The sequence below is a fragment of the Erinaceus europaeus genome, chromosome 2, assembly GCF_950295315.1.
Source record: "Erinaceus europaeus chromosome 2, mEriEur2.1, whole genome shotgun sequence".
Classification (NCBI taxonomy): domain Eukaryota; kingdom Metazoa; phylum Chordata; class Mammalia; order Eulipotyphla; family Erinaceidae; genus Erinaceus; species Erinaceus europaeus.
The window spans coordinates 116,977,008-117,031,596 of record NC_080163.1 but is presented as its reverse complement, the minus strand read 5'-3'; the positions used below and the strand labels follow the sequence as shown (position 1 = coordinate 117,031,596).

Below are 54,589 nucleotides of genomic sequence, written 5' to 3'. Positions count from 1 at the left end.
GAGTAACCATTTGTGTATCTTGATTGGGAAAAGAAGCCTATTCAAATTATTTCTTCTCCTCTTCCTTGTTCTTCTTCTTTCCCTTCTTCCCTTTCTTCTTTTTCTCCTTTCCTCCTCCTCCTTCTTCTTTTGCCACCAGGGTTATCACTGGGGCTTAGTGTCTGTACTACAAATCTCCTGCTCCTGGCAGCCATATTTTTATTTATTTGTTTGTTTGTTTATTTTCTTTCCTTTTTTTTTCCCAGTGGATAGGACAGAAAGAAATTAAGAGAGGAGGAGTTGGGCGGTAGCACAGTGGGTTAAGAGCATGTGGCGGAGCAAAGCATAAGGACCAGTGTAAAGATACCGGTTTGAGCCCCTGGTTCCCCACCTGCAGGGGAGTCGCTTCACAAGCAATGAAGCAGGTCTTCAGGTGTCTGTCTTTCTCTGCTCCTCTCTGTCTTCCCCTCCTCTCTCCATTTCTCTCTGTCTTATCCAACAACAAGGAAATCAATAACCACAACAATAATAACTACAACAATAAAACAAGGGCAACAAAAGGGAATAAATAAGTAAATAAATAAGAAATTGACAGAGGAAGGGAGAAAGGTAGACACCTGCAGACCTGCTTCACTGCTTGTGAAGCGACTCCCCTACAGGTGGGGAGCTGGGGAGTTTGAACTGAGATCCCTGCTTGGGTCCTTGTACTTTGTACTATGTGCACTTAACCCCGTGTGCCACCTCTTGATCCTTCTTCTCCTTCTTCTTCTTCTTCTTTTCCTTCTCCTTCTCCTTCTCCTTCTCCTTCTCCTTCTCCTTCTCCTTCTCCTTCTCCTTCTCCTTCTCCTTCTCCTTCTCCTTCTCCTTCTCCTTCTCCTTCCCCTTCCCCTTCCCCTTCCCCTTCCCCTTCCCCTTCCCCTTCCCCTTCCCCTCCTTCTCCTTCCCCTTCCCCTCCCCCTTCCCCTCCTTCTCCTTCCCCTTCCCCTTCCCCTTCCCCTCCTTCTCCTCCTCCTCCTCCTCCTCCTCCTCCTCCTCCTCCTCCTCCTTCTTCTATTTTTAATGGATTGTCTTTTTGTTGCTGGCTATAACTGTGTATGTATTTCAGATACCCACTTTCACACTCTCCTCCTCCCCATTGTGGCTGGTTCTTTCACTTATTTGGTTTTGTACTTTGATGCACAAAGGTTTTCATTTTGATTAAGTCAAACTTACTCATTTTCTTTATTTGTGGCTTGTGCACTTCATATCATAACGAGAAGCCATTACCAGATCTGAGGTCATTAAGATTTATTTCCATGTTTATTTGTTTATTTGTCTTGTAGGATTTTGCAAGTTTTAACATTTATATTTATTTTTTGGTATACTGAGCTGATTTTTAAAAATATTTATTTATTTTCTTATTGATAGAGAAAGAGAAATTGAGAGGGAAGGGGAAGATAAAGAGGGAGAGAGACAGAGAGACACCTGTAGCACTGCTTTGCCATTTGCGAAGCTTTCCCCTGCAGGTGGGGACAGTGGGCTTGAATCCTTCTTCTTATACACTGTAACATGTGTGCTCAACCAGGTGTGCCACCACCCAGCCCCCTGAGCTGATTTTTTTGTGTGGCATGAGGGAAGGTCTAGTTTCATCTGTTTGTCTGTGAACAACCCCCTCTTCACTCTTAGCCCTCCCCCCAACCCCCGTTTCTGACACCATTTGTAGAAAAGTCTTCTCTTTCGACTAGATGATCTTGTAGCTGTCGTACACCCGTGTACACAGAAGTAAAGACTGTAAGTAATTGTATCTCCTCCTTTCTGATTGTTGCCCTATTCTCCTCTCTCTCATCATCAAATTTTATGCAGTGGTATCTCCAATATGATATTATATAAGCATACTTGTGTTGGATTGTTAGAGTACCTTTTTTATTTTAGTGCATGCTGTTAAGCATGGGAATGTGTTTAATATTAGACATTTTAATGATAAGGATACATTCATATATTTCTTTGAATTTAGTGTTATTTTATTTTATCTATTTTTATTTTGTATTGTGTAGAGACAGAGAGAAATTGAGAGGGTAGGGAGAAATAGGGAGAGAGAGAGAGAGATACCTCCACTTCTGCTTCACTGATTATGAAGCTTCCCCACTCCTTCCCCCTGCAGGTGGAGACCAGGGACTTGAACCTGAGTCCTTGCACACTGTAATGTGTATACTCTATTAGGTGTACCACCACCCAACCTTTTTTAAATATAATTTTAAATAATGTTTTGAAAAGACTTTTTCAGTTACTGTGAAGATATCTGGATAATTTGTTTTCCTTTTAAATCATTTACTTATTTATTATTGGATAGAAACAGAGAGAAATTGAGAGAGGAAGAGAGGGAGAGAGGAAAGGAGACAGAAAGCTTCTGTCATCTGGATAATTTATTGTTGTACACCTGGTTAAGTGCACATAGTACTAAGCACAAGGACCCAGTTTCAAGGCCTCACTCCCCACCTGTAGTGGGGATGCTTCAGGAACAGTGAAGCAGGGCTGCACGTGTCTCTCTCTCTCTCTCTCTCCATATCTCTCTCTTCCTCCCTTCTCAGTTTCTCTCTGTTTCTAGCCAATAATAAATAAATAAATGATTTAAAAGGAAATAAATTTTCTAGACATTTTCATAGTAACTGAAAAAGTATTTTCAAAAACATTCTTCAAAATTATATTTTAAAAGTCTGAGTGGTGCTGCACCTAGTAGAGTGCACATGTTTTTACCATGTGGAGGGATTCAGATTCAAGTCCCTGGTCCCCACCCATGTGGGGGGGGGGTTGTTAATGGGAAGCTTCAAAATGGAACAATGTAAATAGAAAAAATGGCCGCCAGGAGCAGTGGATCATAGTGCCAGCACTGAGTCCCAGCGATAACCATGGAGGGGAAAAAAAATAAAGATAAATTCTTGTTAGCCTCAGGAATGTGATGCCTGATATTAATATTGTATTCCAGCACCACCTTAGCACAGCTAATCACCTATCATCATCATCACCAGGGCTATCACTGGGGCTCACTGCCTACACTAAGAATCCACCACTCCCAATGGCCATGTTTTTCTCCCCCGCCCTTCTTTATTTGATAGAACAGGAAGAAATTGAGAGGTTGGGGGAGGTAGAGGGATGGAGGGAAAGGGAGGGAGAGAGACACCTGCAGTACTTGCTTCACGGTTCATGAAGCTTCCCCCCTGTAGAAGAGGAGCAGGGCACTAGAACCTGAGTCCTTGTGCATGGCAATGTGTGTGCTTAACCAGGTAAATCATCACCCAGCATTATTTTAATGTGCTGGTGACTCTGTTACTATAGTTTACTTTTATTGTTTTATTTTGAAGTACATATATGAGATAGGTGGTAAGCTGTAGTATGCTTCTGTTGCAATCTTCACAGGTTTTGATTTATAATGTTAATGCCTTCATAAGAAAAAAAAAAAAAGTAATGTGTCTTCTTTTCTGAATGCCCTGGCATTGTTTTTATGTGGCACGATGAAATGAACCAAGAATCTCATGCAACCACTGAGCAGTCTCCACGGCCTGATTCTTAGTATTCATTGTACTTGGGGATGGAAAGAAGTAGAAAGAGACAAAGGGAGAGACACCATAACACTGCTCCGCCATCCACAGAATTCCCTTGGTGATGTCTACAGTGTTTCTTCATGGTGCCTGGAATTGAAGACTGAGCCTCCTCACACATAATAAAATGTGAAGCTTACGTCCTTGGACAGAGTTGTTTTTAAATTATTGGAACCATCTGTTCTTTAAAGTAATTTATGGCTCTTGTGGCCTGGGAGATTGTGCAGTGGATTAAATGTTGGCTCTTAAGGCATGAAATTCCAAGTTCAAGTCCCATGTACCAGAGTGATGCTCTGATTCTCTTTCTTCCTCTCCCTTTATCTCTCTTTCTTCTTCTCTCATAAGTAGACACATATTTAAAAGTAAATAAAATAACTTACAGCTCCCAGTGGCAAAACCAAGCCTAATGCTTTCTGTTTTTGGGTGTTGAATGAGATAGCTCTCAATAACATTTCCCTTTTTCCATGTAAAACAGTCATTTTAGACTGTATGTTTCTTTTTCTTTTTTTTTTATTGGGGAATTAATGTTTTACATTCAACAGTAAGTACAATAGTTTCTACATGCATAACATTCTCCAGTTTCCCACATAACAATACAACCCCCACTAGGTCCTCTGATTCCTTCTTGGACCTGTATTCTCCCCATCCACACACCCCAGAGTCTTTTACTTTGGTGCCATACGCCAATTCCAGTTCAGGTTCTACTTGTGTTTTCTTTTCTGATCTTGTTTTTCAACTTCGGCCTGAGAGTGAGATCATCCCATATTCGTCCTTCTGTTTCTGACTTATTTCACTCAACATGAGTTTTTCAAGGTCCATCCAAGATCGGCTGAAAACGGTGAAGTCACCATTTTTTACAGTTGAGTAGTATTCCATGTTAGAAGCAGTAACTCTAGAATTGCTTTAAGTAAAATTTTAAGCATAAGGTATAAGTATAGTTGCTTTTCTGCCTGCAGTTGAAAATTCCTGTAAAAAAGGGGGGCTAGACAAAACCCACACACCAACATGTAAGCCATCTGTTGTTTGTCTTAAAGAGAATAGCTAGCCTAACCAAGTCCTTGAAACCCAACCACTTGTTCAAGGTCGAGGGAGCTGATAGCCAGGTGGTCTTGGCTGACAACAAGAATGTGTGATGACCCTATTTTGCATAAAGGCTTGAAATTAGGCAATTCTTATAGGCTGCTTAGGGTATTGCAATGTCTGAAATGATTGGATCCTGCGTTTTCTGTAGAATGCTATTGAGTGTGTGATAGAATTCTAGTTTTGCATATTCCCCACCCAGAATGTACTCTAGAATCCTATAAATTTTGTGGTTTGAGCCTTGTTCAGGGTCGAGCTGGTGGACTGCTGTCAGTCACCACTCGGCCCGGATTCGAATTCATGAATAAACATCTTTTGCTTCCTTGCAGTGGATGGTGGTTTGATTTTGCTCGCTAACATTCCATTGTGTATATATACCACAACTTGCTCAGCCACTCATCTGTTGTTGGACACCTGGGTTGCTTCCAGGTTTTGGCTATTACAAATTGTGCTGCCAAGAACATATGTGTACACATTCTTTTTGGATGGATATGTTGGGTTCCTTAGGATATATCCCCAGGAGAGGAATTGCAGGATCATAGGGTAGGTCCATTTCTAGCCTTCTGAGAGTTCTCCAGACTGTTCTCCACAGAGGTTGGACCAATTGACATTTCCACCAGCAGTGTAGGAGGGTTCCTTTGACCCTTCCCAGCGTTTGCTGCTGTTGCCTTTTCTCGTGTATGACATTCTCACAGGAGTGAAGTGGTATCTCATTGTTGTCTTTATTTGCATTTCTCTGACAATCAGAGACTTGGAGCATTTTTTCATGTGTTTCTCAGCCTTTTGGATCTCTTCTGTGGTGAATATTCTGTCCATGTCCTCCCCCCATTTTTGGATGGGGTTATTTGTTGTCTTGTTGTTGAGTTTGGAAAGCTCTTTATATATGTTGGTTATTAACTCTTGTCTGATGTATGGCATGTAAAGATCTTCTCCCATTATGTGAGGGGTATCTTGGTTTGGGTAGTGGTTTCTTTTACTGGGAAGAAGCTTTTTAATTTGATGTAGTCCCATAGGTTTATACTTGCCTTAGTGTCTTCTTTGTAATTGGATTTGTTTCATTGAAGATGTCTTTAAAATTTATGCGGAAAAGAGTTCTGCCAATATTTTCTTCTAAGTATCTGATAGTTTGTGGTCTAACATCCAAGTCCTTGATCCACTTGGAATTTACTTTTGTCTTTGGTGAAATACAGTGGTTCAGTTTCATTCTTCTGCATGTTTTAACCCATTGTTTCCAACACCATTTGTTGAAGAGACTCTGCTTTCCCCATTTAATAGTCTGAGCCCCTTTGTCAAAGATTAGATGTCCATAGGTGTGGGGGAGACTATATGTTTCTTTTCAGATACATTTGGTCAATATTTTCTTAGGAAAGAATGATCCAGACTGTCCAGGATTTTTATCGACCAAATGTTGTGTTGATGTCTAATCCCTATGTAATGGAAATGGAGCATCAGGAGGATGGGTGCCCCAGGAGAAGAACGGTGCCCCAGATTCTCCCCACTGTTGGTATGCTTCTAAATTCTGCTTATAAGACCTTCTGTTTTGATCATCACATTAGGTTCACTTGTATTACTTATGATGTGGTCCATTTACATAATCACTGTTTTACCTGGGTCCCACCCTGCCTGCAGGGTATTGGTTTAATCCCCACTGGTTAGATGGAAGCTTTCTATGTTCTGTTCTAGCTCTTTTTTTGCTCCGCCCCCTCTCCTAGTCATTTCCTTTCCCTTGTCACTTCCGGTGAAGAGATGCATAAAAGGTGGTGTATCTGATTAATAAAAGAGATACTGCTTCCCAGCTCAGCTATGAGTCCCTGGTCATCTCTCTCCTACTCGAGAAGCTAGAGCGGTACCCCACCACCACCATATAAGGACATTTGGAGGTCTGCAGCCTGGGACAGACTGACACCCTGGTCTTGGTTGTCAAGCTTCCAGAACTGTGAAGAGCAAGAGTCTGTGTGCACACAACTCCACTCTGTGTTCTGTTACAGTGAGGTCAGAATGAGACACTTGGTTTGGCTAAGATATCTGTCTGGTTATCACACATACAAGTGACTCAGTAAAATATGTGCAGAAAGAGGGAGATGAGGGAGAGGGAGATAATATGTGGAATAATTGTATTCTGGGGCCTGCATGGTACCTGTACTGCTCTGCTGTTCTGCCTGCTTTCTGATGTTGTGCTTGAAAGGAACCATTGTCAAAGCAGGAATGAAGTGAACAGCACAGTGTCTTCCATGGAACCATATACAACTGAAATACCACATAACATCATGGGACCCTACATGGGACCCAGTCTGAGAAGGTCCCCGAAATTTTAGATATTGAATTCCAAAGAGTGGTTTCTCAGATTGTGCCAATAGACTTCAAACTATGCAGGAAGTATCTTTTTGTGGTAGGATCCTTAGTCCAAGAAGGGAACAACCATCATGTGGTTAATTTATTAGCTAACTAGTTCACTAATTGATTGGACCCTGTGTTGAATGTATCACAAGGACATGAGCTAGGTGTTGAGAATAATTAGTGTTTTTTTTTAACAACTCCTACTGCAAAGAGTTCTCAATTTCCTATTAAGAGAGGAAGTAATTTCAGCCGATCTTGGATGGACCTTGAAAAACTCATGTTGAGTGAAATAAGTCAGAAACAGAAGGATGAATATGGGGTGATCTCACTCTCAGGCCGAAGTTGAAAAACAAGATTAGAAACGAAAACACAAGTAGAACCTGAACTGGAATTGGCGTATTGCACCAAAGTAAAAGACTCTGGGGTGGGTGGGTGGGTGGGGAGAATACAGGTCCATGAAAGATGATGAATGACATAGTGGGGGTTGTATTGTTAAATGGGAATCTGGGGAATGTTATGCATGTACAAACTATTGTATTTACTGTTGAATGTAAAACATTAATTCCCCAATAAAGAAATAAATTATTAAAAATAATAATAATAATCAGACTTGGTGCAAAATGATACTTGATAGATAAAAATATTTATAATAACAGGCAGTAGCAGTGTCAAAGAAAACCATAACAAAGTCTGATGCAAAAGGCAAAATTAATAACAATGTTCCTAATTTTATCAAAATGAATATTTATTTTTTCTGCATATTTTGTACTCATTTTGATTTTTTTAAATGTTTCATTCTAATATTTTTAAAAAAGAGAGAGAGGAAGTAAAAATACAATGTGAATTTTCCCCTTCCAATCTTTATTCCTTCGATTTCTTTCTCTTTCCTGATTGCTATGGCAAGAACTTCCAATACAATGTTGAAGAGTAATGGTGATAATGGACAACCCTGTCTAGTCCCTGATCTGAGGGGAAATGCTTTCAGCTTCTGTCCATTGAGTATGATGTTGGCTGTAGGTTTGCTATATATGGACTTCACTACCTTGAGGAATTTCTTGTCTATTCCCATTTTTTGTAGTGTTTTGAGCATGAATGGGTGTTGGATTTTTTCAAAGGCTTTCTCTGCATCTATTGAGATAATCATGTGGTTTTTTTGCTTTGCTTTTATTGATGTGGTGAATGATATTTATGACATTTATGTTGAACCAGTCTTGCATTCCTGGGATAAATCCCACTTGGTCGTGATGAACAATCTTTTTGAAATACTGCTGTATCCGGTTGGCCAGGATCTTGTTTAATATTTTGGCATCTATATTCATCAGAGACATTGGCCTGTAGTTTTCCTTTTTTGTTGTGTCCCTATCTGCTTTTGGTATCAGGGTGATGTTGGCTTTAGAAGTAGGGAAAGAGAGAGGCAGACTGGGAGTATGGATCGACCAATCAACGCCCATGTTCAGCGGGGAAGCCAGACCTTCCACCCTCTGCATCCCAAAACAACCCTGGATCCATACTCCCAGAGAGATAGAGAATGGGAAGGCTATCAGGGGAGGGAATGGGATATGAAGATTGGGTTGTGGGAATTGTGCGGAACTGTACCCCTCTTATTCTATGGTTTTGTTAATGTCTCCTTTCTTAAATAATAATAATAAAACTATAGGTACTGTTTCTGAAGGTTTTGTAGAATTCGTTTGTGAAGTCATCTGGTCCAGGACTAGTTGGGAAGATTCTTAGTAACTATTTCAGAGGGATGAACCATTTTCAGGTTTATCAGATGGGCAACAAACATTAAGCTTTAATATATTAAAATTGCTCTCTTCTTGTTCCATCAAAGTTATCTTTTCCTTTCTGAGAACCAGTTGCTGAGCCTCTTCTCCTTTACCCCTAAATCTTTACTCTTAAACAAGGTTTTAAAATGCAGTGTTCCCCTTTCTACTCCACCTTTCTTTTGTCATTACTGGGAATTCATTAATATAGGCTTTCTAACAGAAAGACAGAGACAGAGGGAGAGACACTATAGCACCAAAATGAATTTATCTTCCGTGTGTGTGTGTGTGTGTGTGTGTGTGTGTGTGTGTGTGTGTGTGTGTGTGTGTGTGTACACACTTACCTGACTCTCTGCCTTTCTATTCTAGAGTTATTTGCCTAGGAAAATAGGCCAAGATCTTAGTGGCAACTGCATTTCCTTCAATTGGAAATTTACTGTTCTCCCTCCCAGATGAACACATTCCAGTTGAGAGGAAGGAAAAGAATCAGGCGTGACCTGGCACAGTGGAGTGGCTCTGGCCGGATGTCCATTGAATTCAGAAGCTCTTCAGAGGTCCTCAAGAAGGAAAGGGCTGACGGGCCTGTCCCCACTGGACAGGGGCTCTCCCAGTGATATTCTATCTGAATTTGGCTTCTACTTACTTCTTCTTTGATTGCTGAAGAGAACTCAAAAGCAAATACTCATGAATGAGTTATTTTTCTAATTGGTTTCCATTTTTGCCGGTTTGGAGCAATAGTATGCTTCTAGTTATGGGCTTTAGTCTCCTCATAGACAGAACAATTTCAGCATTTTGGGATGACTCCTAATATGGTTCCTTGTTGGGATGTGTGAATGGAGGATTTTCTACTTTTTTTTTTTTTTAAATTTCTACCTTCCAGCACCTTTGATACAAATGAACATGTATCAGCTAAGCACACTTGGGCTTTAATAACTTTAGTCAGTGGAAGTGCCTTGTCCCCAGTGCCCAGCCCCCACAGACACTAAATCTTTTTTTTTTTTTTTAACCAGAGCACTGCTCAACTCTGGTTTATGGTAGTGTAGGGGATTAAACCTGGGACTTTGGAGCCTCGGGCAAGAGAGTCTCTTTGCATAAGCATTATGCTGTCTTCCCCACCCTAAACAAAGTCTTCCTATCAGACATCTGTAAAGTGTACAAGCTAGAATGTTAGATAGGATGACTCTGTGGGATAGTTACCATACAGCCCCTCTGCCCTTTATTCTGTTTGTTCTGTGTACTGCTTCTTATTGGGAGCAAACTTCACCCTCTTAGAAACAACTAATCTGCAGGGCTGGTAAAATAGCTTACCTAGGAAGGCACCTATTCTATCATGTGATCGACCTGTGTCTGAGACCTTCAAGTCTCAGACCACCAACAGTGTTAAAGGAAGCTTTGATGTAGTAGAAACTACTGTTTCTTTTCTTTTCTTCTTTTCTTTTCCTTTTCTTTCCTTTCCTTTCCTTTTCTCCTTTCTTTCTTTCTTTCTTTCTTTCTTTCTTTCTTTCTTTCTTTCTTTCTTTTGCCTCCAGGGTTATTGCTGTGGCTCGGTGATTGCTGGGGCTTGGTGCCTGTACTGTGAATCCACTGCTCCTGGTGGTCATTTTTCCTCTTTTGTTGCCCTTGTTGTGGTTATTGTTGCCTTTGCTGTTGTTGTTGGATAAGACAGAGAGAAATTGAGAGAGGAGGGGAAGACAAAGAGGGGGAGAGAAAGACACCTGCAGACCTGCTTCACCGCCTGTGAAGTGACGCCCCTGCAGGTGGGGAGCCGGGGGCTTAAACCGGGATCCTTACATTGGTCCTTAAGCTTTGCACCAGGAGCACCTAACCCACTGCGCTATCACCTGGCCCCCTGTAGTCTCTATTTCTATCTCTGTACCTGGAAAAGTTGGTCCAGAGCAGTGAAGCACCTGTGACAACAATCCTGACCCCCCCCCCAAAGAAAAGAAAGGCAGAGAGAGAAGGAAGGGGGGAGAAATAATTAGATTATAAATCCTAAACCACAGATTTGAACAGGAGCTACAGCCAAGAAGCTCTGCACAGGTAGAAGAGCAGATTTGTAAGCATGAGGTCCCTAGTTGAATAATCATCATCACATCACATATGCCAGAATGATGCTCTGGTTCTCTCTCTTCAAGAAATGCATAAATAAATCTTTTTTAAAAACACAGAAACTGGCAGAAGTAATTGAATGTCTTTTATTTAAAAAATAAATGAGTATGTGAGGGACCTGATAGCGCTGTATCCAGTAGAGTGCATGTTATCATGTCTGAGGACCCTAGTTCAAGCATCTGTTCCCCACTTGCAGGGGAGAAATTGCATGAGTGGTGGTCTCTCTCTTTCTGTCCCTCCCTCCTCTCAATTTCTCTGTTTTTATCAAAAAGAAGAAGAAAAAGGAAAATAAAAAAAGGACTGCCTGGAGCAGTGGATTCATCATTTAGACACCAAGTTCCAGCAATAACCATGGTGGCAAAAAAAAAAAAAAAAAAAAAGAACTGTGACAATAAATATATACAGGTTTGTGTACGCCATGGGAAATGGTTTCCTTTATGGATGGCTACTAAAAATCGCCTTGCAAATTGCTACTGCTGTTTCTTTGAAAGCTGTAGTTTTCAAGCATTTTTCAGAGACCTGTGGTCTAGACATTAGAAGATCCTGGAGGCAGAGTGTCTGTGACTTCTAGACAGCAAGGCTGCCTTCATTTGTACATGGAAAAGGTGTGCACTGGAGCTGGCAATGTTTCCTCACAGTGGTGTGCCTGCTGTGGGTCACCTGGGCTGACTGCTTTGATATATGGAGGGGGTATAGATGCAGAATAGACTTGTCCCAGCTCCTCACTGCTGTGGTTCCAGCCCCAGGACCATATATTAAAAGGTGATAAAAGAGGACTGTTAATGACTTTGAAAAGACCATTAATTTTAAAAAGCTAATTTAAAAATTGCATAAAAAACTATTGATTGGACCTTCCTACATAATGACTAGTTTCTGAACCAATATCTAGACCCAAATGGGGCATGTGTGATGTGTTAGGTAGGACTAGAGCTCTGTCTACTGAAGGGTCCAAGCCTCTGATCCCCAGAGACAGCATGAGCTTCATCCTGAGCTTTCCCACCCCCCCACCCCTACCCACCCCATACAGTTTATGTTCATGGTCCAACCACTGGGCTGGGAGAGATGCAGAGGCTGAGGTTGGGGTGGGTGAGGGCAGCTCAGGAAGGGGAGGGAGGGTGAGCTTTGAATGGGGCATTGCAGGAAGGAAAGGGTCTCTCCACTCTAGGTTTAAGCACACTGTCCAGGAGCTGAGATCAAAGGATTTGTCCTGTATTGTCTCTGTTGCTTTGAAGACCCTCTTACTGGTTCCTGGAGCAACCAATGAAATCATGGTCTCTATCCTGGGAAGGTGCTCATGGCAAAAAGAGCCTCGCCTCCCCCATCCTTTTAAATGTGTCTGGGTCCTCCACAGACATCAGATGCCTGGTCTCTGTATGACGTCTCTTAAAAAGTTCCTTATGTGAACTGGTGTGGTTAAGGACTGCCTAGCACCACCCAGATGAGGCCTGCTCCTCAGCACTTGACTTCTGCCTGGATGGCCCACTCTGGAAGGCCCTAAGTGTCCTATTTCTCAGTCTCCACACTCCTGCATACTTCTTCAGGGTCACTTCCAGGGCAGGTTTGGTCTCCCTTTCTTAGGCACATTTGGCACATTTCTACTTCCAGTGTATCTTTAATCCTCCTCTAATCCTTTATTAATCAACAGTACCACCTGCCTTCCTGCCCCTCTCCCCCCAGCAAGATGAGCTAGAGCTTCCATAAAACTGAGTTGTCACCCCAGAATGGTCATACAAATTTGTGAATAGGACTGTCAAAATTGTTCACTTGGATAGTGTGTTTCTTTGCCATGTGCACAACCCAGGTTTGAGCCCAGCCCCACTGCACTGAAGGAAGCTATGTCTCTTTCTTTGTCTTTAGCTTAAAGAGAAAAAAAAAAAAATCTCAAAAACAATCTGTGAAAATATGTATATGTGTATAATGCTAAAAAGTCACAAAATATATATGATTTTTAATTTGAATTGTTGACTTTTGTGAGAACATTGAGAAAATGAAAATTTCCTTCAGAAACAATTTGGTTTACAACAAAGTAAGGCAATTTTCCTGGGTGACGATGCAGAACATTGACTCCTGAACCTTTGCCTGCAAAAAGAAGTCTCTGGAATTTGAGGAAGTTAGCCTGACCCTCCTTCCACCTGCCCCCTCCCCACCTTCAACTTCAACTCCTCCAGGAAAATTCCCGGAATGTTTCTCCTTTAGATTACAGGAAGGAGGGGTGTTTGATCTGGGGCCAGATTCAGTTGTTTTATAAATGTATGGGTGTAGGTTTTTATATGCACAAAGGGAATATTTATAATAATGGCAGTAAAGTACAGATAGACTTGAATGTACACTTTTCTTTAAGCTCTGTAATTATCTTGGAATGCAGCCCCTCTCCTTGTACTCTGAAACATCAAAGGCTATTGCCCAGGCTTCCCCTGCAGCCTGCTCCCCACTCATCACAGGGCCATGTCCCCACCCTCACTGGGGGACACCCTCCCCCCCCAAAAAAAAGCACTTTTATTTTGGGTGATGATAGTCTGCTTTGGACCTTTCCCAAGATTAACACTCAGCACAAAGTCCCCATGGAAAAGTCCTTGGTTGGACTTCACACTTTTTGAAAAGACTCAGAGATCCAGGCAGCCAGGGCTCTGACAGCCACACTCGCAGCTAACAGGGCTTTACTACCATTCAGAGAAGAGGTCTGGAATGGACCTACAAGGGGGGCTCTTGATCAGTCCCTTTCTCCGCATGCCACTTTACACCTAGCCTCTTCTAGCCCTGTCCTCATGCCTTGAAGAAGCTGCTGCCAGAGAGGGCACAATGAAAGTCTGCCCTCAGTACCTCCTGGTTTGCTCCAGGTGCTAGCTGGGGTGATGCTGACCAAAGCAGTCACTCAGGGGAGTTGAGGGGTCAGAACCAGTCAGCAATCACTCCTTGGCCAGAAGCAGCCTCTGCTCAGCAACCAGGAAGGAGGCTGGACGTGACTGCTCTGGGAGCAGGATGGAAGGTGGCAAAGGGGAAAGCCAGTACCTTCCAGGAATCCCCCAACCCTGTCTGACACTTGTCACTTGTAGTGATATATTTTCCTCTTCACTCTGTAGCTCCAGCCTAGGTCTTGCCTAGGTGTCCTCTCTGGTGCAGTTTGTTTTGTGTGGGACACATCTTACCTGTGCCTGGACCTACTCATTATGTATTTAATTTTTGTCATCACAGGGCCTTCACTTCTGCAAGCCAACTTTTTTTTTCCATCTCAAAAGAGACAGAGAGGGCAAGATGCTAGAGCACCAAAGCTTCCCCCAGTGGAGTGTAGGCTGGGCTCCAACATGGCTGGCCCACTCAACTTGCTCATCTTTTCTTTCTTTCTTTCTTTCTTTCTTTCTTTCTTTCTTTCTTCCTTCCTTCCTTCCTTCCTTCCTTCCTTTCTTTCTTTCTTTCTTTCTTTTTCTTTCTTACTTTTTCTTTTTCTTTCTTTCTTTCTTTCTTTCTTTCTTTTTTATAAAAAGGAGATGTTGACAAAACCATAAGAGGGGTACAACTTCACACAATTCCCACCACCAGCTCTCCGTATCCCAATCCCTCCCCTGATAGCTTTCCTGTTCTTTAACCCTCTGGGAGTAGGGACCCAGGGTCATTATGGGGTGCAGAAGGTGGAAGGTCTGGCTTCTGTAATTGCTTCCCCGCTGAACATGGGTGTTGACAGGTCAATCCATACTCCCAGCCTGCCTCTCTCTTTCCCTAGTAGGGTGGGGCTCTGGGGAAGCAGAGCTCTGGGACACATTGGTGGGTCGACTTGTTCATCTTAATAGAAAGAGTTCACCTGTCTTTCATAACCTATCACACCTAATTCTCACTCTGATCTTTATACCAGTCATGCTTGGGGATCCTGGGTCAGTGCTGGTTCCTCCAAGGGTGCTTGGGGTCCAGGTTTTTCCAGATTCTGGAGGAGGCACATGTAGGGAACCTCTTCACCTTCATAACAGCTGCACTGGGATCTCCCCCTTTTTGTCTCCTTAAGGCTGAAGTGACAGTGATCTGTACAGGTAATACAGGGTGACTGCCCTGTCCTCAGGGCTCTATGATTTACATTCCTCCTGAAAACAGTCTGTGTGCCCTTGAAATAAGGGGATCTCTTACTTTTTAAAAAAATATATATTGTTGTAGTTATTGTTGTTATTGATGTCATTTTTGCATAGAACAGAGAGAAATGGAAAGAGGAGGGGAAGACAGAGAGGAGGAGAGAAAGATAGACACCTGCAGACCTGACAACCGCCTGTGAAGCGACCCCCCCCTGCAGGTGGGAAGCCGGGGGCTCAAACCGAGATCCTAATGCCAGTCCTTGTGCTTCACCCACTGTACTACCGCCCAACCCCCGGGATCTCTGTACTTTTTTCATGCTCATCAGCCCCATATTTTCTTTTTTTTGCTTATAGGGGATTGAACCAGGGACTTGAAAGCCTCAAGCAAGAGCCTGTTTGCATAACCATTATGCTATATCTCCTGTCCTCAGCACCATCAGTATTAAGTCTCAGTTCCTGCAAGAGGTGAGGAGGGGGGTGGAGTTTCCTCCTTTGTACCTTCACATCCTGCTTCTGCAGGGGGAGGTGGTGACCTGCCTGGCAAGGGTTCTATTCTCAAGCCAGCCCCCAGCAAGCTCCCAGGGTCCCAGGTACCCTGCACAGACATGTAGGCAGATGAGTTTTCTTCTAGGACCCTCGCTAGAGAGGCAATAACAAGGGGTCAGGTGGCTTTGTGGAGTAGGGTTCTCATCCCAGGTTCTGGGGAGTATGAATGAAAGCTGGTCTGTGACTTCCAGCTCAATGAAGTTGGAAGCAAAGATGGGGACCTGCTCAGTGTGCCCTCTCTGTTTTCTATGGGAGGACTCAGTCTGCCTGAGTCTCCCGGGGCATTTACCCTGTGCATGTGCAAGGGTGCCATGTGGGGGGCTGAGAATCATGTGAAATTTATAATCCACAGAACCTTCTGGAACGATGCATGCTGTGTGTCCCCCCCCCCCCCACACACACACACACTCACACTTGGGTAAGTGCCAAGTTGCTGTGCTTGATTATTAACTTATTGCAAATTAGATAATCTCTAGTTAATTTGTGCTTTGCATTATTTACCATGATGCTATTATAGGAAGTGTGTGTTGCACAATATTCTTGAGAGCAGAACAAAACTGTAAAGATACAGAATACAGCAGATATCACTATTCAGGTGGATGAAACAGGACAAGCAGCTGTAGCTTAAAAAATGCAATTATTCTTAAAAAACAAAGGTGGGGGTTGCATGATGGCACACTTGGCAGAGTGCATAAACTACAATGTGCAAGGATCTGTCTGGATTCCAGTTCACAGCCCCCACCTACAGGAGGGAAACTTCACAAGTGGTGAAGCAGTGTTGCAGATGAGTGGGGTCAGAAGGGATAGAGGCCCTGGAAAATTAGAGGGTCAGAGAGGATGTGGACTGGGGTGTGGGAGGTGGCGGGGCAACAGAGAGAGACAGGGAGAGAGAGAGAGGGCCTTGGTTGGGGGGCAGGGATGGTGATCCTAGGAAGTCAGAGAGGTGGGTCAGAGGGGAGAACCCTGGCTTTTGTGGAGGGGGAATAGAGGAGCCTGTCACACCCTCCCCCCAACCCCCACCCTCACCCCCATCCCTACACCAGCCCAGCTATTCCAAGCCCTATCTCCTGTGTTAAGTTCTCCCAGGCAGGAGCCAAGAACTTTATCATGAGCCTGACAGATGGGAAGTCATGCTAAGGGGCTGGGTCAGATATAGGGGAATCTTGCTGAGGTTCGGGGAGGCCTCTGGGGTGTTAGGTGCTCTAGTACTGCAGCAAAAGAGAAGGTCTGAGTGTGTGTTGGAGTCTACAGACTGGTGGAGTCTTGGGCCAGACAGGTGAGATGTGTGGGACTACGTAGAAGTTTGGTAGAGCTTAGGAGAGCTCCCCCCATCTTCGGATGGAGGTCTGAAAAGACACCTCTCTTGTTAGCCTCTCTCCATAGAGATGAGCCAAGAGAGAAAAGTCTATCAGACTCAGGTTGCCCTTATTAGACTCCCAAATTCACAATAGGCCTACACCCTCTCTTAGTTCTCCCTGCTGTCAGCCAAATGGTTGCCTGCTTTAGAATTCACTCACTCAAAGTTCACACATTCCAGTTCACCTTTTGATCACAAAGGAAGAGCGTATCCTGTCACACACTCCTAACACGGACAAGTGAAAAGCCCCCAAAATCTTGCTTCCTGATGTTCTTTGATGTCCTTAATTTACATGAAGTCTTGTTCCTCCTTCTCTATCTCACCTTACTGGTTCAACCCCTATTCTTCTCTCAAATGCCTTTAGATAATTAAATGCCTGCATCAGGAGACTGACTGTTTTGATCTTTAAGTATCAACTCTTGTCATACCAGCCCCCTGCCATAGGGGTATGCTGACCTTTAAGAAACCTGTGAATTCTGATGTAGGTGAAAACTGTTCTTTATTTAACCTCCTATATTAACCCAATAAATGAGTTGTTCCATCAGAATGCTCCCGGTGTCTCTTGTCTTTATCGCTGGGTCCTTGCACTAGCAATAGGAGAACCAGTAGTTTACCTTTCCTGGCTGGGAGTTACCCCATGTGAGTGCCTGCAAGATGGAGTCACCCAGTGCTGGGAAATTGGTGCAGATACAGTCACACCCGCCATATTGTCCCCTCAGGCTATTGCTAGTTCCTGCAAGAGTTGGGACTTTCTCGGAGTGTGTGTGTGTGTGTGTGTGTGTGTCCCTCCCGCCATGTTGTGCCCTCAGGACATTGCCAATTCCCCACTATAGTTGGAGTGCTTTGGTTACTCCTCTCCCTTCCCATTCCGCCGAAAGTTATCCTACCCTGGAGTGCTATGGTTACTCCTCCCCCTTCTCATTCTCACAAGAGCTATTCCCATAAAAGCCCTTCTTCTTCCGCCCCTGGCTCTCTTGCCTGCTTTTCACCTCGGTGAGGGAAGGGTGCCGTGCGGCTTGTAGCAGGAGGTGGCCATTCTAGGCTGGCTCCACGTGGCCCGAACTGCCGAGTTCCCACCCCAACCCTGAGGTCCCAGTGCCAATAAAAGATTCTGTTCCCTTTCTGCTCCAAACCTCCTTTTTTCTGTGTTCTGTCGCCCGCCACCGCAGCAAGTGACAACCCAGGCCCCCAGAGAGTGCAAGCCAACCAGACAGCCAAGATGAAACTATGACAGAGAGGGGGAAGAGAAAGAAAGACACCTGCAGACCTGCTTCACCACCTGTGAAGCGACTCCCCTACAGGTGGGGAGCTGGGGGCTCAAACCAGGATCCTTATGCTGGTCCTTGCACTTTGCGCCATGTGCGCTTAACCCGCTGTGTTACTGGCCGACTCCCAAATCTGCTTAATTTTACAGAGTAGTGAATTTCTCAGAAATTTAAATCAGGATCAGAGAGATATCTCTGCAGGTGGGGTGCCTATATTGCTATGAGTACAACCCCACTTTAAGCCCCGGCATCACATAGGAGGTACTAATGGCAACAGAGGAAGCTTCAGTGCAAGTGCTCTCTGTTTCTCTGAGTGAAATTGCAGCCTATGGTGGTGAATTCATGCATGCACAAAACCCTGGATTCACTGAAAAAATAAAAACAACACCTTTTGATAAATAAATAAAACCAGCAAATGTTTAGTATAAACAATACAAAGTAGTTATATAATATATAAGGACTATACATGATATATTCATTAAAATTCATAATGTCTACCACACAAACCAAAGGAACATTTTCTTACTCTTGTTTCCCTCCCTGACTCTCAAACTTGTTGCCTACAAGTTAGCAGTGTTCAGTTAGCATAAACCTTTTCAGGGTTTGATTTGTGTAAGTGGAGCTAAAATTGTGATCCAGGCCAGTGCACTCTAAATGGTATATAAAATACTAACGAAGTGCACAAATCATCATACATGAGGACTTGGGTTCAACTCCCATCCCCACCTGTAGAAGGAAAGATTCACAAGCAGTGAAGCAATGCAGAGAATCTTTCTCTTTCCTTCTCCCTCCAGTTTTTCTGTTTCTATTGTAATAATAAACCTGAAAATAAACAAACTGAAATCTCTATTTAAAATACTAGTAAATGCCCAATGAAGCTATGTAGCTGCTGTGTGTGGCTTAATTGGAAGGATTCCTTGATCAATCAGTGAGTGGCAGAAGGAACTCTATTACCCAGCTTGCTTTCTGTGTTTGGTGGTGTCTTAGAATTGACTGTGTTTGGATCCTGACTTGGCTTTGCAACCTCTATCTTGTGGTTTCTGACTTTCATCTGTGTTTGTGCTTGTGTTTATTCTGACGGTCCACTCAGGGGCCTCAATGTGTACCCACAGGGGTACACAGTGCCCATTGAGGCTAGTGGTGCTGTCTCACTGGCCACATCTACATTTGTGATGACTTAAAGTCTGTCCAGTCCAGCGGGCCTGGCTGGTTTGAAATGATTTGCAGAAGTCAGTATGTATACATTGCTAGCATTCTTGCAGATTCCCACCAGGGAGTCCTCAAATTCCATGTCTGGTGACTTGGTGATTCTTTAGTACGTACCCTGTGGTTTTCCATCATTTTGTAGTATTTGTGCCTGGTGGGTCAAGAAAAGTTTGCAGGTGTGTGTGTGTGTGTGTGTGTGTGTGTGTGTGTTTTCAATTTCCTGACTTTGGAAATGCTCAATGGGGGTTCTGACATTGTTGCCACCTGTCTTACTTTCTAGAAGTTTCTTGATATTTATCATTTGGCTTTTGCAGTTCAGCTTTTTGGGCCCATAAAGACATTTGTACTAACCTTGACCACTCATCTTTAAAGCCCCATGCCAACCACCCTTTGGTCTGGCCTCTTCTGGGGTCTCTAGTAGGTCTTATCTAGAGACAAACAGAACCTCTTTTCATCTTCTGAGTTTAGTGCCAATCTCATCTGGAAAAGCCAAAGAAGTATTTAATATTTTTAGTTTAAATATTGATTATTATATATTACTTTCAGTGCTGGGACCTTGAACTCACTCCAGGCCACTTTTTCAAATGGAGAGAGATAATGAGAGGGAGAGATACCACAGCACTGGAGCTTCCTCTGGTGTCAGAGTACCTACCATGTAGCTTTGGGCTTGAGCCAGAGTCAGTTGCATAGGCAAATAAAATGGTGTGTCTAGTGAGCTGTCTCTGATTTTTTTTTTTTTTTTTTTTTTTGCCAGAGGGTTGTCTCTGGGGTTCAGTGCTTGCATGATTCCACCACCATTCCCTTGACATTTTATTTTATTTTATTCCTCCTGATAGAGGGTGAAAGACACAGAGAGGAAGAGAAACAGTGGAGAGCCATCTGCAACACTACTCCACTATTCATGAAATTTGTATGTTGGGGGGTGGGGGGAGTTGAATCCCAGCCCTCACACATGGGCTTATATTCCACCAAGTGCCCCCTGATTTTTTTTTTCAGAGTAGTAATGACGATTAAAAGATTTACAGAAAACTTCCATTCTGAGTTATTTTTTAAATTTAATTTAATTTAATTTATTTTTTCCCTCCAGGGTTATTGCTGGAGCGGCTCGGTGCCTGCACCATGAATTCACCGCTCCTGGAGGCCACTTTTTCCCCCTTTTGTTGCCCTTGTTGTTGTAGCCTCGTTGTGGTTATTATTATTATTGCCCTTGTTGAGGCTATTCGTTGTTGGATAGGACAGAGAGAAATGGAGAGAGGAGGGGAAGACAGAGAGGGGAGAGAAAGACACCTGCAGACCTGCTTCACCGCCTGGGAAGCGAACCCCCTGCGGTTGGGGAGCCGGGGGCTCGAACCGGGATCCCTATGCCCGTCCATGTGCCTTGCGCCACATGCGCTTAACCCACTGCGCCACCGCCCGACCCCCTTCTGAGTTATTTTTATGTGTGTTATTAAATCACACCCAAATATTTACTTGGTGTGAAGCCATGAGCACAGGAGTTAAATATTTCTTTTTGGAAGTTGATCTGCTTCTAAGATAAAAGACTTGGTACCAACAGAGGATGGACCTGCATTCCAAAGGCTTGCCATTAAAGCAGTGTGTGTGTGGGTTGGGGGGCAGGGGTCCCTGTATCTTCCTGACACAATTCTGTAAAGCCGTCTTGCGAGTGGGCAAACGAAAAGGTTATCTAGTGTAAACCAGCAATTTCTGTTTACAAGGTCGTTGATTGTCTTCCTATATTTTATCGTGTTATATTTTAAGATTGGAAATAAATCCTTTTGCTCTTGGTTGTTAGGGATTCATTCACCTGCCCTAGACTGGGGTGAAGTCAAGAGGCCCCTGGGCCTTCAGGCTGGGGTGCACTACCGTCCCCCGACTCCTGTGTGGTTGACCCTGTATCCTTGGCAGAAAAAGGATGGAGGGCAGATTGTGGTTTCCATACAAGCTCTGCCATCTGTCAGTCTCCACTTGCTCGCGCCTCTTGCTCCAAGCAAGGAAGGAAGGAAGCCCTCACAGTGCACCGACTTCCCTGAGGTGTCAGGGCTCCAATTTGGGAGAAGGGGCTTGTTTCCTGGCTGCCCCAGGTCCACCTCACCTCTGCCTTAGCCTCATGGATTCATCTCTTCTTCCTGACCTCTTCCACCCGCCCCCGCCAGCCTCGGCCCAGCAAGGCCTAGTTCAGGCACCAAGGGGAAACATCTGCTCTTGCACCTCCAAACACCACGGCGCCCCCTTTTCAGGGTACCCCCATCTCTCAGTACGTCTCCCCTCCCAGCGCGCACTTTCAGCTGTCCGAGGCTAGGGTCTACCCGAAAGGGTTCCCGGGCCTTCCAGACCTGCGGAGACCGAGTGCGGGGGCCACACACCGCACCCCCACCCGCACCCCGAAGCCCCGGCCAGGCCCTAGACATGCGCACTGCGCCCGCGCCGCGTCCCGAGGCCGTTGTCTAGGTGACCGGAGCCGGCCGCCCCGCCCCGCCCCCCGCCGGACGTGGCCGCGCCCTTCGGCCGCGGTGAGGGGGGCGGGGGGCAAGGGGGGGCAAGGGGTGGGCAAGGGGGAGGTGAAGGGTGAAGGGGCAGGGGGCCACCCGGGTGTGGGCCCAGAGGTGAGGCCCCCAGGGGTGGGGGCCCCGTGGGGTAGGGGGCCGCCCCGGGAAGGTCCCCTCCAAGTCCTGGGATGGAAGGCGCGGGCGGCGGAGGTGCGGGCCGGCCCTGGGGTGTGTGTGTCGGAGAGGGTCTGGTTGGGACACGCGTCCCGGACCTGCAGGGGGCGCCTGGCCCCGGGGGCGGCGGGGGGTGGGGTGGAGTGGCGGGGAGGGCGGGGAGGGCGGGTCCGGGGGGGCGGGCCGGGCCGCAGGGTGAGCTGCCCTCTGGGCGGCCCGGCCCACTTGCCAGGCGCGTCGGGTCCGCAGGAGCCGCAGGCCCAGTTCCACCGCGGGCCGGCCCGGGAACAGCCCGACCCGGAGCATGTGGAAGCTGGGCCGGAGCCGGGTGCTTCTGGACGAGACCCCGGAGGAAGACGACGGCCTGTCGGGGGGGCCGCCGCCCGCCGCCGCGGCGCAGGTGAGGGGCGCAGGGGCGCGCGAGGGCGCAGGTGCGAGCTCCCCCCACCCCAAGCCCCCCGGGCAGCACAGGTGTGGGCGCTCGGGGCGAGGGGCGCAGGTGAGGCCGGGCCCGCAGGTGCGAGCAGGAGCAGGTGGGCGGCGCGCGACGTGGACCCTTGGGACCCGCCGCAGCGCGCCGCCCGCGTCCTCGGGGTGCGCGCCGGGCACCCCGCACCCAGCGCCCTGCCCGCCTGTCAGCCCCGCGTCGCCCCCGGATGCCGCCGCTCGGGTGACCCCGCGCCGAATGCGGGTCTGGACGCAGCTGTTTTCTTCATCCTGGGCCAGGCGGGAGGCCGGGGCGGCGCGGGGAATGCGGGGAATGTTTTGGTGGGAAGGGTCCCAGGTGGACTCCGCGCACCGCTCGTCCGCCCCTCCCCCACCTCCGGCGCAGTTCTGCTGGAAAATGAAATTGAGGTCACAAATGCAGGTCTGCGACTTCTTTGTTTTTTTAATTTAATGACGATCATGAAGGTTCTTTTCTTTTTTTTTCGGTTCAGTGTTTGGGAACTCTTCTGTAGGTGTTAAACAGCAGTTGTGGAAGTTATCGGTGGCCAGTGTACTTCTGAATACTCTTAGTAGAGGAGAGGTGGTATCTTCGCTGTTGAATAAAAAAAAAACAAACTGAAATTGTTTCTTCTGAATGGAGTTTTCTTGTAGGAGTTAAGTGTCCTTCTGAACTCATGGAGAGTGGATTTGATAAAGTATTTCAATATGCTTCCCGCTGTGTCTTAACAAATTTATTTTTGCTTATCCTATTATTTATTTATTTACTTTTAATCTCAAAGTTTTATGGTTACTCTCTGAAACACTGGCTCTGAAATGGAATGATAGCATTTGCACGTGTTTACAGTTACTTAGCGCAGAAAATATTTTGTCTGTCAAAGCTGAGCAATACTGTCTTTCTACATGAACTATAGAACATTTTTTGATTGATCCTCCTTGTGTCTTTTCTATTTCGCTTAATAAGTGTGTGCTAAAATCCATCTTGGCCTCTCAGTTTCTTTTTAACCTGAAAAATTTCTAAGGAGAGCACTTAGCCTGCTCACCCCTAGAGTTGAGCCCCGGCACCAGGGCACCAGGGGAAGCCCCATGGATGGCTGAGCAGTGCATTGATGTCTCTCACTACCCGCCTTTATCTGAAAAGAAGAAATCAGCTTCAGGAGTGGTGGAAGTGTTCAAGACCCTGGTGCAAGACCCTGGCAAAAATAAATAAAGTGAAAATTCAAACATACGGAAAATTGGAAATTGTTGAATACTTGAGCACCAAACATCACTTAGATTCAACGGGTTAGTCGAGTTCTTTTTCCAATCTTCTGGTTTACAGATTCATCACCTTCTCCCACGTTGTACCTGTATATTTATTTCTCCAATTTCTTGTATAAGTGTATGTGTGTGTGTGTGTACCTACTTAGAAGACTTCACAGTACTAGAGGGAGTTGCCCCACTTACAACCAGTGAACCTGCTTGTCACTGTAATTCACAGTGCAGAATTGGCATTTGAGTCACTCTGAGTATCATCCATTTGGGGCAATTGGACAAATGTACAATGCAACCTTTTTTCAGAAATGTATAATATAATCTGTCTGCCATAATAGTATCTAGGAAGTTTCATTGTCCTTAGATCCTCTGTGCTTCCTATTCATCTCTTCTTCAGCTCCTGTGTCAACCACTGCGCTTTTACTGTCTCATAGTAGTGGTGTCTTTTACTAGGGTGTCCTAGAATTGGAATCACCCACTCTGCAGCATTTTTAGATTAGTTTCTTTCACTAATGTATTTTAGGTTCCTCCTTGTCTTTTTCATGTTTTATGGTTCACTTCTCTTTAGTGCAGAATAATATTCCAGACACCAGAATATTACTCATTAACTACTGAAGGACATCTCAGTTATTTCCGTGTTTTGGCAATTGCAGATAAAATTTACGGATAAACACTGTTCAAAGTTTATGTGTGAACATGTTTTCAACTATTTTGGGCAAATACTGAGGAGTATAATTGCTGAGTCTATGAAAATACGTTTAGGTTTTTAAAACTGTTACTTTTAAATTATCACTCACCACTTTTGCTTAACCCCTTTCCCTCCACTCCCGCAATCCCCCCCTACCAGATAACCATTTCTCTTGTCCTTGTCTATTGGTTTATATTTACTTTGTGCTGTCTATTCCTTGATCTTATTTTCTTATATTGTACTGTGCAAAAACTCATTCAATATCTGTCTTTTTCCATCTCATGTTTTTCAGTTTACTCCCATGGAATTTTTATTGCAAGTGGCAAAATTCATCCTTTTTTGTTGTTGTTGTGTATAGACACGGCATCTTTATTGATGGGCATGTTTTTTGTTTTATAAGAAGCCACCACACTACCTCCTGAAATGGCTGCATTCCCACCAGCCATAATGAGAGTTCCTGTTGCTCCTCATTCTGTTGCTCCTGGGTTTTTGCTGCTCTGAGAGGTGTGTAGTGCTGCATATTGTTTTAATTTGCATTTCCCTGATGACAGATGCTAAGGAGCTTATTTCTGTTTCTTACTTGCCATCTTTTTATCTTCTTTAGTGAGGCATCTGTTGAGATTTTTGCCCCATTTCTTAATTGGGTTGCTTGTTTTCTTTAGTGGGTTTTATGAGTTCTTTATGTAATTCAGATAACAATTCTTTATCAGTTATGTATTTTGCAAATGTTTTCTCCCAGGCAGTGGCTTTGTAACTTTGTTTTGCCAGTCTTTTTTTTTTTTGAGGAGGAGTTTATTTGTGCAGCAGAAATATATAATATATACATACACAACAATTGATTTTCAGAGTTATTTCAACTGTATGTTTTTACTAATATTGTTGCCAGTTTTCTCTGTGGAACAGAAGTTTATACTTTTAATGAAGCCCAGTTTATCAAGTATTAATTTTGTTGCTTCTGTCTTTGGTGTTATATCTGAAAATTCATCACCATATCCAAGATCATCTGGATTTTCTCTTGTTATCTCCTAGGAATGAGATTTGACTGTGGTGCCTTTTATCAAAGTTATCTATAGTTTAATGTGTTGGAAAAGCTTTGCTATAGAAAACCAGAGCCCTTTGAAATTGTGACAGCTTAGTCATACTCTAAATTTAGTTAATTCCTTCAGGAGGATTGATCTTTATCCCAAAGTCAGTTTCTCTTAGAATTAAACTTTTAAAATCATGACAAGACACTATAAAGATTCTGCCTACAAATTTTCATATTAAAGTTGAAGCTGGGATTGATCTGCAAGAAAGACTTACTGACTCTGAAAATCAGTCTCACTAGAGAGGTTCTCAGTTCTGTTTCCTTTCAGTTTTTCAGCCCCCTGGGGTCTGTCCAAACCTTAGCTGGCTAAGTATCTACATGTAGGCTGATACACTTTGCTTGTTCTAGAAAAGAATCTCGTTTGTATTCATATCTTGTGTTTTTAGCTTCCTTGAAAATCAGGTCACACAGCTATAATCTGTGTCCATATTTTAGTAAGAAAAAAAAGAAAGGAAGCTTAGTGTTAGGGCCCACTAAGTTTGACTATGAGGCATTCAAAATATTTTCTTTTATTTAAGAAACACCTGTTAATACAGTAGTTTTAATACTATAGAAATTAAGTTTCTTTGAGTTTTCTCTAAACTATTGATATATTAAAATCATGAATACACATCTATTTTTTATTAAGATATAGCAGATTCATAAAGTGAATCAGTCATTGCAGTCACCTTAGCAAACTCTTCTTTCTCTCTTTCTTCCTTTCTTTCCTTTTTGTCATTGCTGGAGCCTTATCACTCTGGGCTGACTTATTCAGATAGAAAGTGACATGGGGGGCCAGACAGTAGTGCAGTGGGTTAAGTTCACATAGTACAAAGCACAGGACCTGTTCAAGGATCCCTGTTCGAAACCCCTTGCTCCCCCCCTATAGGGGAGTCCCTTTGCAAAAGGTGAAGCAGGTCTGTAGTTTCCCTGCCCTTCTTCCCTCCCTCTCTCAATTTCTCTCTGTTGTATCCAACAATGACATCGACAACAACAACAATGGCAGCAACAACAATGAAAAAACGATGGCTACCAGGAGCTGTGTATTCGTAGTGTAGGCACCAAGCCCCAGTGATAACCCTGGAGATAAAAAAAAAAAAAAAAAAAAAGGGAAAGTGACAGAGAGAGAGTGAAAGAAGCCACAGCATCAAAGCTTCCTCCAGTGTGGTCACTTGGACCACCTCTATGGCAGGGCTGGCACCGCCTACCCCCCACCCCAGTGAGCTATTTTACTGATCCAGAGAGAAAATGCTCCTTAAGAAAAACCAAAACTGTTTTACATATGTTGAAAGATTTCTGAATAGGGCTGGCAAAAATAGCTCACTTGAATTATGTGCTTGCTTTGTCATGCACATGACCCAGGTTCAGACGTGGCCCCCACCACACTGAAAAAAAGCTTCTGGTACTGTGATGTCTTTCTCTCTTATCTCTGTCTCTGTCTTTCTATCTGAAAAAGTCATTCTCAAGTGGCACAGTCTCAGTGACCAAATTAAAAAAAAAAAAAATCTGGATAGTAAATGTTAGACCTCCTTCCTTCTGTCTTCTCCCCCCTCCAGTATTGTTACATTGTTTTTTGCAGAGCAATTCATTCAACATTGATACATAAATAAAACCATACATTTGCTTTTTCTCTGTAAGCACATTGTCTGTACCTTGTCTCTTGAGCCACACATGATAGGGGTCATCATGTTTCAGCACTGCAGATGAAAAAAATACTTCATTTAAAACTGTGTAACAATTAATGCCAAACTTTATCTACTTGGGTTTTTTTCTGAGCCCTTGCTCCTCAGTGTCTTGTGCAGCAGTAGAGAAGGAAATGTGGAGCGATGCTCCCTAGGCTAAAGCCGGGCTTGAGACTGCTCCTCGGCTGCTTCAGTCGGACTGCACAGGCTCCAGCAAGTTGTGAATTACTGCTTTTAACAATGGGCCTCAGAGAATTTTTGGCATATGTTCAAGTTAAAATTTGAAAAAGGCTCCCGACTTATTAGGTGGGCATTCCAAACATACACAGAACATTTTGGTTGTTTTGAAATCAGCTTTGAAGGTAGAAAAAACAAAAAGGAAGTAAACCGGTGGGAGGTGAGAGGGCTCTGTGGTAGGGTGCTAGGAGGGGTAGCGGTGCAGGAGGGCATTGCTGTAGAGTGCTAGAGAAAGGGGGTGCAGGAGGGGTGCACACAGGGTGGGGTGCAGTTGTGTTATTGCTGTTAGGGAATAAAGGAGTAGAACAGATGAGGAAATAGAAGGTTAATCTGGCTCTCCTTGGTGGGTATACTGAGAGGAGCGTAGGCGTTTGGGTAGTGTGGGCTCTCCAGAACAACTTAGGAGTGCTGCTGTTTCCACTTAGCTATATGCTGGGGATTTTTAAAAAATATTTATTTATTTATTTTCCCTTTTGTTGCCCTTGTTGTTGTAGTTATTATTGTTATTGATGATGTTATTGTTGGATAGGACAGAGAGAAATGGAGAGAGGAGGGGAAGACAGGGGGAGAGAAAGATAGACACCTGCAGAGCTGCTTCACTGCTTGTAGAGCGACTCCCCTGCAGGTGGGGAGCCGGGGGGTTGAACTGGGATCCTTACGCCGGTCCTAGCGCTTTGCTCCAAGTGCACTTAACCTGTTGCGCTACTGCCCGACTCCCAATGTGCTGGGGATCTTATGGATACATATAGAGCTTCTTCATCTCTCTCTCTCTCTCTTTCTCTCTCTCTCTGTGTGTGTGTGGTATACTATTTCCTTGTGTAGATACATATGCTTTTAAAAACTGTTGATGATTTGAGAAGGCTTTTGCCAGTCTCTCTGTTACATGGATATTCAGTGTTAGCACTCCACGTATCCATGGGTGGGTTTCTAGAATGGGCTAGTGTATATGATTTTGGCAGGTGCCCATCCAGCCATTAAGCAGGGCTGGAAGTGTCTCCAAGACAGATATGCTCTGCAAAACAAAAGTTTCTTATCCAGATATTTTATGTGACTGTTAATTTATCTTACTATTTTTTGTGTAGTATAGGGGAATGAACCCTGGGCCTCTGACATAACAGTACCACTGTTAAGTGGCCACTTTGGGCTTTAGAGAAAGGAAGAGGGGAGAGGAGAGATGGAGAAAGAGGAGGGTGGAGTGGGAAAGACACCACATGAAAACTGCACTATTCCCCGGATCTTCTGCTATCCATGGTGTTTCCATTTGGTTCTGAGGGTTGAACTGAGTGCCTCACACATGGTAAGATGCACCCTCTACTGAGTGAACTGTTTTTTGGCCTGTATGTGATTTTAATTCCTCTCGTATGGGACATCTCACGGTGCAGCTTTTCATATATTCACAAGCCTAAATGAGGACTTTTGAAAACTTCCCATATCACTAACCTTGTTAAACTGTAATCAGAATAGCTGCATTTCTAAGAAAGCACAACTTGGATACAATCTGGACTTTGATTGCAAGTACAGCTCTCAACCTGGTTTTTTGCTAAAGCTAGGGGCAAGGGGCTAACACTACAGTTAAGAACTGTGCCACCCACTCATGTGAGACCCCCAACTCCCTCTGCCAGGGAGACAGACTCCCCTGTCCTAATACAACCGTCTACTCCAAACCTCTTCTCAGCTGTTCTTACCAACTGGCTAGGGGTTTTCCCAGGGAACCCTAAGCATAAGGATAGTATATTCACTGGAAGGAGGATACAGACCCCATGCTTTCTGCTGAGGATGGGCATCTTGAAAGTCATCTGGATTCTGATGTCCCCAACTGCCAGGGATGTGCCATGCACAGAACAGGACTCTGGAGTTAGCCTCAGGGCTGAGTGGGTAAGGAGGCTTCTGAGGATCCATTGCTAGACCTGTAATAGAGGCAGAAAGGAATCGTGAAGGGGTTTTATCTTCAAGGGGTCTGCAGGGATAAATAGGAACTGTCTGGCTTTGGAAGATTTGATCCATTCTAGATCTGGGTCCAGTTTTGGGAAAAGGAAGTTTTTCATTCAGTTTGTCTTACTGGACCCACTTGACCTAATAAATCTGACATCCAGCCAGAAGACCTACTTTGATCAAGTATAAGGTAAATGAGAATTGTTTGTTGGAAGAGGAGAGGAGTCAGAGAATGAGGGAAGAGGGCGGTAAAGCATTTACCCTTGCTCAGTCCAGGCTTGACCTCACAGTGCTTGAGGCTTCCACTCTGGGGCAGCTGCTGCCATAGGAACATACAGTAAAGGTCTTCTAGTAGCCATGCTTAAACAGATTTTATTTTATTTTGTTTTGTTTTATTATTATTATTTGTGTGTGTGTGTGGTTGTGTGTGCCAAGGATTCAACCCAGGGCCTTTTTATATGTGTAAAACTCTGTCATTGAGCTGTACTCTAGCCGTAAAATGGGTTTTTTAAATGAAATAGATTCTAAGGCAATATTCTAAATTTACTATGTTCCACACATTAGTTGAATCAGTGTAACAGTTTGTTCATGAGATTTTCACTTTTTATACTAGTGTGTGTGTGTGTGTGTGTGTGTGTGTGTGTGTGTGTGTGTGTGTGTGTGTGTGTGTCACTGGTGCCTTGCACATGTTGCTGCTCCCGGGCTGACTTATTTATAATAAGTAAATAATAAGTAATAGAGACAGAGAATTAGAGAGGGAAGGGGAAGATAGAAAGAGAGATAGACACCTGCAACCATGCTTCACCATTCATAAAGCTTCCCCCCTGCAGGTGGGGGCAGGAGGCTTGAACCTGGATCCTTACACATTGTAACATGTGTAATGTGTACCAAAGGCATCACCAGCCTGCCCCAACCTTTTTATTTATTTTTTTTATTTCAGAGTGAGACAGAGATAGTGAGATAGAGAAAGCAACATCATAGTACCATAGCATTCCCAGTGATGTGTCACTTTTGTGTGGTGTCTGGAATTAACGTGGGCTTTGTCTTTGTGCATGATGAGACTTGTACCCTATGGGGTAAGTTGTCATCTAATCCACAAATCTGTTGCATTAGACATGTATTAGCATTTCATCTGAGAAATGAAACATTAGTTTCATTAGAAATACTTTATCTGGAGGTGCAGAGCTCAGTGAGTAGGGCACATGCTTTACTATCCTTAGATTCAGGGTTCCATCCATTGAACTATATGGGACCATCATAAATAGCAGCAGGGGAGCTCAGTGGATGGTGAAACAATACTCCAGCATGTTTCTCTTTACACGGGGAAATAATTGGGCTAGGAAGCTGTCTAGTGGTATCAAGCAGGTACAAAGGCCCCTGAGTTTATTACCCAGAAATAACACCGGGGGGGGGGGGAGGGAGAGGAAGGTCATTAGTATTTAAATTTTTTATCTATATGTATAATTTTAATTTATTTATAAAAAGGAAACATTGACAAAACCATAGGATAAGAGGGGTACAACTCCACACAATTCCCACCACCAGAACTCTGTATCCCATCCCCTCCCCTGATAGCTTTCCTATTCTTTGACCCTCTGGAAGTATGGACCCAAGGTCATTGTGGGATGCAGAAGGTGGAAGGTCTGGCTTCTGTAATTGCTTCCCTGCTGAACATAGGCATTGACAAGTTGATCCATACTCCCAGCCTGCCCCTCTCTTTCCCTAGTGGGGCAGGGTATTCAAATTTTTTAAACAACTTTTTAAAAATTTTATTTATTTATTTTCCCTTTTGTTGCCTTTGTTGTCTTTTTATTGTTGTAGTTATTGTTGTTGTTATTGATGTCGTCGTTGTAGGATAGGACAGAGAGAAATGGAGAAGAGGAGAGGAAGACAGGGGGAGAGAAAAGACACCTGCAGACCTGCTTCACCGCCTGTGAAGCGACACCCCTGCAGGTGGGGAGCTGGGGGCTCGAACTGGATCCTTATGCCAGTCCAACTGGATCCTTACACCAGTCCTTGCGCTTTGCACCACATGCGCTTAACCTGCTGTGCTACTGCCCGACTCCCCCGAGTATTTAAATTTTATAACATTTACTGTTTAAGATTTTTTTTTAAGGTTGTTCCAAATACACATATTTTCCAGTGACTGAATTAAGCCTGTTTTTAAATCCTCACAAAGCACCAAACAGGGTCCCTAAAACTTTTGCCTGCTTCTGCTCCCAGGTGCTATTTGTACTTGGTGCCACAGGTGAACCAGTCAGTTCTGGCCTCACAAGACTCACTGAGAGTGAGCACAAGACCTCTTTGGGAATTAGAGGGCAAACCCTAGGATCATCATTAGCACAGGTGCCTGCCTCCACCCGATGCCCTGAGACAGGTTGAAGGCTTAGTGACCATCTCTCAGACCCTAGCATCTTAATTCTGTGTAATCTTCAAATGTAAATGTTATTAAGAAACATTGTAGTTAAAGCTGTTATTCCTACTCAGCTAAACCTGAGTTGACTAAATTCACTTTTACTGTTTTTTTTTCCGGAGCTGAAGGTAGTAGCAAGACATAGAACATTCTTGAAGAATTGGTACTCAGTATCCCACTGGTGTGGCATTCTGCTTCTCATGTTTTCCTCCAACCTTCACAGTAACCCTAAGAGTAGGACAGGTGCCCCTTCTGCAGTCCATTGAGTCACATTTTCACATCTGTGAGATTTCTGTTAGGTATTTGCTCTTTCAGATACCCTGGGCTCCATGCTACAGTGTAGTCTCCTGCTGCCTAGCACAGAGGAAGCCATCAGATAATGAACTCAGGCTGGAATCTCATGTCAGCATGAGATCAGCAATATTTATTAAATAAGTTGCCTTTGTACAGACAGGATATCAGGTGATGTGATTGGTGAGCAACAACAACAACGTGACCTGTGGCTTGAAGAAATTAAGGGGAAAGATTCAGTGTCTGTAGAGACTTTATAGGACAATCTAGGACACAAATATGTTGAATGACTAGAATCAGCTGTGTTTTACTTTTAAGGCACTTAGAGAAGTTAATAACTCATGCCCGATGAGGAGGCCACTGATCAAATTTGAACTCAGGTTTCTCTGGTTTTCTGTTCTTTAATGCACCAATGCATATTTTCTAGGTTACCTTAAATTTGTGGCACCATTTTTATTCACTTTACAAATGTATGTATTTCATATAATATACCAGGGCAGCTGGGGAGGTGACTCTGGGTAGAGAACAGGACTTGCAGAGACCCTAGGTTGGATCCCCAGTACCACGTATGCCTGAGTGATGTTCTGCTTTCTTTTTCTCAGTATCTCTCTCATAGGAATAAGTTTTCAAGCTATGAGTTGTCAACAGTCAGTGCCTTAGCAAAACAGTCCTTGGTACTGAGCTAAAGTAATCATAATAATGAAGCATATGAGGAAATTGGGAAAATTGGCCCAATCAGAGGAACAAAATAAATATCCAGAGACTGATGTAATGAAGCTGAGATCTAGGAAGAACTCACGAATTAAAAATAATTGTCTTAAATTCAGCCAGCTACAAGAGAACATAGAGAACTAAACAAAATCAGGAAATGAACAAGGTCAGGACAGTGATGCTTGAATGAAGTGTAAATACCAACAAAGAGAATAGGAAGTATTAAATTTGGTTTGCTAGTATTTTATATAAAAATTTGATAAATTTTGTATCCTCAACACAATACTAGCAAACAAAATTCAGGAAAACATTAAAAAGATAACACACTGGATGACTAAGGGGCATTAATTCCTGGAATGCAATGATGGGTCAACATTCAGAAGTCAGGCAATGTGCAGTATGCCTCATTGACATAATGAAGGAGAAAACCCAAATAATCTTCTCAATTGATGCAGAAAGCCATTTCACAGAATTCAGCATCTTTTTGTGATTAAATGCCCAACTAATTAAAGCAGAGGGTAAATGTCAGTGCATAAGAAAGACCTTATGTGAAAAGTCCACACTTGCAATCCTCCTTGGTGGGGAAGAATTGCAAGCTGTTTAAGAACAGAGTAGCAAAAGCATGTGTAGCCTTGCTCCCTCAATTCTATGGGTAGAAGTTTCACTTTTATAAGATGAGAAAGTTCTAGGTGTTGGTTGTACAGTGCACTTGTCTTTGATATGACTATATTTGCTCTGGACTGAATGTCTATGTCTTCAAGTCCATATCCGTGTATTGAGCCTCCACTACCACCCCCAACATGAGGATGTCAAGAGGTGATGACCTCATACAGGCAGACCTTTCCCCACCCCCTGCCCCACCCCCACCCTGTTAGTGCCATTACACAAGGAGACTGGGAGAGCCCTTAACTCTCATCTTTGTAGGACACAAGAGTGCTGTCTGTGAGCCTGGAGGAGACATTATATCTGCTGCTCCTGTAGCTTGGACTTCAGACCAAAAAAATCTATTTCAGGTGTTATGAGCCATCAATCTGTGGTGTTCTAGTACACCTCCCAAACTGCTCAAGCCAGTGCTGTGTATATTGAAGCAGTTCAGATGGTACATTGTAAATCATTTTATCATAGTAAAAGTTAGGGTCACTGGCTGCCCAAATTTCTGTTCAACTTGACTTTCAGCTGGGTTCCCGGTGCTCCTCAGCAGATGTGATTATTCAAACAGCCCACAGTCTCAAGAAAAGTATTAATACATTACCCAGAACCACTGGTTTGGCATAAAGGGCAAAAAGCTCAGGAATTAGCACATGGCAGAGGTATCAGGCAGGGTTTGGGGGTGGAAGCAAAGCTTCTATGTCCTCTGGTCACAACCCCCACCCCAGGAATGAGATGCCTTCACTTAACCTGGGTGCTGCCTAATTTGGGGGAGTTTTCTGCAGGAGACTTCAGTCATTCCCTGGTTGATGGAGCTCAGTTTTCATTTTTCCCATTGAAGACAGTGGAGGGACTGAGAATTCTGACTGGGGTGAGGGTTGGGAGAGCTCTGGCACCGCTAACCATGTGCACCTCACTAACTTAGATTCCCAGATTTTAGGGGCTTTGTGCCAGGAAAGATATTTTTTATTTGTTGTTGCTGGGACTTCACTGCTCTCCAGTGACTTTTTTAGTTAGAAGCAGAGACAGTGGGAAAAGTACCACAGCACTGAACCTTCCTTCAGGGCACTGAGGGCCAGACTCGTGCATCACCTGTGTAACAAAGCAGGTGCACTATCCAGGTAAGCTGTCTTGCCCCCGAATATTTTTTAATGTGCCATATTCCAATATTTTATTTGTAACGTGTATGAATTTCACACATTTTTTATTGAGATAAGCAAATGAATACTTAAGACACAATAAATAAGATCTTTTTAAAAAAATTTTATTATTATTTTTTGTCTTATGGCTTTTATGCTACAAAGGTATTTTTTTTCCCCCTGAGGTCAGAGTCTTCTGTTTCTTTAATGCTTCATTTAAAAGGAGTAAGTCAGCTGTGAGGGATTTCTGTTTGCACTGGCTGTTATGGAAATAAAGATTAATTTTTTTCTCAAAGTAGACAAGCAGTCGTCCCAACTTCATTAAAGTATTCTTTTTTCATTGCTCTGCCACATTTATTAATTACTAAAGTTGCTGTGTATTGGGGTCTGTTGTCCATTCTGTTCATTTCAATTTTTGTTGTTTTCAGTTTTACTTACTAAATTTTAAATATATATATATATATATTAAATTTAATAAGAGAGGGAAGGAAGGAAGGATAGGAGAAGGAAGGGAGAGAAAGAAAGTGAGAGGGGGAGAGAGAGACAGCCACTAGAATATTGCTCAGCTCTGGATTATGGTGATGCTGGGGACTGAACCTGAGATCTCAGAACCTCAGGCATGAAAGTCTTACATAACCATTAGGCTATCTCCCCAGCCCACTTACTGGATTTTTATGATACATTTAATAGCTGGCAGTACAAGTAGCTTTTATTAGACATTTAAAAATATGTCTTCCCTTTCCTGTTTACTTTTTGTGTGCGTATGTGTGTGGTGTCTTACTTGGCCAGTATTTATTTATTTATTTAAAATTATTTTAGCCAGAACACTGCTCAGCTCTGGCTGATAGGGGTGCTAGAGACTGAATCTGGGATTTCTCAGCCTCAAGCATGAAAGTCTCCACATAACCACTATGCTAGTATCCTATCCCTTCTTTTTCTTTTTAGTGGGCTTTATTTTAAAAGCAGTTTTAGGGACTTTGCAAAATAGAGGTGGAGATACAAAGACTCCCCTCGACCCCAGATCCCTCCCTGCGTAGCTTACCCCACTCTCCACATCCCAGCAGTTGGGACACTTGTTACACAGATGAGCCTGCACTGACATGTCATCACTGGAGTCCATAGTTGGCATCAGGGTCATTGGTGGTGCATGTTCTGTGGGCTTGGAGGAGTGTACCAAATGACAGATACTGGTCATAGAAAATTGTTTCACTACCCTAAAATCCTCTGTGCTGCTGGTCATTTCTTCTCCCAGTTCTCTGACACTGTATTATTATTATTATTATTATTATTATCATCTCCCTAGTTTTTCCTTTTCATGAAGGTCCTAGAGTTGGAATCACACTGTGTAACTGCCTTTTCAGCCTTCTTTCACTTAGTAATGTTCATTGAAGGTTCCCCTAAGACTTTTCATGACTTGATAGCTCAGTTTTTTAGTATCATTAAAGTGATTTGATTATCATAAGACATATAGTTCACATTTTTTTACAAATTAAATAAGTGTCTTTTGTGGCAAAATGTACTCATTCTTTAAAAAAATAGTTTATTTATTTTTGATAGAGACAAAAATTGAGAAGGGCAAGGTAGAGAGGGAGAAAGACATCTGCATCACTTTTTCACTCATCACTCATGAAACTTCCCTGTTCCTGGTAGGGACTGAGGGCTTGAATCTGGTTCCTTGCACGTGGTAGTGTGTGATAGCTCAGTTCTTTTATATATATAAATATTTCTAGCTGGGCATTGAACCCAGAGCATATACATAGCCGGCACTCTACCACTGAGCTATAGTCTAAACCAAAGCTCAGATTTCTTTAACTGTTGCAGAATCTGCATGGATCACAATTTATCACTTCCTGAAGGTCATCTTACTTCCAGGTTTTGGCAGTTATGGATAAAGGTGCTGTCAACATTACATTCATCTGCAGATTTTTGTGTGAACATAGATTTTCAACTCTTTTGGGTAAATTTGAAAGAGAACAGCTGTTGGACTGTGTGATAAGAGTAGGTTTAGTTTTGTAAGAGGCCAACCGTACTGTCTAAGTGACTACACTGTTCTGTGTTTAGCAGTGAGAGTCCCTGCCGCTCCATGGCTCCACACCCTTACAGCATTGGGTGTTGTCAGGGTTCTTCTTGGTTTGGTCATTCTGACAGGTGTGTTATGTTGGCTTCTTGTTTTATTTTGCATGTATTGGTGGCACATGATGTAGAACCTCTCACTGTGCTAATTTACCATCTGTCTCTCTTATCTTAATTGCTGTTGCTGAAATCAGTGTACTGTATGCTACTTCATGAAAACCCACAGGCAAGCTAGCTTTAGTTAACTGTTTCTGCATGTGGGATGTAGAACACTAGCTGACTTTTGTATGAACAATAGGGTTTCACTGGTATGGTTTCATTGGGTATATCTTCTTAGGTGTTGTATCTGACCAATTTTTGTTGCTCATTTTTTTAAGTTAAGTTTTCATTTTCTTATTGTTTAGTATTAAGAGGTCTTGGTACATTTTGGACAATAGTCCTTTTATGAGGTATGTCTTTCACAAATATTTTCTTCCAGGTTGTTGATAGCTTTTTCATTCTCTTCAATGTTTTTCTTGTATTCTGCATTCCTGAGGGACATGACATTGTGACAACAGCCACTGTGTCTGGAGGATCTGGGGCAAAAGCCAGTGGCCTTAGGTCTGAGTCTTCTGAGGCTGGCTTGACTCAGAGCTGTAGTTCTCTGCTTTCCCTAGTCTCTCTCAGTGGGAAAGGTATTTGAAAAGAAGTTATGTTTTCTAATGTGTGATTACTTGGATGATTTTTTCTTTTAATTTATTTAAATCCTCTTTAAATATAATTTGTTATGAAAACATGAATTTTCTGGATAATTTAAATGTTTTTTTTCTGAACAGCATTTTCTACGATCTTTAAGTGAATAAAGCTGTTCATTTTCATATATTTTATATTTAAGCACTTAACTCGAGATAATAGTTCTTCATTTGATCCTTTCCCATTTTATAATTGTATAATTTTCACTAAATAAGAATTATCTATTTTCCTTTTCAGTTATTTTAGTTCCTTTCTGTCTCATGCCTTATTGTGATCAGTATTGAGTAATAATGTTTCAGGGCTCCTTGGCTTCTCTCTGTCCAAAGTGCTAGTGCTGGCTGAGACACAATTATTTAAAGTGCTAATACACACAGTGCTTTCAATGTCTGTGCTTGTAGCTTTAATAAGAGAGAAGTTTCATAGTAATAGGTCTCCCCCCCACCTGCAATGATTGAGGAATCAAAAGTGGACATTGAAGAGGAAAGGTGCTTACAGAAGGTTGGGCATCATGAGCTCCACACCACACTGCCATCTTCCACCCAACTGTGAAACTGGCTGGGTGCCAGAGCTCATAGGCAGGGGAACTAGATGAAGTCACAGCTCATATAAAGTCTGATTATCAAATTCAAACTCCACTTTTGTATGGGAAGTGATTCCATCGGGGTCTAATTTCTTACTTTAAAATGAAACTCCCACCATGATGCCAACCCAACACCCTTGGGCAGAGGACCCACCCCACCATGTCACTTAGAGCCCCACCTCCCCAGATCCCTGCCCCACTAGGGAAAAGAGAGAGGCAGGCTGCGACTGACCTGCCAAAGCCCATGTTCAGCAGAGAAACAGTTACAGAAGCCGGACCTTCTACTTTCTGCACCCCATAATGATCCTGGTCCATACTCCCAGAGGGATAAAGAATAAGAAAGTTGTCAAGGGAGGGGATTGGATATGGAGCTCTGGGTGTAGACAGTGTGTGGAAATGTACCCCTCTTATCCTATGGTCAGTGTTTCCATTAAATAAATAAAAAAATGGAATTAAAAAAATAAAACTCCCATTTTCCCTACCCCATTTCTATTCCCCCACCCCCACTTTTTTTTTTTTTTTTTTTAAAGATAGAATCAGAGACTGAAAGAGACCACAGCACTGAAGCTTCCTTTGATGTGGTGGGGGCTGGGCTAGAACCTGGGCCACACACACATGGCAAAGCATCAGAAATCTCCACTTTGAAGATTTGCTTCTGCACCAAAGCACATCTCCTGCCAGTGCTGGGGTCAGGGAGGGTGGCAGTGGGTGTCCATGCCCCGCTTTTGCTCGCCCCATGGACATGGGAGCCTCCATTCCTCTTAGGTTGGAGGCTGAAGTGGTCATGTGCTGGGCCAGCAGGTCCACTGATTCTTGCAATCAGTTTCCTGGAAAATATTGATACTTAAATTTGGAACTGAATTTTTTTTTTGTGGGGGGTAAATGGGAGACTCCACTGTGAAGGAATCATCTGACTCTAACAAGATTGATGTATTTCCACACATACATACAGTGGAATAAACCTCTAGTCTCACAGGTGAGGTGGACCAAGGTGGATAAAAGATTCATCTAGGGAGGTGGTGGGGACATAGCCTGTGTTCCTCAGAGGGTGTGTGTGTGTGTGTGTGTGTGTGTGTGTGTGTGTGTGTGTGTGTGTGTGTGTGTGTGTGTGTGTGTGTGTGTATGCCAGTGATTAGGGGTGTGTGTGTGTGTGTGTGTATGCCAGTCATTAGGACCATCCAGTCCACCTGGCTTGGAACTGGTTGGCTGGTCCCCTAGTCCTGCTTCTGTATTCTTTTGGGATCTTGGGCTTTGTAGATCCCTTCTTCTGTCTGCTGCAGTGCCATTCACTTGATTCTGTGTTTGATCTCTGTATGTAACTCAAATAGCGGTTGATTTATTTTCATCTGGACCCAAGCTGTGTGTTCCTTTTGGCATCACACAATTTTTGGCATCAAACAGTCCTGTTTTGGCATAGGTGCAGTTAGGTCCTTATTAGTGTTTGGTGGTAAGATAGTAAGTTAATTTAAATGTTAACCTTGTTAGAGAGCGCTTTCTGGTCTAGGCGTGGGAATGGAGAAAACATGCAGCAGCTTTTTTGTAGGTTGTGGACTATTAGTTATGTGGACCTGACTAACCTGGTAAGTGAATGAGAAACCCAGCGACAGAGGAGATGGTACATGGGCCATTTTTCATTGGCTTCTCTTCCACTGCCAGGAGCTCACTTCCCCTCTGGCCCTCTGGCTGCCTTGCTGACCCCCATCACCCTTCACAGGACAGAAGAGATCAGTGCAGGAGGAGATGTTGACTCCAGAGAGGAGAGATGACCTTTGTGGTGGAGCTATTAGAGGTGAGAAGAGAGGAGATGAAGTGCCCCTGGCCGTTTAGGAGAAGGTGCTGCTGGAGTCTCAGAGGTCAGGTGTGTGACTCCTGTTCCTTTCCTCTGGAATCAAGTCCTATACCAGAAGGGAGACCCGGAGTGCTAGAAACCGGAGAGATCTGACTTTGCTCCTCCTGCCATGTAAGACTATGGGAAAAGCTCCCCGAGGTGAAGTTTTTGTGTTGGAAACAACTCTGGGATGGAGCAGATGGGAAAGCAGAGATCTCCAGAGGAGACTGAACACCTGGCACTCGTGAGGTCAACACAGAGCCAGCCTCTGTGTCTCAGGTGGTGGTGCCAGGTCCAGTGTTGTCTTGGTATGTGGGCGGGTAGAGGACCCATGTCGTCCTCACCTGCCATGTGGTTCAGGTTTCAGGTGATAGCCTGCAGCCAGTACTCTTACACCCCAGCCCCTCTGCCCCTCAAAAGAAAGACTGTGTCTTTAAGGATATTCATGAAAGGCGTGCGCAAAAAACCTGGGCTTTGAGAATCAGTTTAAATCCTTTACATCATTGAAGTGTTGATTATCTGGTATCACGAGTTTTCAATCAGCTTTTATGTCTCATTGCTGCATTGAAGAAAATGTTCAGTACTTAGAAGTGGGTACAAGGGTACAAGCCATGGATTTTCCATCTACTTCTGTCAACAGATTATCAATATATTCATTTGTCTAAAATTTTTCTTAAAAAAAAAAATCCCCATGTTCTGGATTTCAGTTGGCAAGTAACTATATATATATATATATATTTTTTTTTTCCCTCCCCCACTGGGGTCGCTTTTTTCCATACTTAGAAGCGGAGAGTAATGTTAAGCATTCCTGTCTTAGTCCACTGGGCAGCTAGAACCAAACACTGAGGAGAGTGGCTCAGATCTGGCAGGTGTTCACTGTTGATGTGCTGGTGAAGACACTAATCCCATCACCAGACCCCAGCCTCACCCTAAAACACCTTCCCTGTCCTCTGAGTGGTCAGGATCCCAACATATGAGTTTGGGGACACACACATATAGTCTGTAATGACCCCAATAATGTGCAGATCTTTATTCCCCCTACTCAGAGCCCTTCTACCCTGCTCTCAGAGATCAGCAGTAGGCTCTTACTAAAGCTGATTAGGAGGAAGGAAGGATCTCTGTGAGGGATTTGGTTTACTGGATTCCTTTCAGGTGCTTTAGGACTAGAGGCCGCCTGATGGGGAGGCTGCTTAGTCTAGATTGTGTACAGAGTGTTTGAAAAATACTGGTTTACTTCATGCCCTTCATGTATTTATTATCAGGTTTGTTTCATTGGGAGTATACAAAGATTATAATTCATGTTGGTTACATAAATTGAATGTTAAGTCATCATTTAAGAAGATTTATTTTTATTTCAGTGAGATACTTTGTTCAGAAATTTAATGTGGGAAGAAAAAGTTCCCCATTCTAAATCCTACTTGAAGTAAGTAATTGCTGCTATTAATAGGCAATTAGCCATTTCATTTCCAGATAGATATTTTAAAAGGACATAAGGTTGTTTTTTTCTCAAATGGAGAATGATTAAAAATGAAGCTTAAAAAGGTCTGAATTAAGTTAAGCTTGGGTCTGAGATATGCATAAGAAAGGGCACAACAAGCTCTTGCCTCTGCAGCTGTCTTACACCAGCTCTACTCTTGGCTGGAGACCCCTGACCCTTCAGAGTCTGAGTTAACTATTTCTTTGTACTCTACCCTCGGTTTCAAAACAGATAACATAAAGCTGACAGCACCTCTCCCATACTCAGACTCTGAACCAGCCTTTCTCATTCTCAGTTATGGGACCTCAGGGCTCTGTAGATCCCCTCTTCTGTCCGGTTAAAGTTAGCTAAAGCAATGACTCTTAACCATGGTGGCTTTGCGGTGGGGACTGACATGTGTTGTCGCTTTAAACCCTCATCTTGCTGAGGAGACCTCGGTCCTTGCCTCCTTTGCTAAACTTTTTTTTTTTTTTTGTCGAGGACTCTGCCTTCTTGATTGTTTCCCAGTTTGGAACTTTGTTAATAAGCACTGTAGTGCTGCCTCTTGAGGTTCCACAAGGGAAGGAAAGCTGAAGGAAGAAAGGGAGTACTGCACTCACAGTACTGGAGACCCCTGACCCTTTCAGGTCATCTCCTCAGTTTCTAAAGACCTATGGAAACTGCTGGAGGAAAGCACTCCTGGAGGGGTGTGGCCAGGCTTAGTCTGGGGGTGGATATAGGGGGTTAAGCAACCAGATGGTAACCTAAGTAACCGGGCTTCATGAACCCTGGCAGCTACTTGAATGCAACAGATTTGAAGTCAAAGGTCCCTTTGTGCTATGAGGCTACCCCCCTCATTCACTGTTACACCTAAGGAATCATCCGGAGGTCTTGAGGTCTCCCTGCTGGAGTCCTTTGTCCTTATATCTGTGCCTGTTGCCTTAAGGTGGCTGAAATGACCTGGGGTGTGGCAGGGGACCCAGGGCCCAGTCTGTACCCATGAGCAGTCAGTGCTTCACACACCCAGGTCCCTAGTTCTGTGACCAGGTTTATCCTAAAACCTAAGATGTTTTCTGTACTCTAAATAGTCTTGTGCTTTCTTTCTTTCCATGTGGATGAGATTGGGGGACACAATGCACCAAGCCTTGTCCCTATGGATACCCCTCTGCTGCTCTCACTGGAAATGGAGTCTATAGTGCCTGGAGCTTGGACTCCCAGAAGGCAGACTGGGGGAATCAGCTTTGTGGCAGACACCTGGTGGAGAATTTAAATGTACTAAAGGGCAACAAAAATAGTCGCTCCTCATTCCTGACTGCCAGCCGGCCTGCTTTGTCTTTCTGCAGTGACAGCATCTTGTTTATTGTCTAGAGATAGTGAGTGCACACAAAACCTGAAAGTCCACAAGTTAATATAAACACATCAAGTGCAGATGTGTCTGGCTGAGTCCACCTTTGCACAGACAGAGCACCTGACAGAGACTGCTGGTATCTTGCTGGAGGTTCCTGGGTCTCCTGTGTGTGATCTTTGCTTGTTTCCAGTGGGCCATAGATTTTTTTTTTTTTTTTGCCTCCAAGATTATCGCTGGAGCTTGGTGCCAGCACTATGAATCCACTGCTCCTGGAGGCTCTTTTTCCCCTTTTGTTGCCCGTGTTGTTGTTATTGCTGTTGTTGTTGTTGGATAGGACAGAGAGAAATTGAGAGAGGATGGGAAGACAGGGGGAGAAAAAGACACCTGAAGACTTGCTTCACCACTTGTGAAGCGACTGCCCTGCAGGTGGGGAACTGGGGCTTGAACTGGATCCTTATGCCAGTCTTCCTGCTTTGTACCATGTGTGCTTAACCTTCTGCACTACTGCCCGGCCCCCACCATAGGTATTTCTACCTGAAAAGTGTTTCTTGCTCACAGCTTTGTGGTACAGATGCACAGTCTCTGACTCCCACCACCGAAAAGTGTTTCTTGCTCACAGCTTTGTGGTACAGATGCACAGTCTCTGACTCCCACCACCACCACCACCATCACCACTGCCACACCCTCAAGCAGGAAGAATTTAGAATTGACTGTCAAAGTCTGGGGGACATTAAACACTGCTGAGTAAGTGACTAAATGAATCAGACAGGCAAAGTTTGTTTGGAGCTTGTTCACAGGCTGTCACACTTTCAGGAACTACTTATTCTGTCACTGTTCTCACACCTTTGGTGCTGTGCAGGGACTGTGGATATGCACTTGGACTTATGAGTCTCCCACTGAGAGGCATTTCCACAGGTCATGGTTGTAGGGAATGCTTATTATAAGAGCAAGCCATGCAAAGCACTGGCCATTTCTCTGCTTAATTTAAGTTTTGTAAAGTTGACTGCTCATCGCCCATCTGACATGTTAAAACCATAAACAGGACAGACAGGAAACCTACTCACCTGGAGAGACCTGTGGATGCCACCCCAGCCTTGTACTGCATTTGGTCTGGAAAATGGCAACCTCTTGCCCCTGGCCCAAAGAGAACTGCTGGGTCGTGTGATAGTTCTATTTGTGACTTTTTGAAGGCTCTTCCATAGTGGCTGTACCAGTGTATAACCCCTCCATCTGCACACAAGGGCTCCAGTTTGTCCCTGTCATTGCCAGTGTTTGCTACTTCTCCCTCTTGTAAGGATAGTCATTCTATCAAATCTGAGTTGCCAGCTCATTGTGGTTTTAATTTGTATTTTCCTACTGATTAGTACCTCCTTATGTACCTGTTGACCATTCACATATCTCTTTTGGGAAAAAAAAATGCTTGTTTTTTAGTTGGGTTATTTTCTTGGTAATGAGTGAGATGAATTCTCTATTTTGAATATAAGTCCCTTAGCAATTGTCTCCTCCTATTTAGTAAGTTGCCTTTTAATTTTGTTTCTTTCACTGTGCTGAAGCTTTTTGTTTGAATTAGTCCTACTTGTTTCTTTTTGCTTTTGTTATCTGACCTTGAGATGTCATATCTAAAATTTTGGGCTTTGTTTTCAAAGCAGTGACTTGACACATGCATTTCGCCACTCCCAAGCCAGCATGTTTTCATTCAGATTCATTCGAATAAAGGATACAGAGGGAAGGAGATAGGAGGAGGGAGAGTCACCATAGTCGGTAGACCTGGAGCTTCCTCTGGTGCATAGCCATTCCCATGTGGTGTCAGAATTTTTTTAAATTATTTATTTTTTTTATTTAAGAAAGGAGACATTAACAAAACCATAGAATAAGAGGGGTACAGTTCCGTACAATTCCCATAACCTGATCTCCATATCCCATCCCCTCCCCTGATAACCTTCCCATTCTCTGTCTCTCTGGGAGTATGGACCCAGGGTCATTGTGGGTTGCAGAAGGTAGAAGGTCTGGCTTCTTTAATTGCTTCCCCGCTGAACATGGGCGTTGACTGGTCGGTCCATACTCCCAGTCTGCCTCTCTCTCTCCCTAGTAGGGTGGGGCTCTGGGGAAGCGGAGCTCCAGGACACATTGGTGGGGTCCTCTGCCCAGGAAAGTCTGGTCAGCATCTTGCTGGCATCTGGAACCTGGTAGCTGAAAAGAGAGTTAACATACAAAGCCAAACAAATTGTTGAACAATCATGGACCTAAAGACTGGAATAGTGAAGATGAGGTGTTGGGGGGATTTCCCTGCATGCTCTTGTGTATTTCTGCTTTCAGGTATATATTCTTCCCCTAGTTTACGGGCACGGGTGAACCTATGCTCTATCTCAGGGGACCTGGAATATATCTAGGTTTTGGGACCTTGTTAGGAAATGAACCACCTGGGATGGAGTTAGAGAATACTATGAAAGGAAAGGTCTCACCCGAGTGATGAAGCTGAAGGGTTGTCATTCCACACCTGAAGTCTCTGGTCACAGTCTGAAGTGAAGCATGTTGTGGTGGCACTCATTGCGTTGGTTAGGTTGTGATCCGCGGATGCAGTATTATTTGATGTGAATTGAGAGAAGCATACAGGAAAGTGGGCCCCACCCTAAGCTTCCAGGACTGGGGGAAATATAGGCTTTATAGTGGAAATGTGAGGTTCCTGTTGTCTTAGGGTTCAAGAAGACAATGGATAGTTATTGTTATCATCACATTATTTGATGATTGGGTTAACTTTGGAAGGTCCCTTTGTTAGGGTTTGGGGTATAATACCCAGCATCTTATATATAGCTGTGCTATCGTTTGCTTCTGTTCTCCCTGGTCTAGGCTTTTGAGAGAGTCCACATATCAAGGACTCAGCCTATGTATTTAAAAGACTCAATCTGTTTTAAGAAGTTCTAGACATATGATCAATTTCCCCCCTCTCATATTAATTAAATAGTGATTTATATGTTTACATTTTAATAGGAATGTACATAAACACCATTCCCACCACCAAAAGACTGTGTTCCATCCCCACCACCCCCCCTCCCGTCGCACCAGGAAGCCCAGTGGCCACCCTCCCCTTTACCACAGGGTTTTTACATTGGTGCCCTGATCTCAATTTAATCAGATCCTGCTTTTAGTTTTCCTTTCTGTTCTTCTTTCTCAACTTCTGTTGATGGGTGGGGACATCCCATACTCATCTTTATCTTTCTTTTTTTTTTTTTTTAAATATTTATTTTATTTATTTATTCCCTTTTGTTGCCCTTGTTGTTTTATTGTTGTAGTTATTATTGTTGTTGTTGTTGTTGGATAGGACAGAGAGAAATGGAGAGAGGAGGGGAAGACAGAGAAGAGGAGAGAAAGATAGACACCTGCAGACCTGCTTCACCGCCTGTGAAGCGACTCCCCTGCAGGTGGGGAGCCGGGGATCTTTATCTTTCTGACTTACCTGACTTAACATAATTCCTTCTAGCTCTGTCCAAGATGGGTCAGATAAGGTGGGCTCATTGTTCTTAATAGCTGCGTAGTATTTCATTGTGTATATGTATCACAGCTTTCTCAGCCACTCATCTGCTGTTGGGCACCTGAGTTCCTTCCAGGTTTTAGCTATTATGAATTGTGCTGCTGTGAACATAGATGTACACATATCTTTTTGGTTGGGCATTATGGATTCCTTGGGGTATATCCCCAGGAGAGGAATTACTGGGTCATATGGAAGGTCCATGTCTAGCCTTGTGGGAGTTCTCCAGACTGCTCTCCACAGAGGCTGGACCAATTTACATTCCCACCAGCAGTGCAGAAGGGTTCATCTGTCCCCACAGCCTCTCCAACATTTGTTGCTGCTGTCCTTTTTGATGTATGCCATTCTCACAGGAGTGAGGCGGTTCCCACCTAAACCTCAAGGACATCTTGTTGAAACAAACCCAGTTGCAAGGAAGACTAAAGTGGAAACAAACCAGTGGGACTACATTAAATTGAAAAGCTTCTGCACAGCCACAGAAACTGTTACACAAACAAAGAGACCCCTCACAGAATGGGAGAAGATCTTCACATGCCAAACATCAGACAAGAGACTAATCACCAAAATATACAAAGAACTCAGCAAACTTAGCACCAAAAAAGCAAATGACCCCATCCAAAAATGGGCAGAGGATATGAACAAGACATTCACCTCAGAGGAGATCCAAAAGGCTAACAGACATATGAAAAACTGCTCCAGGTCACTGATTGTCAGAGAAATGCAAATAAAGACAACATTGAGATACCACCTCACTCCTGTGGTGTCAGAATTTAAACCTTGGCCAGACATGACAAGGCATACGTCCTATTTGGTGAGGTGTCTTTCTGGCTGATCCATCTTAGCTTTCCCCCATGTTTTCTTCTATCTGTTTTATTGTTCCTGATCATAGATTTACATCTTTAGTCCATTTTGAGGTTTTTTGTTTGTTTGTTTTTTTAGAGCATAACGGGGCAAGTTTGGTTCTTTTATATGTGACCATTCAGTTTTTGCAGCACCACCTACTGCATTTCTTAAAGATGTGGTCTCTTCTCCAGTGGCTATTCTTGGTTCATTTGTCAATTATCAGTTGATTGTATATATGTGTGCTTATTTCTGGAAGCTTTTTAATTACTGATTCACTCTTTTTGCTAGCAATCAATCTGTTTAGATTTTCTGTTCCAGATTTAATGGTAGGCTGTATATTTTTCTGTATTTTCTAGTTTGATCAGTTGCTGGGATTGTAACTTATATAGTCAGTTTTAATAGCTTCTAACTCTTTGTATTTTGCATCCTCAGTTCTAATGTCACCTTTTTTTAAAAAAAAAGATTTATTTATTCCCTTTTGTTGCCCTCATTTTATTGTTGTAGTTATTATTGTTGTAGTTATTGGATAAGGCAGAGAAAAATGGAGAGAGGAGGGGAAGACAGGGAGAGAAAGACACCAGCACACCTGCTTCACCACCTGTGAAGCTATTCCCCTGCAGGTGGGGAGCTGGGGGCTAGAACCAGGATCCTTACGCTGGTCCTTGTGCTCTGCGCCACGTACACTTAAGTGTACGTGGTTAACCCACTGCATTACCACCAGACTCCCTAATGTCACCTTTTTTTTATGTATATCTTTTTAAAGTTTTGGATCTCTCATCCCCCTTCACAAGTGCAGCTAAACTCTTGTCAATTACCTTTTCAAAGAATTAGCTCTTAGTTATATACATCTTTCATTTTGCTTCTTATTCTCTGATATATTAGTTCTCTAATCTGTATTATTTTCTCTATCCTATGAACAATGGGCTTACCCCCCCCCCCCTTTTCTAGATGCTTGGGGCATAAAGGTTATCTTTGCTTATCTGAGATCTCTCATTTCTTAATTTAGGTATTTACTGCTACAAACTTCCCTGTAGAACTACTTTTGCTGTGCCCCATCAATTTTGGTACCATTTTTGTTTAGTTTTCATTTCCCCTTTGATGTATTTGATCCATTACTCAGAAGAGTGTTGCTTAATTTCTTTCTGTTTGTAAGTTTCCCTCTCATTATTTCTAGCTTTCTACTATTGTGGTCAGAGAACATACTTAGGATGATTTCACTCTTCCAGTTTCATGGCCCAACATGGTTTACTCTAGAAAATGTTTCATGTGTGCTTGAGAAAAGTACATATTCTGTTATTGTTGGAGAGACCTTTATGTATTTGTGGACTGGTGTCAAGTGACATCCAGATCTGCTGTTCCCATCCCTGCCTGGATGACTCTCCAGTGCTGCGGACAGAGTATCATATTCTCCTCTATAAATGTATTACTGTTTGCTTCTCCTTTTTAGCTCCATTGATTCTGCTGTATAGATTTATACATAGTCGTATTCATTAGGTTAAGTGCTCACATGCATTTTGAGTCTTCTGTAAGTGGCGGGGGTGGGGGGAGCAGGTCTCCTAGGTCATTGCTGAGTGTTGAGGACAGAGCTGATGGGACTCTGAAGATAAGAAGCCACAACCTTCTTTTCACCTGATATAATTCAGGTCCCAAGTCAGGTCTCGGTATGTCTGGGATGTCCTGAGATTCTCTGTCAGGGGCTCTGGCTTTCTCAGAAGCACTGTCAGGCCCAGGGACAACAAAATACCAGTCCTCCAGCTGCGGGTATCCCTGCACTTAGTTGTCAGAGCCCTGTAGGGTTGGGCTTGTCAAAGTGGTGGGTTGCCTACACCTCCCACCTGTCCTTCTTGATGTTATGACTTCTATATTTATTTATTTATTTAGGCCTCCAGGGTTATCGCTTGGATTCTGTGCCTGCACCAGGCTATTTTTCCCCCTTTTGTTGCCCTTGTTGTTTAATCACTGTTGTGGTTATTATTATTGTTGTCATTGATGATGTTGCTGTTGGACAGGACAGAGAGAATTCCAGGGAGGAGGGGAGACAGAGGGGGAGAGAAAGATAGACACCTGCAGACCTGCTTCACTGCCTATGAAGCGACCCCCCTGAAAGTGGGGAGCCAGGGCTCGAACCAGGATCCTTAATGCCAGTCCTTGCACTTTGCGCCACCTGCGCTTAACCTGCTGTGCTACCGCCTGACCCCCAATTTCTGTTTTTAAAATTTTACTCATTTTTTGTCATGACTTCTTTGCTCAGGGCCTATAATCTCACTTTCTCATTTCTGAACACCCACCGTGTCCAGTCACAGCTGCTTGTGAGCTTCGTTCCTTCTGCACCTTCCGATGGGCCATCTCTTGGTTTAGGTTTCAGTGTCACTTTATTTTTTGTGGCATTTTTATTTTCAGAATGTTTTAAACCTAGGTCTTCCCTGTGGGAGGTGACTCCTTTGTTCTCTCCTACCCCTCGAAGAGGAGGAGGAGGGCAGCATCACAGAGAGCTTGGCCTCTGGCGGCACATGTGAGTATGGTGGCCCTAGACTCAGCTCTGGGATGTGGCTCTGTCTCTCCATTCCACTCTTCTGTGTGTCTGATTCTGAGATGTCAGATATATATATTATAAGATACATTCTGATTTCAAAAATGAAAGTTGTACAAGATCTAATTGTCTTAGAACCCATCAAATGATTCTTCCCCCAAAGTCAAACATGGAAGCCAGTCCAGTCTGGCCACCCACAGGTGCCCAAGCCTCGACATGTCCCCTCCTGTGTTGTGGGAGTGCCAGCCACCCAGCCTGTGTCAGTGAAGCATGCTGTGAGCCCCACATCGGCGGGGGTGGGCCGATGGTTAGGGGAAAGTGTGTTTAGCACATGGACAGCTGGTGGGATGTGCCATCCAAATGACCTTCAGTGAGAGGGAAACTGCACACAGGCAGACTGAGTCTGTGTCTTTTCTCACTCAGTCCTCTGGGATCTACAAAACTGGGATCTACCATCAGAATTGATCTTTTGCTAATCTCTTATTAGGTCCAGGGAACCAGTTTCCGAGGCTGGAAAGAAGTGACTTCTCTGTTTAACAAAGATGATGAACAACATCTGCTTGAGAGATGTAAATCTCCCAAGTCGAAAGGGTAAGTCTCACACAGATGGATAATCCGACTCAGGAGAGCAGGCATTTGGGGCGGGGGTGAGGGTGGGGGTGGGCAGGGGAGTTGACAGGGTCACTTCACAAGGTTAGCGTGGTGGGTAGATGGTCACTCTCAGTCACTGTCCTTCTTGAGTGTGGACAATAGCCTACTATTATGAGGATAAGGGTCTCCTGGCTTTTGAGGAAATAGAGATAAATTGTATAAGCTAGAGGATCTGGAGGTCCGGAGGCAAGTCCAACCACTGAAATAAAGAGAAATAGGTTGTGGACCTGCTCTGGTCAGGGAGCCTGGAGCATGATGCAACCTGTAGCCTTGCGTACAAAGCTCAGTCATCAGAAAACAGAGAAAACGGGCACAGTTGAAAAGGCAGAAGGTTGATAATAACTGCAAAGAGTTTACAGAAAAGTGAATATATCTCAACTGACACTGCTTAGAAGATTACGACTTTTTAAAAAAAATGTAAAGATGAAAATGGTATAAAATAAGCAGCATGTTCATTCAAAGGCAAAGGAGCAATCAGGGAGGTTGCTTAGCGGGGAAAGTGCAGGACTTGCATGCCTGAGGCCCTGCGTTTAACCCCCCAGTATCACAGCTGTTGGTGCTGAGTAGCACTCCTGTCTCTCTCATGAAATAAGTCTTTGAAAAGAATTCCTACTTTTGTTTTAGTAGGTTACTTAAGATGTTTGAATGCTATGTGAACACCTTATTGAAATCTACTGATATGTGCACTAATTCTCCAGAACTTTTTAATCTAGACCTTGGATTTCTGTCTTTTTCTAGGATTTATTTTTTATGCACTCCCTCAGAGCAACACATGACTACTGCTGGTGCCTGGGATTGATCCTGGGACCCTTTGCATACAAGTCCTATGTGTTTCTGCTATGACCTGACCCTGGCCTTGGCCTTTTAGTGTCTTCTTGGTTGAAAATTAGTTCTTTGTATGTATGCAGTCAAATGGTACCATAAAATATAGCTTTCACAGCTATCGGGAGGGGATAGGATACGGAGTACTGGTGATAAGAGTTGTGTGGAGTTATACCCCTCTTATCCTATGGTTTTGCCAGTGTTTCCTTTTTATAAATAAAAAATATATAGCTTTCACAAGTTTCATTAACAACATGTCACGACTAACTTCCTCATTTAAAAATATTACATATAAAATGTTAGCTTTGTGAACAGTTTAAGGTTTTGCTAAAAAAAAAAAAATCACTGGAGGACTTAAGAGGATGGGCTTAACAATATTGAACTCTTGTCTCCTGTAGAACTAACTTACGACTAAGAGAAGAGTTAAAGACGGAGAAGAAATCCGGGTTTTGGGACAATCTGGTTTTGAAACAGAACGTACAATCTAAGAAACCAGATGAGATTGAAGGGTGGGAGCCTCCAAAACTGGATGTTGAGGATGTAGCAGCTGAATCTAGTGACAGTGTGAGTGACCCTTCCTCTCGGCCAGGCTGGGAAGACAATGGTAAGGCCTCCACCAAGTACACCAGCCTGGCTGGCTCCGGAAACAGCTCCCGGTGGGGCCTGCGGTCAGCCGGGAAGCTGGTCAGCATCCGACGGCCCAGCAGAGGCCACTTGACCGAGAACTGGGAGGGGCTGGACTGAGCATCTCCACCAATGCACCTGTCACCGCATTAAGGTTCTTAACATTTGCTGTTGTTAGTATGTCACAGTATTCTGTCTTTACAGAGTAGAGGATTTACTCTGTGCCTGTTTTTCCTACTTGGACTCTTCATCCTCATCTGCTGAATTAGAACATTCCCAAGCAAACTGTGATTCCTCAGTGGAAATAAGCAGGGACTGTACACTTGGCTGCCTTATTGTAGAAGTGCCCACTTGCTGCACCTGTGTTGGAGCTGGTGTGGGTGTCTGATGTACGATACCAGTTTACCACCGAGCTGTTCCCACGCTGTCCTCAGCTGCAGTAGTTTCCCTTCTTGCAGGGAACATAAGCGCAGAGCCCCAGACACGGAATGTAGTGGCTACTCTCTCCTTCCATTGCCAGAAACTTGCAACCCAGGTGTAAGCTGAATCATCCAAAAGTCACATTAAAGCGTGTTTGACCTGGAAATTTGTTTTTTTGTTTGCTTTTTACATTGTAAAATATGTAGACAAACTGAATAGTAGTTAGAAAAGCAAATGTCACATCCAGTCAAACACCAGTGACTGTGGTCCTCAGCCCTTTCACTCCCCCAGTCTAGGAGCAGCCTCCGCCATGTGTTAGATGGTGACAGTGGTTCTTACTTTGAGGTTTTATTTTTACCTCCAGAACTTTTAAAGATTTATCTTTATTTTCTTCTAAGCATTTGTTCTCTTGCTCTTTGATTAAAGAATGCTATTAAGTATGGAACAATTTTAGCAACTCCTAATTTTGTTTGGAAAAATTTAATATGCTCATTCTAGAGTTAAAACTGTATATAAAATACTGGAAGTGCCTCTTTTATATAATACCCAGGTTTTTTTTTTCTTTTTCAAAATGAGATTCTTACTGTGAGTGATGGTAGATCCAAAGAAGCTATTAATTATGCTGATCTGACAGCAGCTTGAGGAGCACTTTTTATGTCTAGATATGTGTTTTGTTTTGTTTTGTTTTGTTTTCCCTCCAGGCAGGCTGGTTCCTCTTTCCAGGTGGTTCCCATATCTGTCTTAGGGAACAAAACCTCCAGCTACACTGTGCTTTCCTCATAGGAAAAGATTGTCCGTGAGTTGTGCAGTGTATGTTTCTACACTGTTCCATGGAAGTGGGTGTTCACAGTTCACGCCCAGAGCAGAACAGCAGTGGGTGAGTATCTGCCACCCAACAGTCATCCAGCTGTGTACCTACCATTTACATACCATTGTCTTTCCTTAACAGAAAAGTTTACTTGACAAATCCTTGCTAAAAGGGTCTAAAGCGGTGGTATGTGTTAACCAGTTGTGTTAGAGCCTTGCAATGGTGGAGGTTTTGTTTCATATCACAGAGAGTTGTGTGTGATTTTCAGTGTGATGACTGATTTGGAAAATGTTGTTTCCTCAGGTAAAAGTTTAGTCTGTAGACTGTACTCCTTTTTTTCTCTAAAGAAATCCTCGCTGTATCACACAAACGTGCACACTCAAGGCTTAACAGGAGCCAGTTTAGCGTGTCTTTGACTGGCTCTGTCTTGGGGTGCCAGGGAGTAAGCATAGTGTTCAAGGGTTGGGGGCACAGGTGGGGGATCCCCCTGGAATGGGGGTCCTGCCTTGTGCCAGCAGTGGCTTGTGTGCCGAAATGCTAAGTGCCTGTAACTCCCCGTCATGTGTCTGTGAAGCAGGGTGCAAAGCAGTATATCAGATTGTGTCTAAAATCTGAAGACAAAGCCAGACTGGGAGTGGAGTAGATGCACTGTTTTTTTTCTTTTTCTGCAAAGATTAATGTAAAAATGAAATTTTCTTGTGTTGTAGTTTATCAAAAATGATAATGACTATTTGTTTTTAATATATTTATTTTTCTGCTTTGAGTGAAACATACTTTTTCTTGATAGAATTTACCAAAGCCACTTTGTTATGTTCACAGGTCAGTAAGAGAATGTGGTTTTGATTTGGGGTGGGGGGTTTGTTTGAATTCTATAAACACACAACTTCACTGTGTGAAGAATGTGTTATCTTGCTCCTTCTAATGTTATTTTATTATTTTTAAATAGAAAAGTGATTGAATCCAAAGGTGGTAGACATTCCTAAAGCTAAATGTTTTTAAAAATGAAAATATCCTTGATGCCCTCTTTCATTATTCTTCCGCATGACGGCATCTACTTACAGGTGAATGTTTATGATTCTGACACTTTCAACCTCATTTTAAAATGCAAACAGTCCATGTAGACCTTTTCATAAATAAATGACCAGTTTCAACCTCTGTTTTCAAGATGTGTCTTTTGCATATTGTTCTGCCTAATCATGCTGTTTGTCTATGAGGGCCTGGGTGTCTGCACTGGCTCAGGACTGAGTTTGACGTGGAGCCTTGGGCCAGCTTGTGCCCTGGTCAGCAGCTACAGAGGCCTGGTTCCTGAAGCAACCTTCTCCCTTAGCATCTGGTTGAGGAACTGAACATATAGTTATCTTTTACTTATTCACCTTTATGTTTTAAACAGATTACCACCATCTAGAAAAGGCTCTTGGAAGCAGTGGTTGGTTAGGGAGGAGTGCTGCCTCAGAGCTGGCAACACAGAGCTTCTCCAGCAATGTCCTGAGCAGGTGTTTCTATCTCTGCCCCCCGCCAGGGCCCTGTCCTCCCTTACCTGCTATGCTGTTCCTCCAGACATGGCCAGGATGCTCATACCTCTTCCCTCACTCCTCCTGCCTTGTCTCCTCTAAAACCACTCAGGTGAGGGATTTGTATGAGACATCTAGACCCAAACACTTGGTTTCCACTGGTGGCATCACTCCTGGCTCTGGTACCCACTCCCACCCCCACTGCCAACTTCCTGCTGTTTCTGGTTCTTCCTGGGTCATAAGGGATGGACTTAACAAGAGATGTGGCTCTGAGGGGCTCCATCACCAGGATGATTCTTTTGACTTTATGATGGATACCTTTTTTGCTGTTAAGAGCCCTGGGTGGTTAACAGGTGGTTTATAAGGCGCCCAGGAGCAGCCTAGTGAGCCCACTGGAGAT

The 54,589-nt window shown here is 43.7% G+C and overlaps 1 protein-coding gene across 3 annotated transcripts; it reads left to right on the top strand.

Annotated features, from left to right (window-relative positions):
* The first annotated feature begins 21,763 nt into the window (after positions 1-21,763).
* Positions 21,764-53,833, top strand: TDRP (testis development related protein). 3 transcript variants are annotated; one of them, XM_060184958.1, is made up of 4 exons: positions 21,764-21,782; positions 22,182-22,332; positions 49,841-49,944; positions 51,225-53,833. In XM_060184958.1, the coding sequence occupies exons 2-4, from the start codon at positions 22,237-22,239 to the stop codon at positions 51,568-51,570; spliced, it is 546 nt and encodes a 181-aa protein (XP_060040941.1). In that variant the 5' UTR covers positions 21,764-21,782; positions 22,182-22,236; the 3' UTR covers positions 51,571-53,833. The 3 variants fall into 3 exon arrangements, with proteins under 3 accessions (XP_060040941.1, XP_060040942.1, XP_060040940.1); XM_060184959.1 differs by lacking the exon at positions 21,764-21,782 and adding an exon at positions 21,949-21,968; XM_060184957.1 differs by lacking the exon at positions 21,764-21,782 and having other exon boundaries at positions 22,089-22,332.
* The last annotated feature ends 756 nt before the right edge of the window (positions 53,834-54,589 follow it).

Excerpts from the sequence above, each read along its gene's own strand:
- TDRP (XM_060184958.1), top strand. The coding sequence starts at position 22,237 with ATGTGGAAGCTGGGCCGGAGCCGGGTGCTTCTGGACGAGACCCCGGAG. Across the intron at positions 22,333-49,840 it reads CGCCCGCCGCCGCGGCGCAG|GTCCAGGGAACCAGTTTCCG; the intron begins GTGAGGGGCGCA and ends ATCTCTTATTAG. Across the intron at positions 49,945-51,224 it reads AAATCTCCCAAGTCGAAAGG|AACTAACTTACGACTAAGAG; the intron begins GTAAGTCTCACA and ends TGTCTCCTGTAG.